The sequence below is a fragment of the Ascaphus truei genome, chromosome 1 (genome assembly GCF_040206685.1).
Source record: "Ascaphus truei isolate aAscTru1 chromosome 1, aAscTru1.hap1, whole genome shotgun sequence".
Lineage (NCBI taxonomy): Eukaryota > Metazoa > Chordata > Amphibia > Anura > Ascaphidae > Ascaphus > Ascaphus truei.
In genome coordinates this window covers 336,842,500-336,907,728 of record NC_134483.1, presented here as the reverse complement: position 1 = coordinate 336,907,728, position 65,229 = coordinate 336,842,500, and the positions used below count along the sequence as shown (strand labels likewise).

At 42.0% G+C, this 65,229-nt stretch overlaps 1 protein-coding gene across 1 annotated transcript; it reads left to right on the top strand.

The window, feature by feature from the left end:
- Positions 1 to 37,147: 37,147 nt before the first annotated feature.
- On the top strand, positions 37,148 to 40,412 carry LOC142470898 (C-X-C motif chemokine 10-like). Its single transcript, XM_075577709.1, has 4 exons — positions 37,148 to 37,566; positions 37,798 to 37,921; positions 39,374 to 39,458; positions 39,795 to 40,412. Exons 1-4 carry the CDS (start codon positions 37,506 to 37,508, stop codon positions 39,837 to 39,839), a joined length of 315 nt encoding a protein of 104 aa, XP_075433824.1. The 5' UTR covers positions 37,148 to 37,505; the 3' UTR covers positions 39,840 to 40,412.
- The last annotated feature ends 24,817 nt before the right edge of the window (positions 40,413 to 65,229 follow it).

Genomic DNA, 65,229 nt, shown 5'->3' with positions numbered 1-65,229 from the left:
ACAGCTGCTGAGAATCTTCTTAGATCTTGCACGGCGTGCAAGCGTGGGAGGTGTGCCGCATGCATGCAAGGGCGGCGCGCGGCTTTTGGCAGATGCGCAGGCGGAGCCAGGCGGGGAAGCATCGTCGCAGACGTGCGTCCATCTAGGGCCGTGTGTGCGCTTAGCAGTGGAAGGCGGGGATTCAACGCGCTCCTGACAAGCGCTGCTAGTTTTATGTAGCACTTTACAGAGACATTTTGCAGGCACAGGTCCCTGCCCCGTGCAGCTTACAATCTATGTTTTTGGTGCCTGAGCCACAAGGAGATAAAGTGACTTGCCCAAGGTCACAAGGAGCTGACACCGAGAATTGAACCAGGTTTCCCTGCTTCAAACTCAGTGCCAGTCAGTGTCTTTACTCATTGAGCCACTCCCTCTCACATTCAGGATAGAATATAGAAAAATGCCAATTTTTTTACCTTTGGAATTCGGGCAGGAGCACGACGAGTCTGCGTTTTTTTTCCGGCTATACATCCACAGCATTTACATCGGCAGTGACATCGTGACAGGATCATCAGTACTTGTCAGCCAAGACAACATATAACTGCGTGGGACACCAGGGCTTTAGTGAGGGATTTTGTGTTTGCTATGGGACATACTTAAAGTTGTGTTCACCGGCATCTCCGTCTCTCGAACACCGCATAATAGTACCCCCATCCTGATGGATTCCGGATACACATTGGGGGCTTATAAAGAACATTTATTTCAATATAACCTGAATAAATGCAATTCAATATTTGAATTTATCTCAGAAGACTATTTTTTCCTGATTGTTTTTGGAGCATCAGTTGTTGAGCTTTGTTCCTATTTTTTTCTACATATACTGATTTGTGAAACCTCTGAACTGATGCCGGTCACCACCAAATTTCTCTGGGAGAGGTAGACAGCACATTAATTCAGTGGTTGAGACTGTCTGGGAAGTTCGGACATCCTGCAGCTCAGTTTCAGCATTAACAAGCCAACTATAAACATGCACAATTTGGACTTGAAAGCCAGTAATAACATGTGTCATGGTGGATACTTGCTGGGCCAGACGAATCCTGTTCCCTCAGACTCAATATATGGCCTGATTATTCTGTCATGTGGAGTAACTACAGGGCTTGAGTCCAGTTGCTGGGAACGGGCAAGCGTCAACAGACAGGAAAACTTTAGATGCAAGCAGAAGGCAGGTAACGGTGATTGGTGGACAGGCAATGGTCAGCAGAAGACATCAGGCAGGTAGCAGTGTCAGAAAACAGGCAATGGTCAGAGGAAGGCAGAAGGCAGGCAGTGGTGGTCAGAGGTCAAGCAATGCTTAGGCAAGCAGCAAGCAAACCTCAATAGTCAGGCAACCAGGAACAAGAAAGGGAGGTTTGGTTGCTGATAGGGAACAGGTGCCGGTGGTGAGGTAATCAGCGGCCTCAAAAAAATCTCTGCAGGGACAGCAATAGCCGTGGTGACAGACAGGCAGAGCTCCAGACTGGAAGTGCAGAGACCAGGTGTGACAGGGTGAATTCACTATCCCAACACTATGCATGGGATACCTATGTATAGGTCTAAAGTCCAGCAGTAACCTGGTTATTCCCAGCTTCAAAAGGGCAGGTTTAATTAACCAGGCCTCAGCTGCCTCGTTAAAGGGGCTTTAAGAACCCAGAGCTCCCCCTTGTTCTGGTTCCTGTCTGAATCACAGAAGCACATCCTGGAACGCCGGAGGAAGACAAGCCTGCAACAAGGTCTGTTATAGTGGGATACTTACCCTTGTTCTTTTTGTATTTCTTGGACATGAACCACTCCTTTCTGGGAAAAGGGCAACACTCTGTTATGGACTATTGAACTGGGCTGTTCTACGCCGTTTTTTTTTTTTGTTACTTTACAACTATGCTGAATGAAACTCTTTTTGTGTTGTATGTTTTTGTGGCTGAATAAACAAACCTATTCAGATAACCCACATGTCGTTGCGTTGTCCCTGCAGCTCCAGGATTCAAGACCCACTAGACACATCCCTGACATTATCGAAGTGCAATGGGTGAGATAGAACTGCCATTCCACCTACGCATATTTTTATTCAATTGACAAATTCGTTTTAACAAACATTTTCTTTTAAATTTGACTCTACTTTTTATATACAAGTTAGAGGGATAGCCATGGACTCATCCATGGCTGCAAAGCTTGTCAATCTTTTTGTTGGCTTATTTGAACCATAATACAGTATATTTGTAACAGTAATAACCCTTTTTGGTCAATACATCATCATACAGGTAATATACAGTATATCGATGCTATGATACTGTTGTGGACAGGCACATTTCAAGAGTTACAAGATTTTCAGTTACCCTAGTAATAACTTTGGTTGCCTTATTTTTACCTTAGACGCTAACAGAAGATACCTTTTTTTTTAAAAGATATTTTATGGTTCAAGGCATACAGTACTAACTTCTGTTAGCCTATCTAGTATTCTAATAATGGTACATTTATTACATTATACATTGTTATCACATATTAAGAGACACAACATACAGTAGATCATGTACAGACTACCTATATTATGACTTAGTCTACAGATTTCCCATTTATTACTAAAACCATCAACAAATATTGGTATATACTATAGTAAAGATAGAACAACTTAGTCCTTTCACTATGTTACCTCCAAGGATACTATACAAATTGTGACAAACGGCTCCCTTTGTGTAGTGCTGCCCTTTGCCTAGGTTCTTCGCGACACAGTCTTCTAGGGTTTAATTTGTAGAAAAGGGGGACAAACACATGTATACACACAAGGGGCACTCAGTCGTCAACCTTCAGCGGTTTATTTTTCCATTAGTGACACTAAACAATTTAAACACTGTCACTTTAAGAAACAAAAGAAATCATAAAAACAAACATCTACTCCTGTCAGGAGTCTAACTCACATTCATATCCCTATCTGCAATGTTGGCTGGGTAAGCCAGGTACCAACTTTAAATAACACACATATAACATTGAGTCCTTAACTGTCAGATGGCGACAGTGCCCCAATAGATTCTCAGATGCTGCAAAATGCGATGGGGCCGTCTGCTCCAAACTGGATCCTGGGGAGCAGCATCCTCCAGCCTCCAGGCTATAAGATAGAGAGTGAATCAGCCAAACTAACTGCAACATATTCATCTTCCTCTATAAGGAGAGCAGGTGAGTGAAAACCAGAACCACTGTAAACTCTGGCCTGGAGTTTCTATCCCACAGTCTGTGAAACTGTGGAATGGATCATTTTTTTCCTTCATTGCACTTTCTACCTTAAAATCGGACAGACAGCTGCCTAATATTCTGGGACTATGTCACATATCCTCCCTCCCCCCAGCTTACACCTTCTGGGGTGAGCGACCATGAATATACAGTATACAGAAGTGTCCCCTCTAAAACACTTTTTATTCCCACACATTAGGCGTTCACTGGAACCTAATATGAACCTTTTCCTAAGAGTTCCATTTGACTATGTGCAGCAATTACTGACACTATGTTTCGTCATAACATAATATTCTTGACAAACCTATTTTGTTGCCTTTCAATAAGGAACCATTTTTCTTAGTAACAACAACTTCGTATACCCCAGGATATGATAAACCTTATCTGTATATATTTTCACGAAACCGGACAGTTTCTATCACCTCTCTGGGGTTTTCCTACTCTACAATATGAAAAATATTATATAAAAAGGGCCATTAACTTTTTACATTACCTAGTAATCTTGTTAAGGGCCGTCAACCCTGTATACTAACTTCTAGTCTTACCTACATTTTCAGCAAATACAACCCTGCAATATTCATACACTGCTCATTCTAGAGACATAATATACAATATAACTGTACAAGTGAATTATGTTGCAAGGTTAAGTGTCCTTGACAAAGTCCACACGTGTAAACTAATCGGTTAGTTCCAACATTTTTTTTTCTTGACTTCCAGTCCCTTACATCCACAGACTTCATTTTAACGCTTGCTGTATCTTGCACACAGTCAATATTAATAACTTAATCCGGATTTTCTATCCACTTTGTATTTGCCGGAACTGCCACCTACTTGGCTAAAACATCTTCCATGGTGGCCTGAATGCCTTCACTAGTTTGATCATCTGAATATAGAAAATGAAACTGAGGCTCTGGATCTTTAAATCCCAGATCAGGGAGTTTATTCTCAGTATTCTCAGGAGGGTGCCAATCTGCTTCTGGAATAACAGCAGCACTATCAAAATCAACTGTTTCTCCTGCCTCTTTGTCACCAGTGAGGGCATTGAGTTCACTTTCCATGGTCTCCTTTTGTGAACAACGTATCTCTTTTAGCTTTGAAATCTCTTTCTCCAATTTAGTACTAAATGTCCATTCCTTGTAATCCTGTTCTCTTTTTCTGACTTGCAGTGGCCGGTGCTCCTCCCGGACCTTGTTCAGCTCCTTCTGCAGCCAGACCTTCTCATTGACAGTGAGGTCCAGCAATTTGCGGGCATCTGCCATCTCGGTCTCATATAGTGCAGTGTCAGGCTGGCCACTTGACTCATTAACTTACTTCAATGAGAGTACCACTGGACATCCAGTGATACTTTCCCCGAGTACGATCGTGGATGCCTTTCCGTCATATTTGTAATAGAGACTCCATCTTTATAGCAAATTGTAATACTGCAACAGCATTGTAGATACGCTTATAAGAACGCACAGCTTGCTTGGTTAGGAGGTAGGATTAATATCCAGACTGATCCACTCTAGCAGCTTGTCCCATGTCCCGGTAGTGTCTTTGTTGTGGATACTTCCTAACCTTTAACTGTTGTAGAATCACGCATTCCTTCAAGTATTTATACTTCTTTCCTTACTGCCTCATTCGCCAGAATGACTGAATAACCCGGGCTGCTTTATTCTGGCGAAACAGCAGACAAGCTTTCCTCCCTCTGTAGGTGGACTGTATGAGCAGAGTGTTTAGCAAATAGCTTTCTCTCGCCATCCTTCCTTGGATAAACACTCTGTAATGTTTCTGAAGTGCCAGAACACTTTTCTCTCTTTTGGAGCAGGTCCAGTTCCTCAGTGAGAGACCTCTGTTTCTTGATTGGATCCTGCAATTCTCCTCTTAGGGTCTCCATCTTTTGCTCTAGTTTCTGGACCTTCTCGTGCTCCCTCTCATACAGTCACTTGGCCTCTAAGCTCCGCCTACAGCAACGCTCAACGTGGCCTTCAGCTCCTTATGCTGCTCTGCGGGGACACACTGGGTACTCATATGCTCCTGCAGAACTTTTACTTTGTTAGCAGCCTAGAAATTTTCTTCCTGGAGGACCCACTGCATCTCCTTGGACTCCTGTAGATGCGCACAGAGCTCCTGCAGCTGCCTCTGCAGTGCTGCCTGTACTTCTACATTTTCCCAGGACAATTGTTCCTTCACTTTTTCTGCTTGGTGAAGCTTCTCCTTTCCTTCACTGACCTGGTTAGACAAATCTGAATTTTCCTCTTTCAGACTTGCATTCTCTCTCTTTACAGTCTCTAAATCACTCAGGGCATTTTCTCATGGGTTTCCTTCAACATACCCAGCTCTGTGTTTAGACCATGGCCCTCCTGGTGTGAGTGTTCCACCTCTGTGCTGAGAGCGTGAACCTCTTGTAGAGCCTTCCCGTATTTCTGTTTTAGGTTAGCAATCAGTTTGTCAGACTTGTTCTGCTTTTCATCCATGGTAGCAATTGAGGTGTTGGCCCTTTTCAGATTTGTCGTCACCTCCTCCAACTCACTCAGTAAGAGACGCTCTGTTTTCTTCAAAGCCTCGTACTCTTGTATAGCTGGGAGTATACACCTTGTCACGGTAGACCAGGTCTTTTAATACCATTTATATTTGAGGGATAAAACAGGGCAAAACAAGAGAATCCTCAGAAACACACTGAAATACAAAATACAAAAATATACACACTTACGGGGGTCTGGGGTAATGAGATCTACCTTTCCTGGGTGCAGGGACCAACTTCAAATGGGTTTCCCCTGGCCGCTTCTCTGCTTCAGGATATCAGAGTGCTGCACACAGCAGCCACAATGACATGTACCTCCAGCTGGTCACAGTCCAACTCCAGAGTAAAAGAATAGGAGAAATCTCCCCTATACAATGCTCACAGGGAAAGTCCATGCATGAATATATATCTTTAATTAATCATTGTAATTTCTTTTATCCTTCCAAGTAAAGCAGCATTCTTAAATTAGACCTTCATAATCCACCTTATATCCGCAATCAGTGATAGCACTGTCCAACCATAGAAAAGCCACTTTGTGTAAACTCCCAATAGCCTTAAACAGGTATGTCTTATATGGGTGTCACAGGCTTAAGGTGCAAAGAGACAGTGAAACTTGATAAACTGAATGACAAGAGAGTGGAATAAACTCACATGATCTGCTGGAGGTCCAGGTGCTGCTTGGCGTGCTCCTGCCAAAGGAGTATCAAGATGCAAGAGGTAGTGAATGGCGGGGCAACTGCCTTGGAAAAAATGATGACCGAAGATTGCAGGGTACTGGGTACAAAATGTTTTAATGGCACATAGTACACAGCACAACAAGAAATTCTGACGCGTTTCAGCCGCACGGGCATTTGTCAAAGAGTATGATAAACACAACGAATACACTAGTTTAAATACCAATAGTTCCATACCTCAGCAATGACGCTCTCAGCCAATGAGAGTCAGCCCGCCCCGTCTTACGAGCGCGCGGTTGCATTCTCGCAATAATAAACAGCTGATTTATGCAGACAAACACGCCAAGGAGGAAGGTAAACAAACCTGCCTCCTCTGTGACGTATCGGAGAAGAGATCTTTACCAAATCCCCATTCTAGTGATACTATTAGTTGCTGGCAAATCGATGCTAGATGGAGAGGTATGGAGCCCTGGGCACTGTATAAATACTCACAGGATATAACAACAATATAAAGAATGGATCCCTACCATAAAATCAGCTCCACCAGGTAGAAAGTGTAACTCCCAACTTTGTAACCAGATTTAGCAATCAAGCCCAACAAATGAAAGACATTATTGGCAAACACTGGGGTGTGTTGAGCTTAGATCTGGACCTTCTTCCCTTTGTAGATAAAGGTCCAAAGATAGTTTTCAAGAAGGCCAAAACCCTAGCAAACCATCTCCCCCCTAGTCTTTTCTACTCAAATGGAAGTACTCCACTATCCACATTAAAAACCACAAAAGGTTTTTTTAAGTGTGGAGCCTACAAGATATGTAGATTTGCTTATCCCTCCAAAACACTCGCAGTAAAAAAAACTGAGAAAACCTCATGTGATCAACACATTCATCAATTGTAATACACAGTTTGTGGTGTATTACATTTGGTGTAAATGTAACAAGGGGTATGTAGGTCGTACCATCAGGCCCCTAAAACAACGCATGATGGAACATGTGAGATTTATTAAAAATAAAGTTGTGAAACATCCAGTGTCTAAACATTTTGTGGAATGCCCCCATGGTGGCATTGAAAATTTCAAATTCATGGCTATTGAACATGTGGAGGCCCATAGACGTGGCGGTGACAGACTGAATGCCCTCAATAAGAGGGAGATGTTTGGGGTGTTTTCCCTTGATACTCTTGTCCCAGCCGGCATGAATTTCGACTGGGAACTTCATCATTTTTTACAGTAAATAATTAAAATAAATACAGACTATGTTTAATAATATATCATTTTTTATTATAAAATTCATAAAATCATATATGTTCAAGTTTCTATAGTCTCCCTTGTTCCCTCCCTCCTCCCCCCTCCCCCTCTCCCATCTTTTAGGCATATCCATGTCAACTGAGTTAAAGTAAATTAAGATAAATATAAATCATTGGACATTCAACATTATATGAATAGTATAGTCCAGTGAAAAATAATAAAATAATCAATTGATTTTTCTTACAAAAACTGGTAAAAAAGAATCTATGATGTTCATTAATACAAATGTTTCCTCCTGGTATTTCTTGTATTTTCATGTATTCATTCATATGTGTATGCAAGTTTACTTATTGTTATAGAGCTCTATTGCTCATTATCTTATGCTCTAGGAGAAGTTAATTCACTGTCAATTCAGATACATTATTCTTATGTCAGTTTCTCTCTGTTTATCATTTTTTTTGTATTCTGAGGATTTGTAAAACAGCATCGTTTGTTTTTAATATGCAAGTCACTTCATTATTTTTTGAAGTGTGTTTTATTGTCTCACAGTATTTTAAACAACGGTTCATTTGTGTTTTTGTAATTTGAAACTAGAGCTCAGGGTGTTTACCTTAGGTTCTTGTGTTTATAAATGAACATAAGGGATTCCATTCTTTATATTGTTGTTATATCCTGTGAGTATTTATACAGTGCCCAGGGTTCCATACCTCTCCATCTAGCATCGATTTGCCAGCAACTAATAGTATCACTAAAATGGGGATTTGGTAAAGATCTCTTATCCGATACATCACAGAGGAGGCAGGTTTGTTTACCTTCCTCCTTGGCGCGTTTGTCTGCATAAATCAGCTGTTTACTATTGCGAGAATGCAACCGCGCGCTCGTAAGAAGGGGCGGACTGACTCTCATTGGCTGAGAGCACCGATGCGTCATTGCTGAGGTATGGAACTATGGGTATTTAAACTAGTGTATTCGTTGTGTTTATCATACTCTTTGACAAAGGCCTGTGCGGCTGAAACGTGTCAGAGTTTCTTGTTGTGCTGTCTACTATGTGCCATTAAAACTTTTTGTACCCAGTACCCTGCAATCTTCGGTCATCATTTTTTCCAAGGCAGTTGCCCCGCCATTCACTACCTCTTGCATCTTGACAGTCCAACTCCACACTCCTTCCCAGAGTGTCTCTCAGATGGTCTCCACACTCCTGATCAGTGCTCTGATCAGCAGTGCTCCATTATTTATTTATAAAATATTTTACCAGGAAGTAATTCATTGAGAGTTACCTCTCATTTTCAAGTATGTCCTGGACATAGTTAATATGACAAATAATACATGTTACAAATACAGTTACATAAATGAACAGGGTATACATTATATACAAGACATTGCATGCACAGTTAGAGAAGATGTATATTACAGGCTTATATATAACGCGTTTCGTCAGTAGAACCATGGAATCCCTGATGAAATTGGTTCTACTGACAAAACGCGTAGGAGTGTAACAGAAACAGCTTGTTGGCAAGTATTCTCCCCCACTTACTACAGAGACCGTTCCAGTTAGCCTTCGGCACTTAAACTGAGATAGCGCGGGTCTACGTCTCACGTGCTGCCTGAGCCTGTAGGTTTTAGGGGTGAGAAAGCCTTGTTCCGGTAAATGCTGATTTGGCATTACAATAACCGCTCTATAAGGACATTGTACTCGTGAAACTTCAAGCAAGCAGACGTGTCCCTGGATTGAGTGTCCCGGTCGGAGCCCTCTGCAGCCTGAGTGAGGACTGCATAAAGCGATTGAAGCAGGAGAGCCGTGGGAACAGCTGATACTTACCAGACGATCCTGTTTGACGAGCAGAGCGGTAACATGTACCTTAAACATGCCCTGTCCAACTAATTTATCCTTGCTGTACGTGCATATTATTACCACTTAATTGTTTTTAATATAATTTACTATTTGACACTATGGGAGGTTGTGCGCTGTCTTTATTTCTTTACATGTGACCTATGGAATTGAGGCACCATTCCTGACGAGCAGCAGACCTTCTATTCTACATCCTAAGGATTAAAGTTTTTTACCTTGGTGCACCTTTATCACTTTGATCATATTATTCACTTTGTGTTCACTGTTTTATTATTAACTGTATATATATATTATCACCTTATTAGTACTATTTGTGCGCAGTTTATATTATTTTGTTTTACAATTATGTAAAAGACAAGACTTAGAATTACAGCTAGCCCAAATCACATCACAGAACAATGTTGATTCACTGGGGGATTGCATTTACAGGGAATAAAGAATACAGGCTTTGAAATACATTCCCTGTTCCCCCCAGATATTAAATTACATTTGGCTGAAATAAGCCTTACATAGCTATCCAAGTTACATGGATTTAGGGGGTAAATAGCTGGGATTTCTCTTTATTAGGTCCCCAGCTACCCCTACAATCACACACCTCTGTACTTCAGCACTAGCTTCTCGCTCCTTATCCAATTGCTTCCGCAGGACTTCATAATCATGGCAGGCAGTTTGGAGTGCAGAAATTAAGGCCCCTTTATCCTGGATCAAGAATTCAACTTTCCTTCGCTCCTCCTTTTTCTTTGCCGCCATTCCCCAGATTTTGCAAACACAAGCTACAGTGATCTATGTGGTCAATAGCAGCATCTCATGATGTAATTTGTATTAAATGCTATATACTTATGTAACCCATATTCCCCCACCCAATCGCAGATAGGGTGCATGTGAGGGGAGCTATATGTATTACCAAGTGGGGTGCGTTACCTGTTAGGCTCACAGGAGGCCTGAGCCTCCGCCAATGAGAGCCTGGGGTGTATCCTCCTGAACAATACTATAGGGTGCAGCGCCTCCACCTGTGGTGGCTCCCAGCAGAGCGGGAGTTGTTCCTCACAGGACAATAATATAATACCACGCACACAGCATATAAAAGAAAAGTGACTTTACTAACAGTAACCATAACCATGCATGTCATACATTAAGTGTCTCTCTTCTAGGAGACACAGTAGCTAACGCGTCTCGCAGGACGCAACCCCTCACCGTGTACCCACACCGTGTCCAACTCCCCACACCACAACCCCACCCCAAAGTAAGGTATGTGTGTGTGTTACTGCGCAGCCACTATGTACTGATTTATAGTTGGTGCACTTATGGATTTTAGCGCTTGGACCTGCAAACAGATTTCGCAAAGGATCCGACGGTGAAGATGCGTCACGGATACCTTCCAGGGCGATCCCACCCTGTTGGCTGTTGCTGTGCTTGAAGAGGTCTGATCCCAAACCTCTGCAATGGTGCTGCGACAGTCTCTAGTTCCTTCACTTCTCTCTCTCTCTAAAGTGACAGGTTCCTATACTAGGGCCTGTCCCTACAGTAACTCAACTGACTGTGACTCAGGATCTAACTGGGCCCTCGCAGCTCTCTGCCCCCTTTCTTTCCCCCTCTGTCTCCTAAGTCTCACTGACTCATGTGCTCACAGTCTGCTTCCTGACTCTGCACACAACAATGTAACCAATTCCCTGCTGCAGAGAACCTGCAAGTCTCATTGGCTGGCTGGCTGCAGGTGACAGGGATCATAGGGCATTCCCCAGAGGCTGCTGGGGGATGTAGTCCACTCAGGACCTCTTTCCTATGGGGACAGCGTGCGCGATCTCTACTGCGCCTGTGCGAAGCTGTAATGGCCGCCGCTATGCTTAACTGCGCCTGCGCAACCTCCCAGAGCTCCTGCACACTGTTAATGGCCACCACTACCCTTGCCAACCTCTGCGCATTGCGCGAACCTCGCGCCAACCACAACATGGCAGCCGCGGCTATCTGCACATGCGCGAGCATCAGGACCCCGACGGCGCCGGCCCAGATGGCGGCGCCAACCGGGAGAAGTCGCCGTCCCCTTCCCCCACTGCCACAGGGGTAAGGCAGGGGGCAAAGGAAGATCAGGGGAACCGGGGGTGACCCCCTTACACTTAGATAACTTTTCCACCCAGTTTTCCTTTAAATGAAACGTCACTTTCAACCAAATCACATGCTCATATAACACACAGTGACCCAACGTGGGGGCTGGATTGCTGTAGGAGTTGGGAAATAGAGGAAGTGGCTACTACAAGAGAGGAATTTCCCTTTCTGTGTTCTACTGTATGTTTTTGTGGCTGAATAAACAAGCCTATTCAGATAAACCACGTGTATTGTCACTACAACTCCAGGATTCAAGACCCTCTAGGCACATCCCTGACTTAATCTAACTGCAGTGGGGAGATAGAACAAATTAAGCAGCAAGTAAAATAAAAGCTTTGCCTACTATCTAACACCATATACTGTAAGGTTTAAAAAAAGGCTTCCAGATGCAGAACTAAGGCAAAACCAGTGGTAACCTATTGCATCAGATTTATCAAAGCAAAACATCCAATTGCTTTTAATTGAATTCCTCTTCTGTAATAAATATGGTGCTGTTTTTTTGCACTGATTTTTCCCCAGTCTGGCAGCCGTGAGACTTTAATAAATAGAACCCCAGAATCTTATTAAAAATGTATTAGTTGTTCTCACTGATGACACTAACTTTGCATTCATAGGCGTCAGACTAATTGTGATATCACATACATGCTCTCAGTGTTGTTTTGTGTACAAAAATTATAAAATCAGTTAAGTTTATACATACAAAAGGTGTAGTGTGAAATACACAGTTATATAAAATAAGGCGCTTCTGCTGTTGCATATCAAGGAATACTATTACAGAAACTTGTGCATCTCCTGCAATCACAGTATAGCGGGAAACGGGAGAGATCGTGTACATGGCAGGAAAGAGAGGATACAAAGAGACACAGGGCTCTGCGAGGAATATACAGTATACTAAAGAGCACTGCAAGCAAAAGAGAGAGAGAGAAAAAAAAAAGAGATGGGAAGAAGAAGAAGAAGAAGAAGAAGAAGAAGAAGAAGAAGAAGAAAATGGCTCTTATGTTCATATCCAACAGGCTTTTTGGCACAAATTAGATTCAATGCAAATCAGTTTCACATAATCACTACTTCATCAAGTTCCTATACAAAGCAATTTGAATGGATACCAATAGGCTTCTTCCTGTAGATACAAAATCTGTAGAGCAGTGCAAGGTCTCTCACATTCAATGAGTGCACTAATTAAGCAATAGTCCAGATTCAGCCTGATAAAGGGCGGTGGTAGACTACATATTACTGCTCTCCTCCCTTTAGAAGTGTGCTGCAGGGAAAAGAATTGGCCTTACATATATGAAAAGCAAAATAACAGATCCTGTTATCCCTGATTCACCCCAGCGTGCAGGCACTATTTGTGGGTTCGCGGGGTGAATTACATTGGGGCTGCACCGTGTCTCTAAGACTCTTAGTTTTCGAGCCCAGATAATGTTCCATTTATGACAACCCTCTGTTGTCTATCCTTCAACCTGTTTTCAATCCGGGTCCATATATTTTTACTGAGTTTAATTTGCTTTATTTTGTACATCAACCTCTTGTGTGGAACCGTATCAAAAGCCTTTGCAAAATCTAAGTAGACCACATCAACTGCATTACCCTGGTCTAAATTCCTACTTATCTCCTCAAAGAAACTAATAAGATTAGTTTGGCATGATCTATCCTTCATAAATCCATGCTAACTATTACTAATAATTATGTTTTCCATTGGTATTCCTGAATATTATCCTGTATTAAACCTTCAAGTAGCTTCCCCACTATTGAAGTCAGGCTTACAGGTCTGCAATTCTCCAGTTGTGATCTAGCTCCCTTTTTAAATATAGGCACCACATCTGCTTTATGCCAAACTTGTGGTACTGAGCATGTGGAAATGGAGTCCTTGAATATAAAATGTAATGGTTTGGCTATTACTGAACTTCACTCCTTAAGAACTCTTGGATGTATGCCATCAGGGCCAGGTGCTTTAATTTCATTTTTTCAAGCCGCCTATGAACTTATTCCACAGTTAACCAATTGTTCATTAATATAGAGGTTGTGGCTTCCTCATGCGGCACTACTATTGAACTTGATTCTTCCCTGGTTAAACACAGAGGCAAACAATTTATTTAATACCAATGCTTTTTACTTATCTTCAATAATCTGCCTACCCATCTCACACTGAAAGGGTCCTATAGTTTCTTTTTTGATTTTTTTGTTATTTAGGTACATAAAGAACTTTTTAGGGTTGATCTTACTTTCTTTTGCAATCCTTTTTTCATTCTCCATTTTTGCGAATTTGATTGCCCTTTTGCAATTTTTGTTACAGTACATTCCTTATAATTCTGATATGATGCCTCCGTCCCTTCTGACTTAAAGAATCTAAATGCCTTCCTCTTCTTTTCCATTTCCCCCTCTACCTGTTTATTTGCCACATTGGTTTTGACTTTTCTTTTATACTTATTACCCAAGTTTATACACTGATAAGTGTGTTTTTCTAACAATGTTTTAAAGACTGCCCATTTATCTTCTACATTTTCCCTACAAAAACAGCATCCCAATGTATTACTGTAGTTCTAGAGTAATCCTCAGTTTATTAAAATCTGCCTTTCTAAAGTTGTAGGTCTTTGTTGAAACAAAATAATCTGTTTTTTGATCATTGATTTCAAATGAGACCATGTTATAATCACGGTTACCCAAATGTTGAATATTTATTATTATTTCTACATTGTTTGATATTACCAAATCCAGTATTGACCATCTGCTGGTTTGTTCCTCAATCATTTGGGTTATATAATTGTCTATAAGCACCCCCAAAAACCTGTTTCCTTTTGTTGTAATGCTAATCTCATTGCCCCAGTGAATCTCTTGATAATTAAAATCACTCATATGCAAACATGACCTAGTTTTGATGCCTTCTCCATTTCCAAAAGTATTTTAGCTTCCTCAATCTCAGTTAGTTAGTGTCAGGATTTGCTTACTGGTCATGCCGTGATGTGACTTGCAGGCTTATAACACTTTGGCCAAAGGGTTTAACTAAATGACCCTTACTCACGAGAATATTGAAGTATCTCACTGTGTTTTTGTCACATTGGATGTAGCATTGGGCATTTGTCTTTTGTTGTATACATTTGGCCACGCTCAGTAGCACTCCTTTTGACACACACACACACACCCCACACCACATCGTGTGTGTGTGTTTGAGTTTGCTGGGATTGTGTGTCTACTGCTGCGGCTGAGTTTATTCGAGCATTTGCCCGTTCTCGGCCGCAGCAGTAACCTGGCGCGCGCCCGAGGGTGACGGGCGCGCGCCGAAGCAGCGGAAGAGCGCCCTCCGATCGGGGCGCTCTCCCTCCCGCTGCCGGGTCCGCCGGGTCCCCCGGAACCCCCTGCCGCCGTCCCCCACATCGCGGGACACCAGGGCTCCCTCGGGGAGCCCTGGACGCGCGTGCAGGGGGCGCTGGCACCCGATGACGCGTGACCGCGCATCGGTGACGCGCGGCACGCCGAGGGAGTGGGGCTAGCACGCCGGGACATTTCCCGGCTTGCGGAACTAGCCCTGCTCGGATTAAGTGTGTCGGTAGTGTATACTAGAAGTATACAACTCTGATTAAAAAAAATAATACAAAGTATTAAACTGAAAGATGCAGTGGCTATAAACAGTTTGTGAACCCCTTAGGATTTTCACATATTTCAGACCAAGATTTTTAGGGGTTCACTTACTTTTGCACATACCTTGACTTTGAATTACTTATTGTTTGTCTAATTCATACATTGTTTTGTTTCAAAAGACATGGAATTGGTTAAATTAAACCAGATTGGAATTTTAAGAAAAGACTGGTTTTAATTCAAAAGGGTTATCATGGAAAAACTATGGAATTTCCGTAATTATCATTGACGTTCACAAACTTTTTCTCGCCACTGTACATTGGGATTTGTGGAGATCAATTCAGGCTTTTAACAAACTTGTAAGATAAATTTAATCAAAGTTATACTCAATGAAGATGTGTTTAAGGATAGCCACCTACATATTTAAATAATAATGCTTTAATAATGCTAATTATGCTGCATAATTTGGGATCACTAAAGGTTAAAAGTGAAATGACCAATGAAATACTGTAGCTTTCAATTTCCTGGAAATGACAATGTTTCACAGAAACTTCAAACTCAAACTCTACTCCTCTCCACATTCTTTTCACCTTTTATGAGAAAACAGAACTACAGAAAATAAATCAAAACATAATGTAACAGGCTAGGAAAGATAGTAAAGGCATGTGAGAAATTCAAACAGCTATGTAGATGTTTACATAAACCAATGTGATATATTGTAAGCAAAATAAAAGAATGAGAACATCTTTGGGACAGAAGCTGGTATAAAGAAAAGAAGCCGTGTGGTGTAGTTATGTCATGCTTCAAATCTAGATTGTGAGTTTATCAAAGTTTCACAAAATAACAGCAATATAGGAAGCACTCTAACAAAATAAAGGTCCAAACTTTTAGAAGAAATTTGATGTGGTGCAGCTTGAAAAGTCGAAACTGTTCCCAATTCCAAGCAGTAGTAAAATGTTAAAAATATTCAGCGCTCCTCGTTGAAAGGGAAGATATGAGAAAAAGAGAAAAAGCACAATAGTGAAGTACGTTCACAACATGCAATTCACATGTAGAAATGGTGAGATATGCACTTACATTGTAGTGCCTGTACAAGACATGTAAAGGTATCTTTGAAGTTTTCACCTCGTACAGCCATAACAGATTCAAGAGGGACTTCTTTTTAAAGCTCAGCTTTATGCAAAATAAGGGATAAATTTACACACAACAGTATAAGAAACATAGGGACAGACCAGTTTGTGTGCATCCGTTGCTTTCTCCGGTGTCTGCGACATCCACCGCCGATCCAGTCGGCGTTCTACGTCACTTCCGTTTTTTGGTGTTACAACGAAACTGGTCCTCCCGGCAACCTCACGCGTTTCAAAGGTAATCCTTCTTCGTCAGGGGTCAGTATGGTATATCCTGGTGTCCCTTCCTTTAATACCTCTCTCCAGCAGTGTTACATACATTTCTTTAATTATAACTTAGAAAGGGCACATATAACATAGAACATATAACGAAGGCATATAAAACATGTAATATTATTTATAAAATAATGTAAATTCTCAGATAAAAATAATAATGCAGATTCCCTAATCGAAAATAAATAAGTACATAAACATTCTATATAAAACATACCATAACAAAAACCGAATTTAAAGACAACAATGTTAGTAATGGGATCGCAGCAATTTTTCTCATCTCAATCACCTAAATATATTTTTATCCAATTTGATGTTTAAATATATGTGAGGAAGTTAAGCCATATCGATTATTTACCAATGCAATAATTAGTGCCCTCCATAGACAATAATATACAGCAATTTGAATAAGGGATGAATATACATAGTGAAATTTTAATTGACATATTTATATTTAATATTTCAAACGGTGTGTGAAATTAACTAGTGTGTTACATGTAGTGAAAATGTGACTATATAATGGTAATTATATGTGATTATATATATTTAAATCTAACTAATAATAAACTATAAATTGTTTGTGAAGTATTTATGAGATATTTGCAAAGAAATATTAAAAATAGAAGTTTTATTTTCCGGAGTGCTGGGGATTTCACTCCACAGAGCACGAGGAGCAGAGGACATTATTGATTACATTATCAGTTGCTAGTTTGGACTCCTGGTGCTTTCTCGCAAGTTCTTCCTAGCCTATACTTTAAGACTGTTAGTAGGTTTCTGTGGGGTTTGACTGGATATCTGATCGGGGAGGGAAGGCTTAGGGAAGTACCTCTGGGACCCTTTGGGACCAGAGGGAATGGGCCAGATGACGAGGTAGTTCCTCGAAACGTTGCCCCCCCCCCCTAGCATACTTTCTTTTCTCCTATTATATGTGTTGTTTCCTAATGTTTCATGTCTTTTTTCCCCTTCTCCTTCTTTCTCCTCCACCCCTATGTCAGGAATCGGCGTTCTCCACGCTCCCCACACAGAGCACCCCCATCCCGCAGGGAGCCCCTGGACACACAAAACAAATCTGCCTTACCGGCCTCCACGGCTCCTCGCCCCTGCCGCCGTCGCGGGATCACTCCCCTCGGCGATTCCTCTGCTCAGCGCCGGGCGCGCCCACGCCCTCCTGCACGCACACCTGCACCATCCACTGGCTCGGTTCACGAGCGTACACGAGTTACGGAGCACGCTCCGTCTGCACACTCTTATTCCTGTCCCCCGGACCTCAGGCTCCGCCCCCGCACACTGCATGGGCATACTCAGGTTACCAACAAGACTCACCTGGCCTGTTATGCCTGCACCAATCTGCAGTGTCTCCCTGTAGCTCTTCCTGTCCCGCCTCCGTTCCTAATTGGACCTTCCTGCTTTATCTAGCTCCTCTCTGCTCTCAGTCTTTGCTCGACATAGTCTCTATATGGAAGTACTTCTGGATTCTCTCAGTGTTTTCACAGGTTCTGACGCAGCTCGTACGACTACCCCCTCTGGCTCTCGATCTCGGCACTCCTTGGACAACGCTCACTCTGGTAACCCCTTGAACACGGCTTGGACAACGACCTATCTCCACTCTCCACTCCCTGACTTCGGCGAGGCATCCTTCACTCTATCTCTACAACCGGTACCGGCAAGTATTGCCCACCTTACTACACCTGGCCTGGCAATGCTTCATACCACACTCCGGACACGCTCCCTTTGCTGCGGGTGCGTGTGTTACCACTTCCCCCATCAGCTCAGGGGACGGGTCTGGTCTGCGGGCAGCACCGGCGTAACATTATGTCGAGCCCACAAGACGCAGACCAGACCGAACTTCAACAGTTTCTCTCCAATCTGCTTCAGCAAAACCAGGCCATGGCGGATCAAATGGTGGCACTTACACGCCAGGTCGCAGTACTCTCAGACAGGGTACCGACCGCGACCCCGCCAGATGTAAGCCCCCACTCCGCAAGCGCAGTTAGCAGCTCAGATGTAAGGATTCCTCCCCCCAAGCCTTATGCAGGTGAACCGCAAGATTGTAGGGGTTTCCTAAACCAGTGTGAGGTGCAGTTTGAAATGGCCCCCCATCTCTACAATACTGATCGCAAGAAGGTAGCCTACATTTATAACCTCCTCACTGGCAGCGCCCTGGCTTGGGCTTCCCCGGTTTGGGTGCGACGTTCTGACCTTACCCAAGATTACCCGGCATTTAAAGCCAAGTTTCAATGAGTATTCGATTCTCCAGCTCGTCGGGAGATGGCATCTGTTTCTCTCCTCCAGATCACTCAGGGACGGCGAATGGTGACACAGTATGCTGTGGAATTCCGGACTCTAGCAGCCGAGACTAACTGGGGACAAGAGGCTCTCGTCTCCGTATTCTGGCAAGGCCTGGCAGATCCCATCAAGGACGAACTCTCTCGCCAATCCAGGCCGGATCAATTGAGGTCCTCATTGATTTGGCTATCCGAGTGGATCAACGTATCGAGGTACGCCGCTCTGAGCGTCAGCGCACTCGCTTCCATAACTTTCAAGTTCCGTTCTCCAGTACTCCCAGCAACACTCCTGCTCCCCCAAGTGCTACCATACCTCTTCGTCCTGCACTGGAGTTGCCAGAGCCAATGCAATTGGGGGTACAACGCATCCGCACACCGATACGGCAGTTCCGCCACGCCGGGGGATTGTGTTTCTACTGCGGATCCATGGAACATCTGGTTCGGGAGTGTCCACTGTGTCCGGGAAACGGGAACACCCAGTGAGTACAGAGGGGCTCTCTCTGGGTGTAATGTCTCCACGTCCCCTTTCTAAAGGTGAACTCCCTAAGAAACTTACATTTCCAGTCTCCCTTTCAGGCGATAAGTTCAAGACTTCTACCGCCGCTTTCATTGACTCAGGAGCTGGAGGAAACTTCGGGGATCTTGAATTCGCCAGGTTAAACCGCATGCCACTCATGAGAAAGAAGGTTCCCATCGCACTCGTCGGTATCGATGGACGTCCTCTTACCCCGGCCCACATCTTCTTAGAGACGGCTCCCTTGCTTCTGTCCTCACATCTGCACAAGGAGATCTTAGTTCTCGATGCCATTCACGCTCCTGGGATACCCATCACCCTTGGTCTTCCTTGGCTACAGCTTAACAATCCTCTCATTGACTGGACTTCCTCTGCTCCCATTTCCTGGAGGCCGAGGTCAGGCGAGATTCATCAACTGCTGGCCAATACCTCTGTTCCCGAAGTTATTCTACCTTCCGTTTACCATCAATTCCGGGACGTTTTCAATAAGGTACAATCAGACCTCTTGCCGCCACACAGGACTTACGATTGTCCGATCGATCTAGTACCAGGTTACTCCCTACCCAAGTCCAAGACCTACCCCTTGTCATTACCAGAATCTCACGCTATGGATGAATATATCCAGGAGAATCTCAAGAAAGGCTTTATTCGTCACTACAATTCCCCAGCAGGGGCTGGGTTTTTCTTCGCCCAGAAAAAGGACGGGTCGTTGAGGCCTTGCATCGACTACAGGGGTTTAAACCACATAACTATTAAAAATCGTTACCCACTTCCCCTTATTACCGAACTGTTCGATAAATTACAGGGGGCCAAGATTTTTTCCAAGTTGGATCTACGTGGTGCCTATAACCTGGTGCACATCAGGAAGGGGGATGAATGGAAGACAGCCTTCAACACGCGTAGTGGACACTACGAATATCTGGTAATGCCTTTCGGTTTATGTAATGCTCCCGCAGTCTTCCAGGATTTCATCAACGACGTCTTTCGTAAGGTACTCAATATTTTTGTTATAGTATACTTGGATGATATCCTGATTTTTTCCAAAGATCTCCAGGATCATATACGCCACACCTCCTACGTCCTTTCCCGTCTCCGTGAACACCATTTGTAGGCCAAACTGGAGAAGTGCACCTTTCATCAGACCTCTACTCCGTTCCTGGGGTACATCATTTCCGATGAGGGCTTTATGATGGACTAAGGTAAACTTCAAGCAGTCACTGAATGGCCAAGACCCAACTCTCTCAAGGCCATACAACGTTTTTTAGGGTTCGCTAATTATTATCGTAAGTTTATACGGAGTTTTTCTACCATTGTGGCAACCCTCACTGCGCTCACCAAAAAAGGAGCTGATCCTTCTGCTTGGTCATCCGAGGTAATCTCCGCCTTCGAGACACTCAAGGAAGCCTTTATATCCACACATATTCTCCGTCATCCCAACATTGAACTTCCCTTCGTCCTGGAGGTCGACGCTTCTGATTGTGGCGCTGGTGCCGTTCTTTCTCAGAGACCCACGCCCCAAGATAAGTTACATCCCTGTGCATATTTTTCCAAGAAATTCTCGTCTGCCAAGAGGAAATATGACGTGGGTAACAGGGAACTTCTGGCCGTGAAGATGGCTCTTCAAGAGTGGAGACACCTGCTGGAGGGGTCGAAAGAGCCGTTTACTATTCTCACGGACCACAAGAACCTTCTTTACATAGAGAACGCTCGACGCCTTGGTCCACAACAAGCTCGTTGGGCTCTTTTTTTTTCTCGATTCGATTTTCACCTTTCCTATATCCCCGGGACCAAGAACTTAAAGGCAGACGCACTCTCCCGTATACATTCTTCTGAAGAGAGGCCAGAGGAATCTTTGGAGACTATCCTTCCACATGAGAGGATTCTCGCCACGTCTTCTTTCAAGAATCTTGACAAGATTTTGCACTCCCAGAGACGCATTCCCAAGGACTTGGTCGTTCCCGACAACAAACTCTTTGTACTTCCAATTTTGTTCCAGAGGTCCTGTCTTGGGGTCACTCCTCTAAATCTACAGGTCATCCAGGTTTTAAGAAGGCTACTGATCTCATTCGTCGGAATTTCTGGTGGCCAAGGATGTCTCAAGATATTCTGGAGTTTACCCGCGCCTGCCCCACGTGCGCTCAAAGCAAAACTCTCCGTCTAAAGACTTAGGGTTTTCTGTTACCCCTTCCAGTTCCCAACCGCCCCTGGACCCACATTTCGATGGACTTCATCGTGGAGTTGCCCAGGTCCAGAGGAATGAACACCATCTTGATGGTCATGGACAGGTTCCACTTAAAGGATTAATTGCTGATATCTTTACAGAGCAGATTTTCCAGATTCATGGGATCCCTTCGTCCATTGTTTCTGACAGAGGTTCTCAGTTCGTATCCCAATTTTGGAGAGCTTTCACGAAGAGATTGGGCATCTCTTCTTCTTTCTCTTCCGCTTATCATCCTCAGTCCAATGGACAAACGGAGAGAATCAATCAATCCCTGGAGAAGTACCTGAGATGTTTCATATCCGATTTCCAGGATGATTGGGCTCAACTCCTCTCTTGGGCAGAGTATGCCGTCAATCCTGCCAAAAACGAGTTCACCCGGGAGTCGCCCTTCTTTATAAATTATGGGTTCCATCCTCCCTGTCTTCCCATCCCCAACATCCCTTCTGGAGTACCAGCCATAGATGAACGCATTTCTTCCCTCCAAACCGCATGGTCCAGGATTCAGTCTACCCTTCTCAACTCCTCTCGCAGATCGAAACTACAGGCCGATCGTCGTCGTCATTCGGTGCCCAGTTACAAACCAGGGGATTTGGTATGGCTCTCCTCTACGAATATCCACCTCAAGGTACCATCTCCTAAACTGGCACCTAAGTTCCTGGGTCCCTTCCCTATTTGCGAACAAATCAATCCCGTGGCATTCCGGCTCCAACTACCACCCAGTATGAAGATTCCCAATGTCTTTCATGTGTCCCTCTTAAAACCATTTATCTCCAGTCACTTCTTTCTGGATCAGACTCATAAACCGGATCCTAATACTGTACAAAATAACGAGTAATATGAGGTTCACTCTCTTTTGGATTCTCGCCTATCCAGGGGTCAGCTCCAGTTCTTGGTGCAGTGGAAGGGCTTTGGCCCTGAAGAGAGATCCTGGGTACCTTCAAAGGACATTCATGCCCCGGCCTTTCTTAAGTCCTTCAGGAAAAAGTTTCCAGAGAAACCGTTCTTGGACTGTCCTGAGGCCGTTCCTGAAGAGGGGGGTACTGTCAGGAATCGGCATTCTCCACGCTCCCCACACAGAGCACCCCCTTCCCGCAGGGAGCCCCTGGACACACAAAACAAACCTGCCTTACCGGCCTCCACGGCTCCTCGCCCCTGCCGCCGTCGCGGGATCACTCCCCTCGGCGATTCCTCTGCTCAGCGCCGGGCACGCCCACGCCCTCCTGCACGCACACCTGCACCATCCACTGGCTCGGTTCACGCGCGTACACGAGTTACGGAGCACGCTCAGTCTGCACACTCTTATTCCCGTCCCCGGACCTCAGGCTCTGCCCCCGCACACTGCATGGGCATACTCAGGTTACCAACAAGACTCACCTGGCCTGTTATGCCTGCACCAATCTGCAGTGTCTCCCTGTAGCTCTTCCTGTCCCGCCTCCGTTCCTAATTGGACCTTCCTGCTTTATCTAGCTCCTCTCTGCTCTCAGTCTTTGCTCGACATAGTCTCTGTATGGAAGTACTTCTGGATTCTCTCAGTGTTTTCACAGGTTCTGACGCAGCTCGTACGACTACCCCCTCTGGCTCTCGATCTCGGCACTCCTTGGACAACGCTCACTCTGGTAACCCCTTGAACACGGCTTGGACAACGACCTATCTCCACACTCCACTCCCTGACTTCAGCGAGGCATCCTTCACTCTATCTCTACAACCGGTACCGGCAAGTATTGTCTACCTTACTACACCTGGCCTGGCAACGCTTCATGCCACACTCCGGACACGCTCCCTTTGCTGCGGGTGCGTGTATTACCACCTCCCCCTTCACCTCAGGGGACGGGTCTGGTCTGCGGGCAACACCCTCACTTTGAGACATTATTTCCCATTGTGACACTTTATTTGGTTTTGCAATACACTTGCTTTAATTCTGGTTAACCTACTGGTTGGCACAGAGAGACATCCCTGGGGTAGAGAGGGCCACAATTTGGCTCTGATAGGTACAAGTGCGTTCTCCTTTGATGGTGTTGGACTACACAGGTAGTAATGGGCCCAGAAACAGAGAAATTAGTCACACTTCAGGAACCAAGAGGATCTCTCATCCACGCAGCTTGGACCGGATGAGCCGGCTGTACACTTACAAGCATCACGGAAAATCCGGCGGCCTCCCCTACCAACCCTTACCCCACCCCTGTCTTATCCCCAAAGTGTCAATTACCTTTTTTATTTGTTAACACTCACTGTTGTTATTATGTTACCGTTATACTAGAAAATGGTTTCATGTACAGTCTAAGGTATATAAATTGGATGGAAACAATGTATGTTGACATCTGTGTATGGGACCAATAAAAAAATTCATGTTATAAAAAAAAAAAAAAAGAATTTTCTATATATTTGAGTGCCGATCCAAACCTGGGACGGAGGGGAAGCACCAACCCAGCTTCCCCCACGCGTGCCTCCTGCCCTAGCCCGCCAGTCTCGCTCCCCCCCCAGCCGCCAACTTCCCACGCGCCCCCCGAGCCCACCTCTCGCGTGACCCTCCCCCGAGCCCACCTCCCGCCCCGGTCAGCTGGGGATATCGGGGGCAGGGGGGGGGAAAGCATCTGGCGGCAAGGAAGCAGCACCCACCCAGTCAAGGTAAGTCACCCAACCCACCCAGTCACTTTCACCCAGTCACTGTCACCCACCCAGTCACCCACCCACCCACTCACCGGGGCAGGCATTCACCTGTCTTTTGTTGAAAATATAAAAATAAACAGGTTGCATTGTAATGTTTTTTCTGTATCACAATAAGAAAACTGTTAAGTAAAAGTTGCGTGCTAAAAAATATTTTTTCGTGGTAGGTGTGCTATGGGTTCAGGGGGGGGGGTGAGCTTTGTTTTCGGGGGAGGGGGGGTGTGCGCTATGGGTTCGGGGGGGGGGGAGCCTTTCTCCTTTCATTTATCCTGGGCCCCATGATTTCTGTAGGCAGCCCTGCCATTATGTGATGGGAAGTGAAAAAGGACCATACTGTAGACTTCAGTTTTTTACAGTACAAACAGAAATGTACAGACAAATTTTTTTTTTTAATATATCTTGTTAAAGCAGGGGATTTCTTTCTTTGGTTCTTGGTTCCAAATACCATTGTTGCAGTATTGTCAGTGTTTAAAAATAGTTTGTTTTGGGAAATCCAGCTTTTGAGTCTCAAAAAATCAGACTGAAGTATGTGTTCAAGGTCGGAGAGGCTATGGCTGTGTGCATATAGGATTGTGTCATCTGCATACATGTGTATTGACGCTCCCTTACAAGCTGTGGGAAGATCATTGATGAACACCGAGAAGAGTAGGGGCCCCAGAACAGAGCCTTGCAGGACACCACAGGTGATATCCAAGGGGTTGGAGTTAGAACCTGAGATGGACACATGTTGGGATCTACCTGATAGGTAGGACTGAAACAAGTTTAAAGCACGCTTCCCTATTCCAGAGCTCTGGAGTTTGTTGAGCAAGATAGCATGATCAACAGTATCAAAAGCCTTTGCAAAATCTAGGAATATTGCACCAGTGTCCCCGTTCCTTTCCACACTGGATTTCATTGCAAACTTTTAGGAGGGTAGTTACGATGGAGTGTTTGGGGCGAAAGCCAAATTGGAATTGGCTAGGGAAATTTGTCTTGGTATAGTAATTGCTTAATTGGGAGTGGACACATTTTCCCATGACTTTGGATAGTATTGGGAGAAGAGATTGGCCTGTAGTTTGAGACAGTGCTTTTGTCCCCACTATTGAAGATTGGGACAACTCTGGCAGTTTTCCAGATCTTAGAGAGAGAGAGGTCTTAGGGATATGGCCTGCAGACAGGATAGAGTTGACTATGGAAGCAATTGGTTTGGCAATGGCTAGGGCACCAAGTCTTAGGAACTTAGATTGTAGTAAGTCAGGTCAAGATTGGTTGCTTAGTTTTAATTTGAGGAGCGCTTGTTTAATCTCCTTCTTCAGATACAATCAATTAGATTGTAAGCTCCTCGGAGCAGGGACTCCTCTTCCTAAATGTTATGTTTATGCCTGAAGCACTTATTCCCATGACCTGTTATTTATATTATTTGTTATTTATATGATTACCACGTGTATTACTACTGTGAAGCGCTATTTACATTAGTGGCGCTATACAAATAAAGACATACAATACAATATAATACCGGGACAAATTGAAAATTGTGGGCAGTGTTGGGAGGGAGTGGGGCTATAGGGGTACTCCCAGGATGAGATTCATGTAATGAGTGCACTCTCTATCATGATCTCACATTCCTGTAAATAATATTTAGTGTCAATAATAAAATAATTCTGCTACAGTAAAATAATTATCCCCTGAATCCATTAAGAATTGTTTTGTATTTGGGACATGAGAATCCAAGTTGCAAAAATGGGCAAAACAAGTAAAAATAGATTCCACCAGATTTATCAGACATACAATTTATCAGAGATTTTAGAACTGTAGATAGAAACCTCAATGACTCTTCCTTATGCAGGAAAACTCCACCACAAATTGATGTTTAGAGTGATTCTACATATCAAGATATCTAGAGAAAGTGACTTTCCCAATAAAAATCATTCAAACTACTTAACCCCTGCAGGATTACATAGGAAACATAGGAAACCAGCTTCACCACCGAGGGCTTAAAAAAGAATCAACATACAGATAGCTTTTCAAACAATGAACCAACACTAGAAACAATATGTGTAGCAAGTGGAGAGGCTGATTTGTATTGTATTAGGTACTATAGGATACAAGATCTTGAGATCTTTGTTCCTAAAATGTACAGTATTAGTTATTTTCAGTTTTTGTTGCTGGGGGGGTTGGGGGGGGGGAGATTATGTACATCCAAAAACTGTTATTAGCAGCACTAACACTTGAGAAAGCCCTGCCAAGGGCGAAACACAAAGGGTGAACTGCTCAAGATATAAAGATTGAGCTATTTGCACGTTTAAATATATTTGATAAAGTAGGGAAGTCTGATTTTACCCATCATCTGCTTGGAGTTCATTGCCTTACAGGATTAATGTTGCGAGGATGTGCAAGAATTACAAAAAAAAAAAGTTTTAAAAGTTTGTTAGTGTAATATGGATTGGACAGGAGGGAGAGACCAATTTTGGTAGACTACCTAGTGACTTATATACCGATGTAGCCCTAGGGTCGGCCTGCCGAAATCCGCAGCGGCTCGCTTTTAAAAAATCTGTGCTAGCGGAGTGCAAGTAAGGAAACAATGGCCCATCGGGATTAACACAGCGGGGGTCCCTGTGTCTGAATGGAATATCTGTGTGAATCCTACCGGGCTGCATCTGTCTGTAAGAGACGCACACTGAGAGAGACTGAATCAGTCACTCTACCTGCACGCCTCTAATAGGCGATCGAGCAGCTTTTATTTTATTTTAATAACACAGTATTGTACAGGGGGTCTCTGGAGCTGAGTCTCATTAATTTCAGGTCTGGGGCCCCCCTGCTTCCCGAGTTACAGGCCACGTTATGAGGTTCCGGTATCCCCGCCATGTTTAAATTCTTCTGTGTCACGGCCCACGTGACCAGGACATTTAAACAATGCAGGGGGCACCACATAACGGGGCATGCAACTGAGGAAGCAGGGGTCCCCAGACCTGAAATTAATGAGTTCAGCTCCGGAGACCCCCTGCTTCAATATTGTGTTATCAAAATGCAAATAAAAACAGCTTTATTACCTTAGCAGCTAGCTGCTAAGGCAATGAAGGAGTTAAGCCAGAGTACCTGGTTTATTGGGGGTAGATGGGGTGGGTAAAGGGAGTAGTTGCCCCAGGGTGGGTAGTTAGGCCTACCAGGAAGGATGCGGGAGGTGTTAACACCTTCATTACTTTAGCAGTAGTAACTGCTGTGGTAATGAAAGGGTTAACCCTTCCCACTACCCACCTGAGAGGCCTAACCACCCACCCCAGAGCCACTACCCTCTTCACTCACGCCCTCTATCCCCAATAAAAGTTACAATACAATACAAACACCAATACAATACATTGGTGCCACAGACATCTGCACATACAATACTATCCTGACCTTGTCCCAGCTCCGACTGACATGCTCCTAGCGTGCGCAATGTCTGGTGCAGGGAGAATGCTGCAGCCTTATTGGCTGGTTCGTGCATGTGTCCGGCAGCCCCATTGCCTTCCGGGGGCTGTAGTTCCCCTGCAGGGCTTTTCTGTAATGGTCGCAGCTCTGAAATGCTTCTGTGCATGCGCAACTCCACCGCGCATGCCGACTATGCACAAGATGGCGACGCCCTGCTACGGGAGCCGCCGGCGACTTGGTCGCCCTGCTTGTACCCCCGAAAGCCTGCCCTCAGCTCCTAAACCTATCCCCGCGCTCCCCGCAGCCAGAGGGAAGGGGCAAAAGGGGACCCAAGGGGGAATCTAGGCCACACCCATGTATGTGAACATTTAGAAGATGCAATCACCATAGGCGGATGTAAAGAAATCCTCTGTGTCTGCTCCATTATGTAATGGGAAGTGAAAAAGGAACATACTGTAGACTTCAGTTTTTTGAAGTAGAAGCAGAAATGTACAGACAAAAAAAAACATTTTAAATATATCTTGATTTTTTCACTACATGTATTGTAAGACTGAAACAGAGCAGGGGATTTCTTTCTTTTACAGTATGTGTACTTGATATTTTATTTTGTCTTATTTTAACTGATATGCTGGGAATGTCAAAATGTAATGGGACCACAAGACTAGTTTTTAACTAATAATCTAGCAAATGTCAAAATGTTATTCCTGTTGTCTATTATTATATTAAATACAGTATCATATTTTGTATTATATGACAGCAAGATAACCCAATAATATCGCAACTACAGTTCCTATTTTCCACTCCTCGACACACTTCCTTAAACTTACCATACTTTAGGCAACTTACCACAGCCTGGCTCCTTTACCCTAGAACTTCTCTGGCTTCATTTAACTATGCTCTTGCTGGACATACACATTGAACCAACATCTCTAGAGCCTCACACCTTCTTATGTGCCCACTGTGTTCTGTGGCTTCCTGGTCCCATTGTCATACTCCAATTGCTGAATGTTGCAGGACTCCTTTTTGAAATACAAATTAGAATCAAGATATACTGTACTTTGGGTTCTATTTACTAAGCTGTAGTGCTCATCATTAAATGATAGTGGCACTCAGCATTACATTTATTTCATGTAATTCAAAATGTTACCAGAAGACTTCAAGAGGACATCCTGACGAAGACCAAAGTGTGCTAATGGCAGGGGCATATTTTAGGGGTTACATATGGATGACTGATGCCTATTTTATACCAAAGTGTGACACCTACAGTATACATTTAAATAAAAAATGTTTTAACATTGGTTTGTAAACATGGGCAGAAGGTTGGGAGGGGTTTGATTTCCTCTGGCTACTATCTTTTGCCTACACTAGGCCCAGGTTCACTAAGCAGTTTTATACCAACAAAAATAAGACAGGAATAGTCAACTCTTCATGCCAAAATAACCTTATAATACCTTATTTACTTTACTAAATATGATGTTCCTTACAGTATAGCGGACATTAACTTAAGTTGACACCACATTAAGCCCCAGAGTCGTTAAAGTGCGATGCAGGATATTACACCCAATCGGGTGATAACTGCCATTGACTTAAATGGCAGCTACCGGCAAATCTGGCACAATATCCTGAATCACCATTTCTGGCCTAAATAAACTAGCACCCCATTATTACATTTTGGACATGTGTTGTCAAAATCCGTCATTTCAAATGTACCAGCAAGCAAAATATATTTTATGAGCATGAGATATTTTTCTAAGATTTTTAACATTTGTTTTATACGGTGAGATATGTTTAACATATATTTTCAAATATAGATTCGTTACAGAAACCTTTGAGGGGAACCAACATGCGAGTTCTTCATACAGTATGTGGATGTATAATGTACAGAGCTTTCAAAAACCCCAAAGGTATCTTCTTTAGGTGTATGACAGACTTAAAAAAGAAACCTGTGAGTTTTTGAAAGCTCTATGTACTAATTCCACCTACACTGTACATAACATGACTCAGGATGGTTGGCTAAAATTAATCACAATCTACACTTTTTCAGGTCCCTTTCGGCTAATAAACATTCAGAACTAAATGTTTGTTGTTCTAATAGTAAAATGTACAATGACAGAATATAGACAGTTTTGTTAGAACCTCTTAAAGCTGAAAACTAAACAGAAAAATGCAACTATTCCAAAGACTTTTTAGAACATGACAATAGCTGCCATACCAAAGTATCCCAGGTTGATGTCATTATAGTGGTTTGTTGAGAGACCTGGAAACCCCATCCTTTCAGCTACACACTCTCTCAACTAACCCCTAGCAGTGTTTGCTAATCAAGGTTTGCTAAATATTGGGACTTTAGAGTAAATAGTGGGCCTCATGCAGAGAGCAGCGCTAACAGGGAAAGCGGCATGTTTTGCTGAATTCTGCCTTTAGAAAGGCAGATAATGGCGAGTTTTAAAAAAAGCGCCATTTTTTTTTCCCTGAATCTCTCCGCGCGGCTGGAGAGATCCTAAATCTCTCCAGTGTTTAAAACGGCCGTATTCAGAGAGCCGCGAACGCTATCTAGTGGCTGTTCGCGCCAAAAAAATGGCGCGATTTTCAACATTTTGCTTCTCCACCAAGAAACTGGCGCTCGGCGGCCGGGGGGGGGAGAAAAAAAAAAAAAAGCGATTTTTTTCCCCACTAGTTTTACCAGCGCTCATAGCGCTGGTTGAAACTCTCCATATGCAGAAAGGATTCTAAATGCTGTTTTATGCCCTTTCTGCATATGGAGAAAAAAACTCTCCAATAAAGCGACATTTTATTCCCCTCTCCAATTTTACATAGCGCTGCTCTCTGCATGAGGCCCCTTATTATAAGGTAACATTTGATTTTTTTTATCCAATCTCTGAAACACGCCTATTCCTAATGAGAACATGGCTGTATCTCCTCTATTTTTCTGTACCTCAGACTATACGCCTGGTGCTGAGGTGGGGGGCTTGATAAATACCACACATGCGTGAAGCAAACAAGGGGACACAACTTCCACAACATTTTGTTATATAACTGATTTTTATAGATATTTATTAAATGGTTAACATGAACCTTGTGATCCTTAGAAACAGGATCACCACATTCTAATCACAATACATTCTCATTACAGTTCACAAAAGTGCTGCGCGGTTGTGTGTGTTAATGTCAATCCAAGAGGCCTCCCAATCCTGGGTATACAGGCCTATTTTTGAGGTACGGTGAGGTACACCGTTGGAGTTCGTGTTTGTAACTGGGTGTAGCAGGCCTGTACTTTAGAAAGGTTAATTTTGGTACCACTGTTTCCTATGACCGTCAGGGCATCCCCTCCATCAGCTGTCTCTCCTTCGTACGGTTTTCTATCTGAGCTGCTAGGCTATACAGGTTAATTGCCTGCGCTCCGTCCTCTTCAACAACTGCAATCTCATCCACGCGGTACGCATGCAGGTCCCGTCACACAGGTTGCTCTCAATCGAGCCTGACTCCATCAGGCCCACGCAGATCTGCCTCAAACTGTCATGGCTGTCCCCTTTTAACAACTCCTCTCCCTTCAAATTCCTCCTTCCTCAGCCTCCCTACTGGCTCATCATAATCACAAGTCCAAAGGAGAGGAACCTCCTGGGCAGTGTGCATGTGTTGCCTGTCATACACGGGGTTACATATATAAATATTTCCTCATATATAAATATATATATATTCTTATCATCCTCCTTCTTGATATGTGTTTATAATATTTGTGTTGCTTGTTTATACTTTACAGTATGAGTTTATAATATTTATTTGCTTAGTCCACCTCATTGTATCTCTTACAGATCCATACTTTTATAGTATCCTGTCACTGGAATTCCATTCTGATTGTATCATTGCTTCACTTTCTGACTTCAGTTAGTAATATACAACAGACAGATTCTGTTTTTGTTGTACCAGTTTGAATATATAAATATATATGTAACATGGTAGGAGATATATAATATATATATATATATATATATATATATATATACAGTATATATATATATTATATATATATATATATACAGTATATATATATTATATATGTATATATATATATGGTATAAAAGAGCAGATGGCACACAAATAAAGATGTAGACAGGTGCTAGTCCCATAAGAACAGGTCTAATGAAAGGCTCCTTACCAGGCAGACCATGGAATCCAGGGAATCCGAGGGACACACAGCAAAGAAGAAGAGACAGCACACTTGGTAGCAATGAAAAAATGTATTTAAACAGCAGGCACAATCATCATGTGTGATTGTGCCTGCTGTTTAAATACATTTTTTCATTGCTACCAAGTGTGCTGTCTCTTCTTCTTCTTTGTTGTGTGTCCCTCGGATTCCCTGGATTCCATGGTCTGCCTGGTAAGGAGCCTTTCATTATATATATATATGTATATACTGTATGTGATACTATATCAAGTCCGCAAATACAATCTAGTGAGCTAGTTGATTCTCAATGCAGCCCCAATGCTGGTTAATCACAAGTATAACCACAGATAGTCAAAGAAAACAATGCATTCGGCGCAAAGAAAAAACATATATGATGAGATAATAAAATTCAATAGGCTATATCTTCTGAGATGGGCAAGGAAAAGATATTAATGACAATCAAACAGTAATTAAATAGTAAACGTGCCAGATGGTCCTAGCTACAGCATGGGAAAATCACGTAAATGATCACACATGATGATTCCTCTTCTTTGCTACTATGAAAAAATGTCCCACAATAAATTCTCTAATTTTAAGCCCTGTAATCCGGATGAAATAAACAGGTGAGATTTATATCACTCTAGAAGTAGTATGACTGTCTCCTCACATAAAATAAACTTGTGTCCCCCTGTCCATCCCATGGGGCGTTTTTCACTTAGGTAGAGATAATCCATCTACCAGATCTCTGTGATAGATCAAACGAAAAGCCCCTGTAGTTAGAAACCGGAAATGCCTATTAGTGCTATTTACCGGGTTGAGCAGATGATTCAGGCGTCAACAGGAACCCTCTCGGTTGTTGGCACTTCTTTTATGTGAGGAGACAGTCATACTACTTCTTGAGCGATATAAATCTCACCTGTTTATTTCATCCGGATTACAGGGCTCAAAATTAGAGAATTTATTGTGGGACATTTTTCATAATAGCACTGCCTTGAGAAAGGTCCCCCTGTGAGCACCGAAACGTTGGCATTTGTGCCACCTACTCTAATATAATTTTTTTTTGAAAATTACCTCTGAGTGCTGTCTCGTTCTTACTGCGTTGCTGCGGCTGCACCACTGCTGTGAGGAACACCCCTGCCTGTTAACTACTGCTAAGGGACATGCACCTACCTTTTACTGCATACACGTGAGTGCCAACTACTCTCCATTGACATACATATATATATATATATATATATATATATATATATATATATATATATATACTGTATATATATTCATTTGATATTGCAGTAATGGTGAGTTTTCGTATTTTGGGCTGCACTATTGTATACTCGGGCACGGTTTAAATTGTGCATACGCAGATGCTGCTGGCCGATTGTAGTGGGGACACAGGATCAGGATTCTGGGGTACATTACCCACGTGGTTATCTAGCAGTGCAGCGACTCCATCTGCTGTAGGCTCCAGGTAGGTGGAGATGATCTCCTATAGTAGAACTTTCACCTCTCCCCCCAGTAAGAACACACACTAGGCGGGAGTATAAACAACAGGAACGGTTTATTCTCTTTCTCTGTGCAGCACAGTACTCGGCAGGGTTCTGCCCAATGCAGCAACTGTCAGCTACTCACTGAAGGAAGGTCCCTGGACCTTCACTACAGGCCAAGGGCACCCACAGCAGTCCCAGCTCTTCCCTGCCCCTCTAGCAGGGACAGAGGTATGGTACACACTCACTCTCCCCAGAGGGGAAGAGGACCAGAGAAGCTAGTCAGACTCTTAGCTGTGTGACCTGCCCTCTCAAGTAGGTAGAGGCACTGCAAAATTTAGGGCGGCACTGCCCTTAAGTACAGCTAGGAGGAGGGCACCAGAACTGTTCCATGATTGGACATGCTCAGGCCGAATGTCACCGCCTCCCACTGTCACTCAAATGTAGCTCCAGCGAGTGTGGAAAACCCATATTGACTACTGGCAGCCTGATTTTAGCAGGACTTACTGCAAGGAGTGGGGCAGGTTAGTAGCCAAAGGTGGCATGGCTACATATATATAGTAAAAAAAGGTAATACACTTACAAAAGTGCTGTAGGTAGTACAGGCAATTGGACCACCCTGGGTCAAATGGTAATGGAGGACTGCTACATCCCTTCCTGGTAGGATCACCTGTGATGGCCACCCACAGAAAACGATATCCAAATCCAGGTTGGAGAGAACCAGATAGAATTGACCCAGGATCCTCAGAATAGTTCACCAAACACTTTGGGGGTCTCTAATTTGCTCTGCACGCACACCAAACGCGTTTCACTCAAACAGCGTCATCAGTGGTTGAATTCTAATCTTCCTTGTGCCTCTTCTTTTTTTCATTGTTCTGTTCCTTAATATATTGATTACTGTACCTGCTCCTGAGGGATATAACTCAAAGTTTACTTGAAGAATCTTATCCTGAGTTGGTGACTCGGAACAACCGCACCGCCTGTATTTATCTTCACAATTGTGAATGGGATACCTATGCAGTGTCCCTGTATTGATTAATTAACTGTACAATATTGCACTATATATTTTTGTTTTCTTTTCATATCATTTTAGGAGTATTTGCGCTCTTGATTTCCTGCTTCGTTTGCCTCTCTAATGGCGATTCTGAGATCAGATGCATTGTAACGAACCCCAACCCTCTCTAATAGCGTGCCTGAGATCAGATGCATTGTAAGGAACCCCAACCCTCTCTAATAGCGAGTCTGAGATCAGATGCACTGTAACAAACCCCAACCCTCTCTAATAGCGTGCCTGAGATCAGATGCATTGTAAGGAACCCCAACCCTCTCTAATAGCGAGTCTGAGATCAGATGCTTTGCAAATTCTTCTGTATTTGGTGCAATTTTCAAATGACCTGAAAATTGCGGGGAATCCGTTAGGGATGCCAGTGGAACCCAAGTGTTCCTAGAAACCCCTGTTGAAAAACACTGGCTTAACAAAAAGAAATGTTGAAAATTGGGAAATGTTGCCATTCTCGTGAACTTACACCAAACATGGCAAAATGCTGCTAATTTGTTAAAAATTGCAGCAAACATGTCGAAATGAGAACAAAATTAATTAACATTTTTGTAAACTGCAATTGCCTTACGTCATTGTGACTATGAAGGGGAAACCAGGTCACCAATAAAGGTATTATGCCCGGCTGGTTACCTCTGAGCCCTATTTCAGGTTTTAGAGTGTCAGCTCTTCAACCTGTGTATTGTGCCTGCAATTAATGTAATTGTATGACAATAAAGATTTTATGTGTGTTTACCTTTCCAGGAGTGCTAACCAGTGGAGTTTCTCAGGCTATGAGTTTCAAGATGGGTTTTGCGGTAAAAGTGGGACTCTGAGGGGGGCTAGTGGGCTACCAATTTGTGGTACCACTAAGTCTGCCCTAGGTCCGTACTTGAAAGCCACAGATGCTGCCAGAGGTGTTAAAGCCATTTGAACAGGATGGTTAGGTGGTGTACCCAAGTCAGGGAAACAATGCAGGCTCTCCTGGCTAGCATTTGCCTTCCCAGACTTGGAGGCACCTAACCCAGCAGGTGGCTTCTGAATAACAAGTGGCTAAGGTGGAAAACTCACGCATGCCCTTGTTAAATTGAGAAGAACCGCTTGCCCGGCTTTGGAAGACTGGCAGCTTTCTGACTGGCTGTTTGTGTAGTTCCCAGGCTCGGATTGGTTGTAGTATTTCATGAATGAATCTGAAATACTATAAGAAACCCAGCAGCCAATCTGGTCCTCAGATTCTAAATACCAAAACAGCAGCAGCAAATTTGAACTCACCAAAAGATGCTCTTGGAGAAATAGACGCGAGCTGGCTTCAGAGATTTTCAAGTCAAGACATTTTTCTAAGTCCCACTTTTCGGGGGCAAGTTCTGAGAATAGAACGTAGCGGTTGCGGCTGGAACTACATGCCGAAAAGAGTACCAGGACCTTTGGTACTATCTCCTGGTCAAGGGATTTTGGCATCTCCGGAAGAGATACAGCGGTGGCGTCTGGAAACTCATGCCGATTTGAGCTCCAGGACTTTTTGGGCTAAGTCCTGGTTAACCTAAAGACTTTGTTTATGGACTATTTCGACTAGGAAAGTTTAGTTTTGTAGCCAGACACCCCGTAAATGTGTTTTCTCCTGTATATTGTAATCCATTGTGTGTGTCTGTTTCTAAGGAATACTGCACCGACACACTTTATTCGAGCAAATACCCGGTATGTACCTGGCAGATACCTGGAATGCGCCGCTCCTCACCTCTGACAAGCCCCGTTGCATTTGCCTTCCCAGCCTGGGTTCATGCCTGGCTGACGGGCGGCTGATCTGTTAAATGATAATGATTAGGATTTAATAGGCTGCAATGCTTCGCGTGTCTACCAGATGGCATAAATTCATGAATTGTAATGCAGTATATATATATATGTACTGTGCAGTATTGCAGCCAGCGGGAATAAAATGCTTCAATCCCTGCCGGAAAATAACTCAATGCACTTGGGCAGAAAACAGTCACAAACCTACTTACACCCGGGTATACCCGAATTCGTGGGACTAGCCGAGCTCGAATAAAGTGTGTCGCCAGTGTAAATCACAATTTGTTTTACGTCTTGGTTTTGCTCATGATATGATCCCGGTATAAAGGTGTATAAAGGTGTCTCGCGACAGTCACATTTCTAGCTACGATTATGCCGTTGAAATGTTGGATAATTCTACCATTTTAAACTATTCGATTCATAAATTCTGGTGTGCCCAGCTCTCATTTCTTCTGTAGATTAAAGAAGCAAGACCAAATATGCAGAAAAAAAATTCTCCCAAAAACTTTATATGCAGTAGTAATTTGGTTTAGCTTTCATTTTATTTTACTGACAAGAAAATTACTTGTTCAAGAGATTGATTCGGATTGTCGATCTCAGCCACGTGTGCACACATGAATAACACCAACACCAGTTGTTATGAGTAAATATAATTTATTGGGTACTTAGCTTCGGATATATTTTAGTATTCTATGGCACTCAGGATACCACTCATGATGTCATCAACAACCAGGGGACTCCCATCATCGGTTAAGATGAACTGCCTGGTCAATAGTTGCTATTCTGTGATCAATTTGTACTGCGCCCAGTCCTGGGTATATTATCAGGTTTGCCACAGTTGAGTCTGGCACATTTCTGCGCTGTACAAATGTATCAGAGAATACATCCAGGCATTCAGCCAATATCCCAGTTAGGGAGGCAAGAGGGGAGGTCGACTCCCAGACATCTCTGGAGAGGTTTCTTATAATAAAAGTTACTTTCCACACTGTATGCTGTTCACAGCAAAATTAACTACATTTAAGCATATCTGTAAGAGACAAAAGTTAACTCATCATGCACCTAGGCCATCAGAAACACAAGAACACACCATTCTCATTACAATTACTTTATACAAAGTCCTCAATTTTCTCTTTATTGCGATTTCCAATCCTGGAACTTGGATTGTCCTTTCACTTTTGCACTGTACTTTCCTCTCAAAGCAGAACCATTTCCAGGAAATACAGCCTGGTTCTCATTTTGTTTCCAATAGCAATGCAATGACGAAAACAACTCACGAAACAGCTGGAAGAGAAGAGCACAGGTAAAGGGTATATAAAGAGGCTGATCACTCACTACACAGACTGATAACTAACTCATCAGGAGAAGCTCCCCATTCAACAGTCATAATGGAAGGAAGATGCGCTATCATCCTTTGTCTTCTCTTTCTCTCTGCCACTCTTATACAAGGTACTGTATACTGTCATTTATTTTAACCAATCTTATGTTATTTTGTCAGGATATATAGACCCCTTCAGCACCTGGGAATTAATGGGTCTAATGTAGCTTTTAATTATTATAATAATTTTAATCTTACATCTAGCTGGTTTATTTTTTTAGCAACCATGCTATGAGTGTGTACTAATAATCTTGTAATGTGCTTTTTTAAAAAAAAATTATTATTATTATTTATTTATTCAGGGATGGTAATTCCTGGAGGCAAACGTTGTCTGTGCAGACAACTTTCTAAGAAGATTAATCCAAGATTGGTAGAAAAAATTGAAATTTTCCAAGGAAGCTCTTACTGCGAGAATATTGAGGTTGTGTAAGTAACATCTTGAAACTGTACTATTCTTGTGTCAATTAAAACTCATCACTGCAAGTATTCATTGGTATGAAGGACAGTAAGATGCAAAAGTTTATTTGTGTGTGTGTATATATATATATATATATATATAATACAAAAACAAAAAGAGTGCAAATAACCAATTGTATTAAAATATTGAGACAATTTATTAGACCAAATAATAAATGCCCCTGTTGAGATAATCTATATGAGTTAAATAGAAAAATTAAATAAAAAGGTGAATGACACTACTGCTTAAAAAACAAAATCAACCCATTACAAGCTGATACTCAGTAGAAGAGGAATGACCTGCTGATAGCATACACACATAAAGGGACTAACTTTATAGGGGGAGATCAAACAGAGGATACTGGGATAATTAATCACATGAAAGAGTCAGGAGGGAAAGAAACGGAGGTGATATACAGTTCCGGTAAATTACAAGTACATACAGTACGCTGTGCTCTGTATAATCTCCCCAAAAGCAAACAGAAGCCCAAAATAAGCACTCTAGCATATACAAAAATACAAAATGTATTAAAGCAACTTCACAAAAACAAAGACACAACATGGAATTAAAATAACCTGAATTCTCTATTTTTGGATGCGGTGTTACTTATGTTGGGATGTCTTGTTCACCTTATAATAGTTCACACTGGCCGATGTCTCAGGGATTAAAGTGAAAAAAATGTTTTCACTCGAACCTATGTGATCAGTTCTTATATTGTATATTCCACCAGTGCAGCATATTATACTATTAGACTTATTGTCAGATCTGCAGTGTCACTGATTATACACCATAGTAAGACAGTTCAGATAGTAAAGGTTTGTCTCAGGTTATTTTAATTCCATGTTGTGTCTTTGTTTTGGTGAAGTTGCTTTAATAAATGTTGTATTTTTGGATATGCTAGAGTGCTTATTTTTGGGCTTCTGTTTGCTTTTGTTTTCACACATTTTATGCCCATTAGCACCCTTTGGGGGTATTTACTTTTATACTTTAACCTTGTCCCCTGATTATAGTATTCGGTTTAATTAGCAGTTTGTTGCTGGTATTTTTTCTTGTTTGTGCATATATATATATATATATTATACACTGTAGCACTGACCATGCCTGTACAAAGCGATTCACAGAAATGGTATTTAAAACAGGGAAATGTAATATGAAATGGGAATAAGTGCATTAAATAGACCGCAAACCTTGGGAGGACAAAAACATCTTGCTATCTAAATGGTACATTGCTCCTAAGGAGCCTGCAACATATTGCACATAACAAAGGCAATGGAGGATGACAAAAAAAAGAGATAAAATGGTACATATTGTACTGAAAAAATACATGTTCACGTTATTGAAATGGTGTTGGATTGTGAATTAGAAAAAGTAATTACTTATGTTATTATTAACCATTGTGATTGTACCGTTTTTTTTTACAGTGCTACACTGAAAGGCTCTAAGAAAACAAAATGCCTAAATCCAGCTCTGAAAGTGGTACAGGACCTAATTTCTGCCAAGAATCAGGTACAAATAATTGACTTCATTTACTGTAGTTTTGAATTTTAGCTGTCACCGAAGAGCCCATGCAAAAAAAAAAAATCATTATCAGTATAGACCATTGTCAAATATTTGCAAAACAGGTCAAGACATCAATTTATCCAAAAAGCTTAAGATACTGTAGATAAGGTGCTATTTAAAGTCTCCCAGCTGCAAAACTCGGGCAAAACCAGTGCATACAAATTACCCCAGATTAATCAAAGGGTTTTTGTACTAGCGTTGCAGCTGGGAAACTTGAGTGAAATGACCATAGAATAGTAGTGCATTATGAGTGAATAATAATCCATGTTTTATCTTTTGTAGCGCATTAAGAAAAAACCCGTAGTGACAAATGTAAGGATTGCGTGACGTACCTTCAGGGAGGATCATTTGGCTTGAAGAAGATGAAGATAAGCTTTGAACTCTGGAGTGCCTCCTGCGGGGCCTTAATCTGTTATACTAAATGTGGCAGGGATCTCCAGCACTGGAGGAGTTAGACAGTATATGTAAAAATTTATATATATTGGTTTCAAGGATTAATACACATTTGATTTTAACTCTGCTTGAAGCGGCCCAGTGTTCTTAGTAATTGTAATAATTGTGCATACTTACATGAGGTTCGTGCAGGCGTTTCTTCATTAAAGTGCGCTTAATATGCTTAATTGGTAATGGACATTGAAAAGGCCTTTTTAACTTCATACACTGAGAGATAAAAATGTAATAATCACTGTAGTGAAAGCTAATCGTGTTGCATTTTTAAAGATGTAAAGTGTGTCAATATTTGACATTTACTTTGTAAATATGCGTGCAAGTCTCATATTGTCAAACAAATCCCTGCCAAATGCAAGATTTTTTTCATATGGATAATGTGGTCATTTTAATATGAATTAACAAATACAGTATGATGTTTCAAATCATAAGGACATTAATGTTTTTGTATTTTCAGTTTTTAATAAAATGTTTCAAAAAGCCCTTTCTCACCGTTTCTTAATCTTTTTCCATGCTACGATGTAATTTTGTTGTTGTATAAAGAAATGTTGTATTAAAACAATATTAGGACAGAAGGAAAAAAAACCACAGAAGTACTATTGCCAAAAAAAAAAAAATCAAACATCTCCGCAGTAAAGTGAAAGGAAAAAGGTAAATGTATTTTTATATTGTCCAACTTCCAAAGCACCTAAACTGCTTTGTCTTTTATGTGTCAGTAAATACGTTATATGCTGTACGGTATGATACTGCATTTTGGCTGGTCATATGAAAATACCATATCCGTTACTGTACAGATCTTATTAGTGAACCCCGTCTATATTACTGTCCCAGGGACATTTCAACACTGTTTCAAGAAAAAGATCAAAATACAGAAGATATCTACAGAAATAATGTTTACAACTGTAATATTATGTCTCTGTCTAATAGAACTAAAAGGAACACACACAACTTCCATGCACGTATGTAAATATGAGCTATTGCAGTGTAAACTACATATCTCCCCAGTTTTCATTATACTGAATAGTGGGTTAGAGACTTTTCAAGCTTGTTGTACAACCATGCATGATTTAATCTCATATTAGTACTACACCCTCACAAGTGTTTATATAACATATGAAAACCCATCTCTAACAAATCGCAATGGCTAAAGAATTCCGAAACAATGTTTATTTGGAATGGAACACAAAAGAAGATTGAATAGGTAAAGAGATTGAGGAAGCCAAAATACTTTAGCATATCGGAAGGCATCAAAACTAGGTCATGGTTGCATAATGGGTGATTTTAATTATCCAGACAGACTGGGGCAATGAGATCAGCATTACAACAAAACTGGTTTTTGTGAGTGCTAAAAGACAATTACATAACCCAAATTATTGAGGAACCAACCAGGAGAGGGACAATACTGGATTTGGTAATAGCAAAACATGTAGAAGTAATACCCAAATGTAACCGGACTTGAATATTTGTTAATAGTGATCCATAACATGGTCTTATTTTAAATAAATAATCAAAAACCATAGTACTTGGGTTCAACAAAGACTTTAAACTTTAGAAAGGCACATTTTAATAAATTGAGGACTAATATACAAGGAATAAATTGGGATGATGTTTTTGCAGGGAAAAATGTGGAAGATAAATGAGCAGTCTTTTAAACACTGTTAGAAAAGCACACTTATCAGTGTACTGTATACCCTTGGGTAATAAGTATAAAAGAAACAAGTCTAAACCAATGTGGCTAAATAAACAGGTACGGGAGGAAATGGAAAAGAGGAAGGTGTTTAGATTATTAAAGTCAGAAGGGAAGGAGGCATGATATCAGATTTATAAGGAATGTAAAAAAAGTTGCAAAAGGGCAATCAAATTAGCAAAAATGGATAATGAAAAAAGGATTGCAATAAAAAGTAAGATCAACCCTAAAAAGTTCTTTAAGTACCTTAATAACAAAAAAATGAGAAAAGAAAATATAGGAGTCTTTCAGTGTGAGATGGACAAGCAAATTATTGGAGACAAGGAAAAAGCAGAGGTATTAAACACATTCTTTGCCTCTGTACTTACCAGGGAACATATAAATCGCAATAGTAGTGCCACAACCTCTATATTAACAAACAATTGGTTAACCGAAGAAGAAGTTCATAGGCGGCTTGATAAAATGAAATTAAATAAGGCACCTGGCCCTAATGGCATAAATCCAAGAGTTCTCAAGGAGTTAAATTCAGTAATAGCCAAACCATTACATTTAATATTCAAGGGATCCATTTCCACAGGCTCAGTGCCACAAGATTGGCGTAAAGCAAATGTGGTGCCTATATTTAAAAAGGGAGCTAGATCATAACCGGGGAATTACAGACCTGTAAGCCTGACATGAGTAGTAGAAAAGCTACTTGAAGGTATAATACGGGATAATATTCAGGAATACCTAGTGGAAAACAAAATTATTAGCAATAGTCAGTATAAATTTATGAAGGATAGATCATGCAAAACTAACCTTATTTGTTTTTTTGAGAAGATAAGTAGGAATTTAGACCAGGGTAATGCAGTTGATGTGGTCTACTTAGATTTTGCAAAGGCATTTGATACGGTTCCACACAAGAGGTTTGTGCACAAAATAAAAGAAACTGGACACGGTAAAAATATTTGGACTTGGATTGAAAACTGGTTGAAGGATAGACAACAGAGGGTTGTCATAAATGGAACTTTTTCAGGTTGGGCTAAAGTTGTGACTGGAGTACCTCAGGGATCAGTACTGGGACCCCTGCTTTTTAACTTGTTTATTAATGACCTTGAGGTTGGCACAGAGTAGGGGTGTGCAAACTTTTCCCCCTCCTCACTCTCACCTCTTAACTTGTCTCCAACGTCAAATGATGCTGTGGGGTCATATGACATGTCACATGACCCCCGCAGCGTCATTTGATGCTGCATTGCCATGGCGACATGCTGTCAGGGACAATATAAAGAACTTACAGAGGTCCACTTGCCTTCAAGTGAAATGCTTTGGGGAAGAGTGCAGTACCTCTGTAAGCGCTGCGCCCCACAGAAAATCTCGTGCCCCACAGTTTGTGCACCCCTGGCATAGAGAGCAAAGTCTCCATCTTTGCTGATGACACTAAAGTAAGGTAAGGTGTAAGGTAGTAGAATCAGAGCAGGATGTAATTTCTCTCCAGAAGGACTTGGAGAGACTGGAAACTCGGGCATGTAAATGGCAGGTGAGGTTTAATACAGATAAATGTAAGGTTATGCATTTGGGAAACAAGAATAAACAGGCAACCTACACATTAAATGGGGATAAATTAGGAGAATCCTTGATGGAGAAGGATTTAGGAGTGCTTGTAGACAGGGCCGCAGACAGATTTTCCAGGGCCCAGTACAATAGTTATGACGGGGTCCCCCTGCCCCCCATCGATGGAGATGCGACCCCATTTCACACCTCGCGATGCCCCCCCATTTCACACCTTGCGAGCCCCATCTAGTTCCCTCTTTCTTCCCATGTATTTTTCTCACATCTCACTCTCCACCCCCTCCATCAATTACCCCACTCACACTCCAATTCCTAATTCCTACCACACATGTATTTCTGTCCCCTGCATCTCACTCTTACTCCCTCTTTTCCTCTCACTCCCTCTCTCCCTCCCCCTCCCTGCGTCAATTACCTCACTCAATCCCCCTCCTCACAATGATTCCCTCCCCCTCACACATTTCTCCATACAAAATATATATAGAAAACACACCCCCACCTCCCCAACATACATACAGTCATGTGAAAAAGAAAGTGCACCCTTTTTGAATTCTATGGTTTTACATATCAGGACATAATGACAATCATCTGTTCCTTAGCAGGTCTAAAAATTAGGTCAATACAACCTCAGATGAACAACAACACATGACATATTACACCGTGTCATGATTTATTTAACAAAAATAAAGTCAAAATGGAGAAGCCACGTGTGAAAAACTAAGACTTTTTTTTTAAATCTATATTCTTTCTTCAGAAATACGGGTCATTTAGTTCAATACTTTTGGCCAAAATAAAACACTGTGATGCTGGCTGCAGCATTTTTGCTTCCTGTCTTCCCTGTATGGAGTGGAAGAAATACAGTATAATATGCAGTATAATATTGGTTGTGTAGGACCTACTAAAATAGGTTTACTGTAAGGTCATTTTAGGCTTAAAATATTAAACTAAATGACCCATATTTATGAGGAAAGAATATAGATGGAATACATACTGTAGTAATGTACTAAATGAGTTGTCAAGTTGGATGTAGCATTGGGGTATTTGTGTCCCTGATTGTCAAGGGACAACACTGCATATGAGAGCAAACACATTATCTTCTTATTATTCATACTGACTTGTAACAAACTACAGTACATGGTAAAGTCCAACACTTTGCTTGCACTCCCTCATAAAAAACAAAAATACCCGATGCTTCTACATTGAGTATGATGAAAACTCCCTCATTTTCTCATTACTTCTTAACAGCAAGTAGAATAAAAAGAACAAACACCAATAATAATAATCAAAATGAAGATACCATGAGTGTTCTATTACCCTCTTGTAGATAATCTCCAAAACAATCTAATAATATACAGTTAGGTCTGGAAATAATTGGACACTGATACAAGTTTTGTTATTTCGGCTGTGTGCCAAAATAAATTCAAGTTACAGTTAAATAATGAATATGGGCTTAAAGTGCAGTCTATCAGCTTTAATTTGAGTGTATTCACATCCAAATTGGAGAAAGGGTTTAGGAATTACATCTCTTTAATATGTAGCCCCCTCTTTTTCAAGGGACCAAAAGTAATTGGACAATTGAATCAAAAGCTGTTTCATGGACAGGTGTGGGCTATTCATTTGTTATTTCATCATCAATTAAGCAGGTAAAGGGTCTGGAGTTCCAGGTGTGGCATTCACATTTGGAAGCTGTTGCTGTGAACCCACAACATGCGGTCAAAGGATCTCTCAATGCAAGTGAAACAGGGCATCCTTAGGCTGCAAAAAAAAAGAAAATCCATCAGAGAGATAGCAGGAACATTAGGAGTGGCCAGTTTGGTACATTCTGAAAAAAAAAGAACGCACTGGTGAGCTCTGCAACACAAAAAGGCCTGGACATCCATGGAAGACAACAGTGGTGGATGATGGTAGGATCCTTTCCATGGTAAAGAAAAACCCTTCACAACATCCAGCCAAGTGAAGAACACTCTCCAGGAGGTAGGCATATCATTATCCAAGTTTACCATAAAGAGAAGACTTCACGAGAGCAAATACAGAGGGTTCAACTCAAGGTGCAAACCATTCATAAGCCCCAAGAATAGAAAGGCCAGATTAGACTTTGCCAAACAATATCTTAAAAAGCCAGCCCAGTTTGGAACAGTATTCTTTGGACAGATGAAACTAAGATCAACCTGTACCAGAATGATGGGAAGAAAAATGTATGGAGAAGGCTTGGAACGGCTCATGATCCGAAGCATACCACATCATCTGTATAACACGGTGGAGGCAGTGTGATGGCATGGGGATGCATGGCTTACAATGGCACTGGGTCACTAGTGTTTATTGATGATGTGACAGAAGACAGAAGCAGCCGGATGAATTCTGAAGTGTATAGGGAAATATTGTCTGCTCAGATTCAGCCACATTCAGCGAACTTGATTGGACGGTGCTTCACTTTACAGGTGGACAATGACCCAAAATATACTGCAAAAGCAACCCAGGAGTTTTTAAAGACAAAGAAGTGGAATATTCTGCAATGGCCGAGTCAGTCACCCGATCTCAACCCGATCGAACATGCATTTCACTTGCTAAAGACAAAACTTAAGGTAGAAAGACCCACGAACAAACAACAACTGAAGACAGCTGCGGTAAAGGCCTGGCAAAGCATCACAAAGGAGGAAAACCCAGCGTTTGGTGATGTCCATGCGTTCCAGACTTCAAGCAATCATTGCCTGCAAAAGATTCTCGACTAAGTACAGGCATACCCTGCTTTAACATACGCAATGAGACCGGAGCATGTATGTAAAGTGAAAATGTACTTAAAGTGAAGCACTGCCTTTTTTCCACTTTACAATGCATGTACTGTACTGCAAACATCATATATGTGCATAACTGATGTAAATAATGCATTTGTAACCAAAATAAATACAGTAGGCTTTATTCAAATAAAATTAATGGGAGCAAGCAAGGAGGTGAGAGCGCGCACGCGGGTCAGTACTGTATAACAGCTCTCTCCTTCTCGCAGTCTCTCTCTCTCACTCAGTCTCTCTGTCTCTCTCTCTCTCTCTCTCAGTCTCTCTCTCACTCAGTCAGTCTCTCTCTCAGTCAGTCACGCACTCAGTCACACACACACACGCACTCAGTCACACACACACACACGCACTCAGTCACACACACACACACGCACTCAGTCACACACACGCACTCAGTCACACACACGCATTCAGTCACACACACACACACACAGTCACACAAAGTCACTCAGTCACACACAGTCACTCAGTCACACACTGTCACTCAGTCACACACTGTCACTCAGTCACACACTGTCACTCAGTCACACACTTTCACTCAGTCACACACAGTCACTCAGTCACACACAGTCACTCAATCACACACAGTCACTCAGTCACTCAGTCACACACAGTCACACACAGTCACTCAGTCACACACTGTCACACACAGTCACTCAGTCACACACTGTCACTCAGTCACACGCTAAGTCACTCAGTCACACGCTAAGTCACTCAGTCACACGCTCAGTCACACACACACGCACTCAGTCACACACACACACACACACACGCACTCAGTCACACACACATGCATTCAGTCACACACACACACACTCAGTCACACAAAGTCACTCAGTCACACACAGTCACACACTGTCACTCAGTCACACACTGTCACTCAGTCACACACAGTCACTCAGTCACACACAGTCACTCAGTCACACACAGTCACTCAGTCACACTCAGTCACACACTGTCACTCAGTCACACGCTAAGTCACTCAGTCACACGCTAAGTCACTCAGTCACACGCTAAGTCTTCTCTTTGCTATAACTGAGACCTGGCTCACTCAGTCTGACTCTGCTCTGGAAGCTGCCCTCTCTTATGGTGGCCTTTCCTTCTTCCACACTCTGCGCCTTGATGGCAGGGGTGGAGGTGTGGGGATCCTGCTCTCCTCTCTCTGCCGTTACCGAACTATTCCTATTCCCCCCTCTCTTGCCTTTCCCTCCTTTGAGGTTCACACTGTCCAGATCTTCTCTCCTCTCCCTGTTCATGTGTCGCCCACCTACCTCTACTCATCCCCCTTCTGCCTTTCTCTCTCACTTTGAATCCTGGCTCTCTTTCTTCCTCTCCTCAGACTCCCCTGTTCTTCTCCTTGGGGACTTCAATTGCCACATTGATGACCCCTCTCTCCCTTGGGCTTCCCGCTTTCTTTCTCTAACCTCTTCTTTTGGCCTTCAACAGTGGACTGCAGCCAGCACCCACAAGGATGGCCACTACTTAGACCTGGTTTTCACTAAAAACTTCTCTCTCTCTGATTTCTCCATTTCCCCTTTTCCTCTCTCTGACCATCACCTCATCTCATTCTCTCTATCTCGCTTCTCCCCTTCTCCACCTCCATCTACCCCCCGGTTCTGCAGAAACCTGCGCTCTATTCACTTACCTGACTTTGAATCCACGTTACACTCCTCCCTCTCCTCTCTAAGCTCTGCTACAGACCCTGACAAACTGGTCAGGAACTACAACTCTGCCTTGTCCTCCTCTCTTGATCTACATGCCCTGCTTTCTCTCTGCCGCACTCGCCCTTTTAACCCTAGACCCTGGTTAAATTCCCATATGCGCATGCTGCGTTCCTCCACTCGTTCCTCTGAACGCCTGTGGAGGAAATCTCATACTCTCGCAGACTTCCTTCACTACAAATTTATGCTATCCTGTTTCAACTCTGCCCTCTCGCAAGCTAAACAAGCCTACTTTTCTTCACTAATCAACATGCACAAGTCTAACCCACGCCGACTGTTCTCTGTCTTTGATACTCTACTCAAACCACCCTCAGCTGCCTCTCCTTCCTCCATCTCTGCTCAGGACTTTGTTGACTATTTTAAGGAAAAGGTGGAATCCATACGTCAGAACATCCCCTCTGTTTCTTCCTCCCATCCTACACTTCTTCCTAACTCTCCTCCTGCCTTCCTTGACTCTTTTTCCACTGTCTCAGAGGAGGATGTGTCGCTGTTGATCGCCTCTTCTCCCTCTACCACTTGCCCTCTTGACCCCATTCCCTCCCATCTCCTAAAACCTCTTGCTCCTACTATAATCCCTACGCTCACGCACATTTTTAACTCCTCCCTCTGCTCTGGAACCTTTCCATCCTCCTTCAAACATGCAACAGTCATACCATTACTCAAAAACAGCAAGCTTGACCCTACCTGTCTTTCTAACTATCGGCCTGTCTCCCTCCTGCCTTTTGCCTCTAAACTCCTTGAACGTCTTGTATTCGCTCGCTTGCTCCATTTTCTCAACACCTATTCTCTCCTAGACCCTCTACAATCTGGCTTCCGTAATGCTCACTCCACGGAAACAGCCCTCACTAAAATAACTGACGACCTCCATGCTGCCAAAGACAGAGGTCATTACACTCTGCTCATATTACTCGACCTTACATATAAAGGACACTAGATGGCGCTCAAACACTATACCTATGTGCAAATAACAGTGAAATAAACAATCAATTGAAATAAAATAAATTATATAAACTTCACCGTGCAATAAATAAAGATAAAAACACTCAAACCCTTGTAGGACTGTTTCAGGGTCCACACTCAAAGTACAATGGAACGGAACCAGGGGAGCGTCAATATCTGAAAAAATACATACAAACTACCATAGTGTATACTGTATATAAAGCAACATATAAACGGTAGGGCTCCAAGGAGCAACAGAGGGCTGAATTAAGGAATATAGTCCATAAACAGCATATAATTAGGGAGAATGATATCCCAGAAGAGAGACAACAGAGCCAAGAATAAAAAAGCCAAATCAAATTTATCCGGAAATGGTAAAATTCAAGGCTTACAAGATACCAGATTCAAACAGGCGTGGGTAACAGGTTTAAAGATGGAACGCCGAGTCGCGACCTCGTGGACCTCCTGCACGTCTGACTTCTCCACCGGTATCTCCTGTACTGCAGACTGGATGCCGATACGTCACTTCCGGGTTTCACGGAACAGTTGGCGCCAACGGAACATCAGCTGGAGACTGTCTCCCTCAGGATGGCACGTTGAGGGTTACGCTCTACGCGTTTCGCCGTATAGGGTGGACGGCTTCGTCAGGAGTGACGTAGACCCATGGGAGGATACTATATATACCCTTCCCAATTAAAGTGACCTTTCTCCCCATAGGTCACCACGTATGATGGTCTAATTAGTTGGGTAAATCATTTACACTCACCGCTATAACAGATCTCATCAGAATTTTATACAGATATATTAAAATACAATTTATTCTTTAATACAATATATAACAATAAAAACCATATTTTTACTCAGAACTAAAAATATATAACAAATGGTAAAACACATCTAACTCAATAGAATTACTAAAATAATCTCCACACATTTCTCTAATTATGAAAACGTCGATTGATGTATCTCCAAGGGAAAGAAAAAGAAGAGGAAAGACACAATGAGTGTTACTTATAACAGTATATATAATCTATCAAATTCTTTACTCTTTAGTGTACATTTCATTAGTAAGTTTTTGTATATACAAACTTATACTCATAATTAATGTACATCATTCATAGAAAAGCATTTAATTCGAAGTCTACATTAAGTCCCAGTGGAACAAGTGTTTTTAGGGTGAAAATCCAGAAACTCTCTCTCTTTTTCAGAGAGACGATTCTATTCCCACCTCTCCAGTGTGGTAACACTTGTTCTAATACAGTAAACTTAAGACCTGATGTGTCTCCGTTATGCTTTTGAATAAAATGATTAGACAGAAAGTGTGTTGTAATACCTCGTCTTATATTTCCAATATGTTCAAGTATACGTGTTTGTACTTTTCTTGAAGTTTGACCCACATATTGTAGCCCACATGGGCAAGAAACAAGGTATACTACATGATCCGTTTTACATGTTAAAAGTTGTTTTATACCAAACCGTTTTCCTGTTACGTGTGATATAAAACTAAATTTATCATCCGTCCTGTGTTTACAGGCCGTACATGTAGTGCAACCGTAAAAGCCTTTATTTTGTGTTAACCACCTATTTGCAATAGGATTTAATTTTTGCAAAGCACTAGGTGCCAGTTTTTCTTTTAAGGCTTTAGCTCTTTTAAAAATAACATTTGGTTTATCTGGTACAATCTCTCCCAGTACAGAATCATTTTTAACGATATGCCAATACTTATGAATAATTTTTGAGATTTTTTCTGATTGACTATTATAGTTTGTAATAAATGAGTATTCAAAGTTATTTTTTGAACTCAACTGTTTTTTACTTTTTTCACACAACAAATCTTTTCTGTCTAAATTTTCAGCTTTTATTAAAGCATTTCTTATATCCTTATCTTTATAGTTTTTTTCTTTAAATCTATTCTTTAAAAAAGCTGATTGGGTATGGAAACTGCGATCGTCAGAGCAGTTTCTCCTTATACGTCGTATTTGCCCATATGGGACATTTTGCAGCCATTTGGGATGATGACAACTATCCATAGATATATAGTTATTAATATCAACACCCTTGAAAAAGGTCTTGGTTTTGATCAGACCATCCTCAATGTAAATTTCTAAGTCAAGGAAGTTCACTTTTTCCTGACTGTAATCACATGTAAAATGTAGATTTAGCAAATTATCATTCAGATAATGGGTGAACTGGATAAGTCCCTTTTCGTCACCTTTCCACACAAAGATGATATCATCTATGTACCTTCGCCACAGGCACAAATTTTCACCCAGCTCCGCAACAGACCATATATGGTCTTCTTCCCATGCTCCCATCAGGAGATTTGCGTAGCTGGGTGCAAATTTCGTGCCCATGGCGGTACCACATTTCTGTAGATAATATGTACCCTCGAACAAGAAGTAGTTGTGCTCTAAGATGAATTTGATACCATCAAGAATAAAGTTAGCCTGTTCATTTGGCATCTCTAGATCTTTGGCTAATGCTCTGTCAACTGCCTCGTGTCCATCTCGGTGGTTTATACAGGTATATAGTGAGGTGACATCGCACGTCACTAGATACCATCCCTTTTCCCAGACTTGATTGTCCAAGATACGCAAGATGTCAGTAGTATCTTTAAGGTAGGAGGGAAGTTCTTTTACATATTTTTGTAAGTAGACGTCTATGTAGGCGGATAGATGGGACGTTAGAGAGTCTATGCCTGCAATAATGGGCCTTCCTGGGGGGTTTGTGTAGTTTTGGAAGGTAATAAAATATAGGTTTGACGGGGTTATCTCTATACAGGAAATTATATTCGTCATTGTTTATTACTTCTTCCATTTTTCCTTTATCTAGCAGAATTTTTAGATCTTTTAAGAAATCTGCCGTTGGATCTTTTTTTAAAGGTAAATAGGTATGGCTATCTCCCAGAATCCTATTGGACTCAGCAATATAGTCTTTTCTATTTAGGATAGCTATACCGCCCCCCTTATCAGCTTGTTTTATCACTACAGATGTATCTTCCTGTAAGGTTTTTAAAGCTGTTCTCTCAGAATTTGTTAGATTATTTTCAAACATTTTTCCTGATTCTACCAATTTTTCAAAATCTTTTTGTATCAGATTTGAGAATACCTCTAAGTTGTTACCCTTTGCAAATTTAGGGTAAAACACAGAAGGTAATTTCAAACCTGAATGGACTAAAGTAGGTGTTCCTATAGACATATTAGTTGAGCAATTCTCTGTAGAATCTTTTTTCAAATTGTCAGATGTTCTCTGCTCTACTTCTTTTGTTCTAAAAAACCTTTTTATAGTGAGTTTTCTAAGGAACCTTTGTGCATCCACAAACAGGCCAAAATTACTAGGACCTACAGTTGGGGCATATTTCAGTCCCTTTGCCATTAATGATTTTTCTGGTTCAGTAAGTACTTTTGAACTAAGGTTGAAGATGTTGTTCCCTATCTCTTGCTTTTTTTGAGATATTTCTTTTTTTCTTCTTCCCCGTTTTCTTCTACTCTTGTTCTCTTCCTTTCTGACGAGGGATCCCTCCTTGCCAGTGGAGCATATTTGTTTGCTCCCTGAAAAGAAGTGGACCCCCCCTCCCCTAAAAAATCCTTTTGATTTTCATTTTTAGGGCCAGTTTTGGTAAACAGTTTTTCTTTTTGGACTTCCCTTTGTTCTTTTCTGTTGTTAGTCACTATTTCTATTTCAGAATCAAAGTCTATACTTATAGTCCGTTTGGGAGTTTTTTTAACATTGATCTTTATGTTTGACTTATTAGGAGTATTCACTGGTTTAATAGGAGTTCTACTTTTTTTGTTTCTCCAATTCTCCTGTTTTGGACTTTGTCTATATTTAGTTTGTGCCTCTTTTGTATTTTTAAAAGGTTTTTTCTTTTCCCTTGATTTATCCCTCTTAGAGAATGATTTTTTATTTTGGGGTTTTTCATTAGTTTTTGTGGGAAACTTCGCTTCAATTATTAAAATCTCTTTGGCACTGTCCCTTTCATCAAGATCAGGTTTTCTCGGAGGCCCATCTTTATAATCTTCTTCATCTCTAAGAAATTTTTTAACTTTCTTAGTGATGGTCTCCTTTCTGATCTTGTCTAATTTGTTCTGCAGATTGGTATCTTTTTCTCTGAACAGATTTGTTTGGCTCAGATTCCCAATCCTTGATTCAATTTCATTGATTTCAATATCAATCTGCAGAACATGATTTTTCTGCTGTTCAATTATGAGATTGATTAGATCTCTTGAACATCCTTCCAGCAGATTGTACCATTTATCAATAAACACCTCATCCTCCAAATCCATGGATGGGTGTTTCTTGATTCTTAAGCCTCTTGGGACTCTACCACTTATTATGTACTGTTCTAAAAAAGTGTAATCCCAAAATTTCTTAATATCTTTAACAAAAAGTTTTTCTAATTTTTCAAATTCAGATTCTAAAGTGTGTGACTCTTCAGCTATTGGATCGGAGTCTAAATTAAGTTTTAGAATATTACTGAAATCCACAACCCTTGTGTGTCTTCTAGAAAAAATATTAGAAACATTATTGTCAATTTCTATATCTTCTATTTCTAGTGGTGCTGCCATACTAGTGATTGAAACAAACAGAATTTACATATAAAGGACACTAGATGGCGCTCAAACACTATACCTATGTGCAAATAACAGTGAAATAAACAATCAATTGAAATAAAATAAATTATATAAACTTCACCGTGCAATAAATAAAGATAAAAACACTCAAACCCTTGTAGGACTGTTTCAGGGTCCACACTCAAAGTACAATGGAACGGAACCAGGGGAGCGTCAATATCTGAAAAAATACATACAAACTACCATAGTGTATACTGTATATAAAGCAACATATAAACGGTAGGGCTCCAAGGAGCAACAGAGGGCTGAATTAAGGAATATAGTCCATAAACAGCATATAATTAGGGAGAATGATATCCCAGAAGAGAGACAACAGAGCCAAGAATAAAAAAGCCAAATCAAATTTATCCGGAAATGGTAAAATTCAAGGCTTACAAGATACCAGATTCAAACAGGCGTGGGTAACAGGTTTAAAGATGGAACGCCGAGTCGCGACCTCGTGGACCTCCTGCACGTCTGACTTCTCCACCGGTATCTCCTGTACTGCAGACTGGATGCCGATACGTCACTTCCGGGTTTCACGGAACAGTTGGCGCCAACGGAACATCAGCTGGAGACTGTCTCCCTCAGGATGGCACGTTGAGGGTTACGCTCTACGCGTTTCGCCGTATAGGGTGGACGGCTTCGTCAGGAGTGACGTAGACCCATGGGAGGATACTATATATACCCTTCCCAATTAAAGTGACCTTTCTCCCCATAGGTCACCACGTATGATGGTCTAATTAGTTGGGTAAATCATTTACACTCACCGCTATAACAGATCTCATCAGAATTTTATACAGATATATTAAAATACAATTTATTCTTTAATACAATATATAACAATAAAAACCATATTTTTACTCAGAACTAAAAATATATAACAAATGGTAAAACACATCTAACTCAATAGAATTACTAAAATAATCTCCACACATTTCTCTAATTATGAAAACGTCGATTGATGTATCTCCAAGGGAAAGAAAAAGAAGAGGAAAGACACAATGAGTGTTACTTATAACAGTATATATAATCTATCAAATTCTTTACTCTTTAGTGTACATTTCATTAGTAAGTTTTTGTATATACAAACTTATACTCATAATTAATGTACATCATTCATAGAAAAGCATTTAATTCGAAGTCTACATTAAGTCCCAGTGGAACAAGTGTTTAATTGGGAAGGGTATATATAGTATCCTCCCATGGGTCTACGTCACTCCTGACGAAGCCGTCCACCCTATACGGCGAAACGCGTAGAGCGTAACCCTCAACGTGCCATCCTGAGGGAGACAGTCTCCAGCTGATGTTCCGTTGGCGCCAACTGTTCCGTGAAACCCGGAAGTGACGTATCGGCATCCAGTCTGCAGTACAGGAGATACCGGTGGAGAAGTCAGACGTGCAGGAGGTCCACGAGGTCGCGACTCGGCGTTCCATCTTTAAACCTGTTACCCACGCCTGTTTGAATCTGGTATCTTGTAAGCCTTGAATTTTACCATTTCCGGATAAATTTGATTTGGCTTTTTTATTCTTGGCTCTGTTGTCTCTCTTCTGGGATATCATTCTCCCTAATTATATGCTGTTTATGGACTATATTCCTTAATTCAGCCCTCTGTTGCTCCTTGGAGCCCTACCGTTTATATGTTGCTTTATATACAGTATACACTATGGTAGTTTGTATGTATTTTTTCAGATATTGACGCTCCCCTGGTTCCGTTCCATTGTACTTTGAGTGTGGACCCTGAAACAGTCCTACAAGGGTTTGAGTGTTTTTATCTTTATTTATTGCACGGTGAAGTTTATATAATTTATTTTATTTCAATTGATTGTTTATTTCACTGTTATTTGCACATAGGTATAGTGTTTGAGCGCCATCTAGTGTCCTTTATATGTAAATTCTGTTTGTTTCAATCACTAGTATGGCAGCACCACTAGAAATAGAAGATATAGAAATTGACAATAATGTTTCTAATATTTTTTCTAGAAGACACACAAGGGTTGTGGATTTCAGTAATATTCTAAAACTTAATTTAGACTCCGATCCAATAGCTGAAGAGTCACACACTTTAGAATCTGAATTTGAAAAATTAGAAAAACTTTTTGTTAAAGATATTAAGAAATTTTGGGATTACACTTTTTTAGAACAGTACATAATAAGTGGTAGAGTCCCAAGAGGCTTAAGAATCAAGAAACACCCATCCATGGATTTGGAGGATGAGGTGTTTATTGATAAATGGTACAATCTGCTGGAAGGATGTTCAAGAGATCTAATCAATCTCATAATTGAACAGCAGAAAAATCATGTTCTGCAGATTGATATTGAAATCAATGAAATTGAATCAAGGATTGGGAATCTGAGCCAAACAAATCTGTTCAGAGAAAAAGATACCAATCTGCAGAACAAATTAGACAAGATCAGAAAGGAGACCATCACTAAGAAAGTTAAAAAATTTCTTAGAGATGAAGAAGATTATAAAGATGGGCCTCCGAGAAAACCTGATCTTGATGAAAGGGACAGTGCCAAAGAGATTTTAATAATTGAAGCGAAGTTTCCCACAAAAACTAATGAAAAACCCCAAAATAAAAAATCATTCTCTAAGAGGGATAAATCAAGGGAAAAGAAAAAACCTTTTAAAAATACAAAAGAGGCACAAACTAAATATAGACAAAGTCCAAAACAGGAGAATTGGAGAAACAAAAAAAGTAGAACTCCTATTAAACCAGTGAATACTCCTAATAAGTCAAACATAAAGATCAATGTTAAAAAAACTCCCAAACGGACTATAAGTATAGACTTTGATTCTGAAATAGAAATAGTGACTAACAACAGAAAAGAACAAAGGGAAGTCCAAAAAGAAAAACTGTTTACCAAAACTGGCCCTAAAAATGAAAATCAAAAGGATTTTTTAGGGGAGGGGGGGTCCACTTCTTTTCAGGGAGCAAACAAATATGCTCCACTGGCAAGGAGGGATCCCTCGTCAGAAAGGAAGAGAACAAGAGTAGAAGAAAACGGGGAAGAAGAAAAAAAGAAATATCTCAAAAAAAGCAAGAGATAGGGAACAACATCTTCAACCTTAGTTCAAAAGTACTTACTGAACCAGAAAAATCATTAATGGCAAAGGGACTGAAATATGCCCCAACTGTAGGTCCTAGTAATTTTGGCCTGTTTGTGGATGCACAAAGGTTCCTTAGAAAACTCACTATAAAAAGGTTTTTTAGAACAAAAGAAGTAGAGCAGAGAACATCTGACAATTTGAAAAAAGATTCTACAGAGAATTGCTCAACTAATATGTCTATAGGAACACCTACTTTAGTCCATTCAGGTTTGAAATTACCTTCTGTGTTTTACCCTAAATTTGCAAAGGGTAACAACTTAGAGGTATTCTCAAATCTGATACAAAAAGATTTTGAAAAATTGGTAGAATCAGGAAAAATGTTTGAAAATAATCTAACAAATTCTGAGAGAACAGCTTTAAAAACCTTACAGGAAGATACATCTGTAGTGATAAAACAAGCTGATAAGGGGGGCGGTATAGCTATCCTAAATAGAAAAGACTATATTGCTGAGTCCAATAGGATTCTGGGAGATAGCCATACCTATTTACCTTTAAAAAAAGATCCAACGGCAGATTTCTTAAAAGATCTAAAAATTCTGCTAGATAAAGGAAAAATGGAAGAAGTAATAAACAATGACGAATATAATTTCCTGTATAGAGATAACCCCGTCAAACCTATATTTTATTACCTTCCAAAACTACACAAAAGTATCACTAACCCCCCAGGAAGGCCCATTATTGCAGGCATAGACTCTCTAACGTCCCATCTATCCGCCTACATAGACGTCTACTTACAAAAATATGTAAAAGAACTTCCCTCCTACCTTAAAGATACTACTGACATCTTGCGTATCTTGGACAATCAAGTCTGGGAAAAGGGATGGTATCTAGTGACGTGCGATGTCACCTCACTATATACCTGTATAAACCACCGAGATGGACACGAGGCAGTTGACAGAGCATTAGCCAAAGATCTAGAGATGCCAAATGAACAGGCTAACTTTATTCTTGATGGTATCAAATTCATCTTAGAGCACAACTACTTCTTGTTCGAGGGTACATATTATCTACAGAAATGTGGTACCGCCATGGGCACGAAATTTGCACCCAGCTACGCAAATCTCCTGATGGGAGCATGGGAAGAAGACCATATATGGTCTGTTGCGGAGCTGGGTGAAAATTTGTGCCTGTGGCGAAGGTACATAGATGATATCATCTTTGTGTGGAAAGGTGACGAAAAGGGACTTATCCAGTTCACCCATTATCTGAATGATAATTTGCTAAATCTACATTTTACATGTGATTACAGTCAGGAAAAAGTGAACTTCCTTGACTTAGAAATTTACATTGAGGATGGTCTGATCAAAACCAAGACCTTTTTCAAGGGTGTTGATATTAATAACTATATATCTATGGATAGTTGTCATCATCCCAAATGGCTGCAAAATGTCCCATATGGGCAAATACGACGTATAAGGAGAAACTGCTCTGACGATCGCAGTTTCCATACCCAATCAGCTTTTTTAAAGAATAGATTTAAAGAAAAAAACTATAAAGATAAGGATATAAGAAATGCTTTAATAAAAGCTGAAAATTTAGACAGAAAAGATTTGTTGTGTGAAAAAAGTAAAAAACAGTTGAGTTCAAAAAATAACTTTGAATACTCATTTATTACAAACTATAATAGTCAATCAGAAAAAATCTCAAAAATTATTCATAAGTATTGGCATATCGTTAAAAATGATTCTGTACTGGGAGAGATTGTACCAGATAAACCAAATGTTATTTTTAAAAGAGCTAAAGCCTTAAAAGAAAAACTGGCACCTAGTGCTTTGCAAAAATTAAATCCTATTGCAAATAGGTGGTTAACACAAAATAAAGGCTTTTACGGTTGCACTACATGTACGGCCTGTAAACACAGGACGGATGATAAATTTAGTTTTATATCACACGTAACAGGAAAACGGTTTGGTATAAAACAACTTTTAACATGTAAAACGGATCATGTAGTATACCTTGTTTCTTGCCCATGTGGGCTACAATATGTGGGTCAAACTTCAAGAAAAGTACAAACACGTATACTTGAACATATTGGAAATATAAGACGAGGTATTACAACACACTTTCTGTCTAATCATTTTATTCAAAAGCATAACGGAGACACATCAGGTCTTAAGTTTACTGTATTAGAACAAGTGTTACCACACTGGAGAGGTGGGAATAGAATCGTCTCTCTGAAAAAGAGAGAGAGTTTCTGGATTTTCACCCTAAAAACACTTGTTCCACTGGGACTTAATGTAGACTTCGAATTAAATGCTTTTCTATGAATGATGTACATTAATTATGAGTATAAGTTTGTATATACAAAAACTTACTAATGAAATGTACACTAAAGAGTAAAGAATTTGATAGATTATATATACTGTTATAAGTAACACTCATTGTGTCTTTCCTCTTCTTTTTCTTTCCCTTGGAGATACATCAATCGACGTTTTCATAATTAGAGAAATGTGTGGAGATTATTTTAGTAATTCTATTGAGTTAGATGTGTTTTACCATTTGTTATATATTTTTAGTTCTGAGTAAAAATATGGTTTTTATTGTTATATATTGTATTAAAGAATAAATTGTATTTTAATATATCTGTATAAAATTCTGATGAGATCTGTTATAGCGGTGAGTGTAAATGATTTACCCAACTAATTAGACCATCATACGTGGTGACCTATGGGGAGAAAGGTCACTTTAATTGGGAAGGGTATATATAGTATCCTCCCATGGGTCTACGTCACTCCTGACGAAGCCGTCCACCCTATACGGCGAAACGCGTAGAGCGTAACCCTCAACGTGCCATCCTGAGGGAGACAGTCTCCAGCTGATGTTCCGTTGGCGCCAACTGTTCCGTGAAACCCGGAAGTGACGTATCGGCATCCAGTCTGCAGTACAGGAGATACCGGTGGAGAAGTCAGACGTGCAGGAGGTCCACGAGGTCGCGACTCGGCGTTCCATCTTTAAACCTGTTACCCACGCCTGTTTGAATCTGGTATCTTGTAAGCCTTGAATTTTACCATTTCCGGATAAATTTGATTTGGCTTTTTTATTCTTGGCTCTGTTGTCTCTCTTCTGGGATATCATTCTCCCTAATTATATGCTGTTTATGGACTATATTCCTTAATTCAGCCCTCTGTTGCTCCTTGGAGCCCTACCGTTTATATGTTGCTTTATATACAGTATACACTATGGTAGTTTGTATGTATTTTTTCAGATATTGACGCTCCCCTGGTTCCGTTCCATATTACTCGACCTCTCTGCAGCATTTGACACCGTGGACCACCCTCTTCTCCTTCACATTCTCCATACTCTTGGCATTCGGAACAAAGCTCTATCCTGGATCTCATCCTACCTCAACATCGTACTTTCAGTGTCTCTTCTGCTAATACCTCCTCCTCCTCTATTGATCTCTCTGTGGGGGAACCCCAGGGCTCTGTCCTGGGACCTCTTCTCTTTTCTCTGTATACACTCTCTCTAGGTGACCTAATAACATCTTTTGGGTTTAATTATTACCTCTATGCTGACGACACACAAATATATTTCTCAACACCCGACCTTACACCTACTGTACAAACCAAAGTTTCTGAATGTCTCTCTGCTATATCATCCTGGATGGCCCTCCGCCGCCTTAAACTCAACATGGCTAAAACAGAGCTCCTCATACTTCCTCCCAAACCTGGCCCTACTACCTCCTTCCACATTACTGTTGGAACTATGATCATTCACCCAGTAGCCCAAGCACGCTGCCTTGGGGTCACACTCGACTCCTCTCTCACATTTGCCCCTCACATTCAAAACATTTCTAAAACCTGTCGCTTTTTCCTCCGCAATATAACAAAGATACGCCCTTTCCTCTGTTGCTCGACTGCTAAAACTCTGACTCAGGCCCTCATTCTCTCCCGTCTTGATTACTGTAACCTCCTGCTGTCCGGCCTTCCTGCCTCTCACCTGTCTCCCCTACAATCTATCCTTAACGCTGCTGCCAGAATCACTCTACTCTTTCCTAGATCTGTCTCAGCATCTCCCCTCATGAAATCCCTCTCCTGGCTTCCGATCAAATCCCGCATCTCACACTCCATTCTTCTCCTCACTTTTAAAGCTTTACACTCTTCTGCCCCTCCTTACATCTCAGCCCTAATTTCTCGTTATGCACCATCCAGACTCTTGCGTTCTTCTCAAGGATGTCTTCTTTCTACCCCCTTTGTATCTAAAGCCCTCTCCCGCCTTAAACCTTTTTCATTGACTGCCCCTCACCTCTGGAATGCCCTTCCCCTCAGTAAACTCTCTATCCACCTTTAAGACCCACCTTAAGACACACTTGCTTAACGAAGCATATGAATAGCACTGTGGCTATTCTGAACACATGGCACATAAAGCTTGGCCCCCTGCAGATGCACTTACCAGAACTCCCTCCTACTGTCTCTGTACGTTCTCCCTACCTACCAATTAGACTGTAAGCTCCTCGGAGCAGGGACTCCTCTTCCTTAATGTCTAAAGCACTTATTCCCATGATCTGTTATTTATATTATCTGTTATTTATTGGATTACCACATGTATTACTGCTGTGAAGCGCTATGTACATTAATGGCGCTATATAAATAAAGACATACAATACAATACTCAGTCACACGCACAGTCACTCAGTCACACGCACAGTCACTCAGTCACACGCACAGTCACTCAGTCACACACTCAGTCACACACTCAGTCACACACTCAGTCACACACACACACACACACACACACACACACACACACACACACACACACACACACACACACACACACACACACACACACACACACACACACTCACACACTCACACACACTCACACAGTCACACACTCACACAGTCACACACACACACTTACTCAGTCACACACACACACAAGCAAAGATTGCAGCAGAAGATCTTCTCCCCCTTACTGTAGTCTGTAATTCACATCACATGCAAAGCTTCGCAGAGCTCTGAGGAGGGAGGAGGGGGGAGAAGGAGGAAGCAGAGTCACGGGCGGGAGGGCGGACTCACTGGTTTAGCTGCTGCTTTAGGAAGCGTGAGTGCAGGGGGAACGGTCACAGATGGGAGGGGGAGGGGAAACAGATGGGAAGGGGGAATGGAGACAGATGGGAGGGGGAACGGAGACAGATGGGAGGGGGAACGGAGACAGATGGGAGGGCAGAGGGAACAGGGAGATCGAGCGATCCATAATGAAGACAAGCATGAAGGAGGTTGCAGGAGTGTTGAGGTGCACACGCCGCCCCCTGGTGTCCGTACTCGCGAAGCACGCATACGTACACAGGGGTAAGGTGCAACAAAAAAAAATGTACGTACTTGTGAGTGTACGTAAAGCGGGTGTACGTAAAACGGGGTATGTCTGTATTAAAAATGAACATTTTATTTATGATTGTGTTAATTTGTCCAATTACATTTGAGCTCCTGAAATAAGGGGACTGTGTATGAAAATGGTTGCAATTCCTAAACGTTTCATACAATATTTTTGTTCAACCCCTTGAATTAAAGCTGAAAGTCTGCTCTTCTATTGCATCTTGGTTGTTTCATTTCAAATCCATTGTGGTGGCGTACAGAGCCAAATTTATGAAAATTGTGTCCAATTATTTCCGGACCTAACTGTATTTTTCCATATTATAATGTAATGTACAAAGTGCCGACAACAGAATTTTTAGACACAAGGGGGTCTATGTACTAAGCTTTAGGTTTTATTTTTTGGATATGACACGTAACGCTGTCCAGCCCCCTTCATGATGTAGATGACCAAATATGGCCATATAGCGTCCCCCCCATAATGTAGAGCCCCATATAAGTGTATCTACATCAACCAGAGGGAAGAAATGACAGACCTGCATCTTACTTTGCAGAGACACGAATCCAGACAGAGAGATGGGGACACGGCTGAAGACGTCTGTGTAGTTCAACCAAAAGAGGAGTATCGGTATTATCTCCCATTCAAGCAAAGGGCCAGGATTTATTGTTAACATAGATAATTTTGCCATTGGATTTTGTATTGTTTTTTTTATGGGGGGGGGGGGGTTGGGGGGTTGGGAGGTTGTTAGCCATTGGATTTTAGACTGTTTTATTTTTTATGGTCGGCCGTTTATTGGATTTGTTACAGCTATCTTTACCCGGGCTGGGGTAAGTTATTCAATTGAAAAAAATTATTTGTCATGCTTTTGAATGGCCAAATGTTCTTTAGTGTAGTAGGTTTATTTGGGAAGGTGCAGGTAGGGGAGGTGGGTGATGGGGGTAGATAAGCCTCTGATTACCTTGGCAGTTAGTAAAGTTTTGCATGGTAATGCTTCAGTAGCCGCTAAGGGGGTAGGTAGTGTACAGATGTAGCCAACTGTGGCCCCGAAAACAGTAAGTGGCCTAGGAAGATTAACTCTGCGGGAGTCCATTTTTCGGAATCCTTCCAAATCATCTGCCAGCCTGGAAGAGCTGCGCAGAGGGACAGAAGCAGTCTCTCCCCGTGTCTCCCCAGGCCAGCTCTGAAGGTGAGGCAGTGGGAAGCAGTTTCTCCCCGTGTCTCCCCAGGCCAGCTCTGAAGGTGAGGCAGTGAGAAGAAGTCTCTCCCCGTGTCTCCCCAGGCCAGCTCTGAAGGTAAGTGAGGCAGTGAGAAGCAGTCTCTCCCCGTGTCTCCCCAGGCCAGCTCTGAAGGTAAGTGAGGCAGTGGGAAGCAGTCTCTCCCTTTGTCTCCCCAGGCCAGCTCTGAAGGTAAGTGAGGCAGTGGGAAGCAGTCTCTCCCCGTGTCTCCCCAGGCCAGCTCTGAAGGTAAGTGAGGCAGTGAGAAGCAGTCTCTCCCCAGGCCAGCTCTGAAGGTAAGTGAGGCAGTGAGAAGCAGTCTCTCCCCGTGTCTCCCCAGGCCAGCTCTGAAGGTAAGTGAGGCAGTGAGAAGCAGTCTCTCCCCAGGCCAGCTCTGAAGGTAAGTGAGGTAGTGAGAAGCAGTCTCTCCCTGTGTCTCCCCAGGCCAGCTCTGAAGGTAAGTGAGGCAGTGAGAAGCAGTCTCTCCCCGTGTCTCCCCAGGCCAGCTCTGAAGGTAAGTGAGGCAGTGAGAAGCAGTCTCTCCCCAGGCCAGCTCGAAAGGTAAGTGAGGCAGTGAGAAGCAGTCTCTCCCCGTGTCACCCCAGGCCAGCTCTGAAGGTAAGTGAGGCAGTGAGAAGCAGTCTCTCCCCAGGCCAGCTCGAAAGGTAAGTGAGGCAGTGAGAAGCAGTCTCTCCCCGTGTCGCCCCAGGCCAGCTCTGAAGGTAAGTGAGGCAGTGAGAAGCAGTCTCTCCCTGTGTCTCCCCAGGCCAGCTCTGAAGGTAAGTGAGGCAGTGAGAAGCAGTCTCTCCCCGTGTCTCCCCAGGCCAGCTCTGAAGGTAAGTGAAGCAGTGAGAAGCAGTCTCTCCCCAGGCCAGCTCGAAAGTTAAATGAGGCAGTGAGAAGCAGTCTCTCCCCGTGTCGCCCCAGGCCAGCTCTGAAGGTAAGTGAGGCAGTGAGAAGCAGTCTCTCCCCAGGCCAGCTCAGAAGGTAAATGAGGCAGTGAGAAGCAGTCTCTCCCTTTGTCTCCCCAGGCCAGCTCTGAAGGTAAGTGAGGCAGTGAGAAGCAGCCTCTGGGCTGTGTCCAGCCCCTCTATGTTGATGCCTGAATAAGGATATCTACATTCATGAGGGGGAATACTGTAGGACCATATTTGGTCCATTTGTTGGTCCGCGACACCGAAAACAGTAACTCTGGCTACATGTGTCACGAGGGGGGGTTGCCAACCCGGTAATAAAAGGGTTACTCCCCAGTTGGCAACCCCTACCATCATTTGGGAGGCGAGGGGTTAATTATAAAACTGGATAAATGTATGTATATTCCCCTGCCTCAGTACAATGTGTATTCCCCTTTGGTTGTAATGTATTTTCCTAGCTACATGTGTTTCTGCTCCTACCGGGTGTACACCAAGCTCATACACTGGGATCTGGTCGGGAGGGAAAGGGTTAACGGTGTTTGAATGTTTATAGCCCTTTGTTCCCCTTCCCGCCTTTTCACCCACCATTTTCCGGCCGTGTCCCATAGGTCGCCATTGGAGCTCCATAGGATTCAATGGAGATCGGGCCGTTTTGGGTCCTATACCAAGAAAGACCAGCAGATGGAGCCTGAGAGGACGAGCGGAGCTTCCCCATTGAAAGTGAATGGGGCAGTGCATTTCAATGGGGAATACCTTGAGTCCGCTGTCTAAGAATCAAGTGATACATTATACCGTGTTGGATGCCAGCCAAACCGCAGTATCCGAATACCGATACAATTTGAAAGAAAGAGTTTTGATCCCGTAATTGCCGTGGGAACTCGGTTACGGCCAAGTTCACCATCTATTAAAGTTTGTAACTTGGATTCTGGGACAGCTAGCAATAAAATTCCTTTCTGCCCTAGCTCGTTGGGACCCCCTCACTCGACCCCAACAGGGTCCGACGGGCAATGGCCGTGAGAAAGGGTTGCACCCGCCACAAGAGTCGCCACCATTGACCCCAATGGCGGAGAAAAGCCACAAGGTTTTAAAAAGGTATAAAAGTGTATAAACCTGAAACCATTATCTCTGGTTCGGTGAGGGCTAGAGGACTGGGATTTGGCCACCAGGTAGTCATTCCTCCGGCTTGGTTGCATGGCCATTTCCAGCCCTCTAAGGTTAACCGAACGGAGTATGGTTGACTGTGTAAAGTATGGTTGGTGCCATTGACTCCAATGGCGGAGAAATGCAGCCTGTATAACATGAGGTCTCAAAATCCAAAATTGTTATCTCCGGTTCGGTGGGTCGCAGCGAGCTGAAAGTTGGGCACCGTGGAGAGTCCCCTCTGGCATGAGGGCCTGGCAATTTTTAGCCCGCTCG

Excerpts from the sequence above, each read along its gene's own strand:
- LOC142470898 (XM_075577709.1), top strand. The coding sequence starts at position 37,506 with ATGGAAGGAAGATGCGCTATCATCCTTTGTCTTCTCTTTCTCTCTGCC. Across the intron at positions 37,567-37,797 it reads CTCTGCCACTCTTATACAAG|GGATGGTAATTCCTGGAGGC; the intron begins GTACTGTATACT and ends TTATTTATTCAG. Across the intron at positions 39,459-39,794 it reads TAATTTCTGCCAAGAATCAG|CGCATTAAGAAAAAACCCGT; the intron begins GTACAAATAATT and ends TATCTTTTGTAG.